The 72,089-nt window shown below is 31.9% G+C and overlaps 1 protein-coding gene, 1 long non-coding RNA gene and 2 pseudogenes across 2 annotated transcripts; 3 read left to right on the forward strand and 1 right to left on the reverse strand.

Annotated features, from left to right (window-relative positions):
* The first annotated feature begins 14,126 nt into the window (after positions 1–14,126).
* On the forward strand, positions 14,127–20,267 carry LOC129289802 (putative leucine-rich repeat receptor-like serine/threonine-protein kinase At2g19230). The gene is made up of 13 exons (XM_054926567.1): positions 14,127–14,818; positions 14,972–15,521; positions 16,253–16,725; positions 16,990–17,128; positions 17,301–17,372; positions 17,465–17,536; positions 17,618–17,695; positions 17,973–18,136; positions 18,408–18,619; positions 18,730–18,856; positions 19,034–19,096; positions 19,222–19,411; positions 19,673–20,267. The coding sequence occupies exons 1-13, from the start codon at positions 14,578–14,580 to the stop codon at positions 20,091–20,093; spliced, it is 2,802 nt and encodes a 933-aa protein (XP_054782542.1). The 5' UTR covers positions 14,127–14,577; the 3' UTR covers positions 20,094–20,267.
* A 2,190-nt stretch (positions 20,268–22,457) lies between these two features.
* On the forward strand, positions 22,458–24,686 carry LOC129289803 (uncharacterized). The gene is made up of 3 exons (XR_008588237.1): positions 22,458–22,832; positions 23,415–23,485; positions 24,454–24,686. It is a non-coding gene; the product is annotated as an uncharacterized LOC129289803 (long non-coding RNA).
* Positions 24,687–37,188: 12,502 nt separating this feature from the next.
* Positions 37,189–38,934, reverse strand: LOC129289828 (pentatricopeptide repeat-containing protein At2g01860-like; annotated as a pseudogene).
* A 29,123-nt stretch (positions 38,935–68,057) lies between these two features.
* Positions 68,058–72,089, forward strand: part of LOC129291627 (senescence-induced receptor-like serine/threonine-protein kinase) — a 5,925-nt pseudogene continuing 1,893 nt past the window's right edge.

A 72,089-nucleotide genomic window follows, 5' to 3' on the forward strand; every position in this document is an offset into this window, starting at 1 on the left:
TGTTTTTCTTTCTTTCTTTTTTAAGATCTTATGGCTTGTACGATTTTCATCAATCATATTAATCATGAAGCTTGCTTAATAGCTGTGAAGATTTGCTAAACTCTACACCTTATGCTGTATGTGTTAATGGTTTATTTGTGAAGAGAATTGGCAAAGTAGGCTGGTCATGGTTCATACTATGAGATATCCAACGTGTCTAACCTGAATACATTTAGTTTTACATGGTTGATTCTCAAGTCACCTTTTAATCCTTTTAATTACTACGTTTTAGAAAAATATAACATGTGGTGGCATGGTTTGATCTTTATATCAATCTTTGTTCATTCGTGGTAATTTATTTATGCGTATTGGTACTCATGGCTGAAAACATGTATATATCTCATGGTGCTTTCTATTTCCATATATTGTTATGATTTCCTTATAAGAGGTTAAAGCATAAAAAGGGAAAAAAAAGAGAGATATATTTATGGTTTATTTGTTGTGTGAAATTTCAAGAATTTACGCAAGCATTTAAATTTAAAATGATTCTATATCGTGAAAATTAATAAAATTTTACATGTATGAGAATCAATTTTGTATATGATAATAGGGTTCCAAAGGCCTATCATTAAAGTTAACTTTTTTATAATAAATTATAATTTATTTAAGTCTCATGTGAGATTTTAAAAATCTTCATAGAGACTTAAATTAATCACATCATTGTGTAGGACAATAAGACCTTGCAGATGTGCGATTCTCAATTTCTATAATGAATAAATGATTTTTGTAAATAAAATTATAAATATTTTTTAATAAAATTAATTAATCAAATTAAGGTATTCAATCTTTTGGTCATATAAGATTTTTAAATATCTGCAGACCTTTAGAATAATTATCTTACCGTGTAAGTCAATAACGCTTCGCAGGTATAGCGATTAAGATTTCTATGTTTAAAAATATAAGTTATATAATTACGCATTAAAATATACTTAAAATATACTATTTTACTCTTTTATCTTGAGAGATTGTGAAATCTTCACAAATATTTAGAATAAATGTATTATCATATGAGCTAATAAGGTTTTGTAGGTATAGCAATTAAATTTTTTATAAAAATAATAAAAATGAAAAATAATTTTAAAACTCTTTTTTTTATTTCAAAAAATTCAAAAATTGAGAAAATGATTGAAATTAAATCACTTTTTGCAATTTAAAACACACATATTAAAATTTCAAAAATTGTTTTATTTGTACAATGGTAAATTATTTCTAATTAATTTCTCTTCAAAAAATATTTTCACCAATAAATTTATAAGCCCAAACTACGTGGACTTTGATTCCCACCACAAGGTATGTAGGCCTTAGAATTGGATTCTAAGTCAAGTTCTCCCTTGTAAATAAATAAATCTTTATCTTGAGAGATTGTGAAATCTTCACAAATATTAGAATAAATGTATTATCATATGAGCTAATAAGGTTTTGTAGGTATAGCAATTAAATTTTTATAAAAAATAAAACATGAAAAATAATTTTAAAACTCTTTTTTTTTTCAAAAAATTCAAAAATTGAGAAAATGATTGAAATTAAATCACTTTTTGCAATTTAAAACACACATATTAAAATTTCAAAAATCGTTCCATTTGTACAATGGTAAATTATTTCTAATTAATTTCTCTTCAAAAAATATTTTCACCAATAAATTTATAAGCCCAAACTACGTGGACTTTGATTCCCACCACAAGGTATGTAGGCCTCAGAATCGGATTCTAAGTCAAGTTCTCTCTTGTAAATAAATAAATCTTTTATCTTGAGAGATTGTGAAATCTTCACAAATATTTAGAATAAATGTATTATCATATGAGCTAATAAGGTTTTGTAGGTATAGCAATTAAATTTTTTATAAAAATAATAAAACATGAAAAATAATTTTAAAACTCTTTTTTTTATTTCAAAAAATTCAAAAATTGAGAAAATGATTGAAATTAAATCACTTTTTGCAATTTAAAACACACATATTAAAATTTCAAAAATTGTTTTATTTGTACAATGGTAAATTATTTCTAATTAATTTCTCTTCAAAAAATATTTTCACCAATAAATTTATAAGCCCAAACTACGTGGACTTTGATTCCCACCACAAGGTATGTAGGCCTCAGAATCGGATTCTAAGTCAAGTTCTCCCTTGTAAATAAATAAATCTTTCTCACTTAATTCTTATCGTTTTTATATCAAACACATGAATATAAAAGGGATAATTAAAATAAATTTTAAAATTAATTTAATTCGGCACAACAAACTTTAGGTAACTGTTTTGACGAATGGATATTGTGGGGTACTTAACACTTTCTTCACACTCAATCGACTCCTAAACCTATTTTTCTAATTTCATAGACCATATTTCTCCTCCTTTAAACAATTTTCAAAATTTTCCTCAAATTTTGATGGCAACTCCCATTTCTTCAGTCTTCTTATGAGGGCTGGAACCTTCACTCGTGTGACGTCTGCGTCATAATTTTTAGGTGCGACACACACGTGCTACTACACAGAGGAATTTGAAATGTCGTATAAAGAGCAGCAAGAATTTAAGAAAGCATGTCCTTTGGAATGCATCCATGTCTTTTACCTTTGTTTACATTAATAATAACACAAGCAACTTGCAGGGAGCCATTTTCCCATTTCCTAAAAATACTAAGATGACTGAGTTTGTGTAATTAACTCTTAGATTAATAGTTGTTATTCATGAGTTGCACTCTATATCTTTAAGTTGACTTTGATTCTTTAGTGTAGGGTTTTCCTAATATTGCAGTTTTATGTTTTGTGATTTGCAGGTCCTTGTGACTACTTGCTTCTTTTATCTGATGTGCACGGGTGAGTGAATGTTGAGTGGAGACTGATAGCTTTTATAAAATTTTACTTTTATTACGAAAGAGTAAAATTTAGCTTTTAGATGTTGAGTTTAGAAGCAAAGCTTTCAATTCCTCCTAAGGCCAAAAGCTCAAAGCATCTCTATCAGCCTCTCTTATAGCTACCAAAGAATTTTTTACTGCACCTCTTGCCAATCCAATTTCGACCATGAGTATTTTAGTAGCCCTTTTAGTTCTTTTCTTCCTTCATTTTCACATATTTTGGCAATTATATTTCTTTAGGTTTCATTGTCAGGTGTAATTGATTTATGTTTTTTCATTGCAACTTAATATGAATTTCCACTTATCTTTTGTCTTCAGCTAGGATGGGGGTGAATGGGTTTTGGTGGTGGCAAGTGGTGTATTGTAGGAGATTTGGCAACAATGGTTCGTTGGTTCTTTAGGGGAATGTTAAGAATGTCCTCAAGGTTTGTCAAGCATGAAATTAGGAGGGCAGGGCAATAATATTTGCAAGATATTTTTTTATATGATGTATCTTAGCTTTGCAAGTTTTATAATATATTTGGAATGAAAATGATGCAGCAATGATGTTTTCTGGCTTTGCAAGCTCTGGAGTAAACAATTTAATACATGTAGATATAATTTCTATATATGTTGGCCATCATTTAAAAAATTTGAAATGATGAAAGCTCAATAATCTTTGAAACCATATTGTGGTGTGTCAAGTTAAGCTTCTGAATCTTTAAAAGTATTGTAAATAAGCAATTTAAGGTAAAATCAACAATAATAGATTTGATTGAAAATATACACATAGCATAATTATCTGTGTTAGTAAAATTCAAAGCCTTTTTCATTAAAAAAATGCTAGGTTTTGATAGTGATAGCACGGGACACAATTGTAAAGATTGCTTCATTCCCGTAATGACCTCCATCAAATGTTGGTAAGAGAATGGTGTCACTATCAACTCAGCCTTTTTCACCCATTAGCTAGGAAATTCCTTGATTCATATTTCATTTTTTTAACAGTATATCCCTCTTCATTGGACTTCTAGAACATATAAGGTTATGGCTTTGTGTATGATTAATGCTTATGTGATTATTTTCTATTTTTTCCATCTTATTTAACACTTTTCTAGATTCTGAATCTTACCTCTGTTGATTCCCTCTTCATTCTGGAAATTGATATGGATCATATTTTCCACAGATGTTCAGGTGCCATGTATTCCTTTTAAGGAAGAAAGTCACTTGAATATGTTGTTGTAGTATTAATACATATAATAAAGGATCAGGTAGCAATCCACCTTGGTACGCTTTAAGAAGTTGTGGTTTAAAGAGGATTTTTAACAAATGAATGTGGACTTTCTTGTGCTTCTCCAACTTGAGAACATTTTTTCTTGGTAAGGTTAATACACAAATGAGTACTTCACTGTGTTTAGGTGCGATATATTCATTCCCTTAAATAAGATTGTCACCTATTCATTCCTTTAAAAATAATAGTTATTTTTACAATATCCCAATACATTGGGAAAAGTCTCCTGGACTCTCATTTAATAGTGCTTCTGCTTTGTTTAGTATAGTTTATAACCAATATCAAGAAAATTGAAAGCAAAGCGAGAGTAAATATTTCACACTTGTTTATGATTATTAGATAACAAAGTGTTTTCATGCCTAAACTGTTGAGGGTCCTTAGATAGACATGGAGGCATCAATTTTCAATATAATATACTAATTTTTAACTATAAAAATAAACAAATGCAGCTTTTCTCTCATGTAGAAGAAGTAGTGTCAGCTTTTCTAAGACTCCAAGTCATTTTGATGATATATTGTAGATTTTTGTTATTGGAACTTTTATATCTTGTGTTGCTTGCCATTCTCTTCTCCCAAGCAATGCCATTTTGATGCTAAGTTATTTCACCCCTTAGGAAGTCAAAGTGCTATTGTATAAAGCATTTAGAGGTTTATTAACTTTTCTACATGTGCAGGTCATTCTTGTCTTATTTTTACTTATGTCACACCCTAAAATTTGAACATACTCGGCATAGAATATAGGGATGATACCCATATCCCAAAAGTTTTTACTCAAGAAAACTCTAATTTCTAAATCATGAAGACATTTTATAATAAATTAAACCATCTTCAATACAACTCATATGAACAAAAGGTTTAATATTTTTGTAAAAAATTTGATAGAATTTTCCCTTAAAATAAAATCTCCCAAAAACAAATCTACAAATATTTTACAAAATAATAGCAACAGAAAGGAACTCTCTTCCAATTAGCAAATAACAAAGTATAAATATTAAGGATAAGAACCCTAACTATAACTTATGTGGAGTACCTGATATAAGAAATTTACTTTAAGGAAGTTTAATTACAGCTTTTCATCTCAATTGAGTACTACAGCCCCTCAAGGATTAGCGGAAGGCATAACATCAGCTAATGTATCTGAGATCAAAATAATAATTTTCAGTGAATAATGTTCCAACAATAAATAATAGAACTTGAATAAAAAGAAAAAGTTTAAAATAATTGTGTGAGTCACAGAGACAATAGCTTTCATAAAAATGTAATAAATTTTAAAATAGAATAACTCTATAAAATTTTAAAATTAGGTCTTAAATCATTGAACTGTCATGGCAAATGTTAATAAGACTTGATTCCAAGAAAGCACATAAATGAAATAAATATTTATAAACAAATTACTGAATAACATCAATGGAATATAAAATCATCAAATAATTGGATTCATAATTATAGGGACTTATCAGAACAATTAACAAATGTGGACATACAGTCCACGAAAGTAAATAACCAAACACGACTTATTCCATGAAAACAAATATGGACACATAGTCCATGAGAGTAAGTAACCAAATGCAGCTGAAGCCACGAAACAAATGTGGACACACAATCCATGAGGGTATGTAACCAAATGCAGCCAAAGCCATGAAACAAATATGAGTATGATGCTCACAAGTAACCATCCCTCCATTCCACGTGCGTTGGCCATCGTACGGGGCTAGTACCTCCTATAAACACCTTGCTAGCTAGGTGTATCATGACGCGCCAAGGGCTAACAGAACTGTCGTTATCAACTAGTGTTCTGTATAAAGTCCTTTTTTTAAACCCAATTTCAAACATGCGAGAAAATATTCACCATTAGAATAAAATTTGTATTTCCAATATCAAACTCGCATGAATAGTTTTTTATAGCAATTCAATAATTTCCAGACTGAAATCTCATAATTAGAAACTAAACTTGTCTTTACTGATTAATTAAAATTATCAAATCTGATAAAATAATTCCACAAAATAAAGTAATTTAATTAACAAAATATATAATAATCACATTGTTGTTGTAAAAAGAATATGCATAAAAAATTAATATTTTAATAAAGGAATTTTATTGAAATATCAGTTGGGACGCTATCCACTTATCTTTAGTATGCCCAAGAACCAAAATTCATTTCTTTTAACTTCATCCATGTCTCTCTTCCTCGAAGCACCCTATTCAAGGTGATGAAAAATTTAATGGCCTTACTCTAGCCAAATAAATTATCTTCCAATATTGATAACACTATAACCAATCGAACTCTAAATTATTGTAATTTAATCAACCCAATCTTAGTTTCTTTAATCCTTTCAATACTTTACATATCTACCTTTCTATTTGACACTTTGATTAGATTTTAATTTGCCTTCCAATTCTTATACTAAATTTTAATCAAGTGTGTGTGTATAATTTTATTAATCATAGTACAACCATCACATATAATTTGTCACAGTAATCAAGATTTCTCCCTTACAGTAACATGTTGCTTAAAGCATGATTGTCATTCAAAATAAGCTTCCTAATCCTCAATTCAAACTTACTTTAACACTATTCTTATCTTTGCTCATACACAGCCACAGAGCAAATGAAAAAGAACAATTTTTTTATCTACCCTAATATCCATGTACAGATTGGTCGAGGGAAAGAAGACAGGTGGTATTCATCCATCTATAGAGCATATGAGAATTTAAAGGGCAGGCTCAAAATATTGTCTAGCCTCATGAGCACAGTAGTGACACTAAAATAGGGGAGAATGATTGACAATCAATAAAATTTAAGATTGAAGTTTGAATAGCCAACAACAATAAAGAATAAGAGAAGCTAAACTTACCACACGCACATACTCGAACCCCAAGCTAAGAAGAAAAAGGAAGTTGAAGGTTGAGAACACACGCACAACGCAAGCTCGCACGACTAGCAAATAGAAAAGTAGAGGAGAACAGAAATCATGCGACTTAGCACTTCAAGTCGATGGCGTAGACGGAGAATCTATGGTGAAGACCTAGGACGCACATCGACAGTAAGAATCAGAGAAGCAAATCATAAATGAAGAGGAAATGGTGAAGCAAAAACCAGACGCTCTCTCTCTCCTCGTGCTCTCACTCCTTCACCAAAACAGAGACAGCATGAACAGGGGAAGATGTGGAAGAATCTGGCAGCCTTCAGCAGTAAAAGATCTCCCACTTCACACAAACACTAGTAACGAATAGCTGAAAAAGGACGAAAAAGAGTCTAGCGGCACACAAATGTTCACAGCAAGATGCGAACAAGAATGGTGAAGACAGCAGCGACCGAGGAAGACAAAAACAAGGGGCACGACTGAAGACTTGGCATCTCATAGGAGTGACAAGCTCCCAGTTTGCCGGTGGTAAAGCTAGGATAATAAAGAGAGAGGCAAAGTCAAGAAGCACACTACGGACGAGTCCATATTAATCTCTAACTCTCTCTGTAACTCGAAACAGAATTGAAGAAAGAGGAGGAGAGATGGTGGCTCGAGGCTCATGCAACGATGACCGGAACTTGCTCTCTCACTCACACACCTCAAGCAGTTGAAGATAGCAGGGGAGAAGGAGAAGATGAAAGAAGTGGGGAGAGTTTTCTAGACTCCTTTAATCCTCGAACATTATTCGAAAAAGGAGAGGAAAATAGAAAAAAAATCACGAGCTCTCCCTCTCTCTTCTGCCTGCTGCACCGACTAAGAAGGGTTCAAAGAAAGTCAAATAATATCTTATAAAAAAATTTACAAAACAAGACTTAAAATTTAATAAAAATATTTTAAAAAAAGACCCTATCAATTTTTGTTATTAAAATATTTCTATAATAAAAAGTAAGGACTCTTTAGTACTTTTTTATAAAAATAAATTAATATTTGATTAAAATAAAATTTAAACTCTAGACCTCTATATAAATATTCAATATAAATTTTAATATATCATTGCTCTTTCTTTATCAAAAAATTAAAATTAATTAATTATTAATTGAAAAAGAATTTATTTAATTTAAAATTTAGAGTCATTACAACTTACCATGTTTTACTTCATATAAGAAAAAAGCTTTTTATTTATTTATTTTAGTGGTATATGTGATAACGTCAATTTAATAAAATACAGTTTCTAACACAAACCACTGCTCTTTTGGCTGTACCAATGTGGAGAATGAGTTACATTTTTTCAGTGACTGCATGAAGGCAAAGTATAGATGGCAAGATTATGCTTGAATGGCAAAAGAAAATGTTTGTATGGGAAGATTTAGATGCAATTTACACTTAAATATTTTGAGACCTGAGGCCTATATATAATGTGAAATTGATATCAAAGACTATCTTTGAACCTTTATTTTATAGGAGTTCACTATTTTTAATTAATAGTTATTTTTTTCATTTTGTTTGTACGTTTCCCTGAAAACCTCTAATCACTATTTTTGTATTCTTTGCTTTGCTGGGATATGACTTTTTTTTTTTGTCACATGAAATCAAGGATATGACTCAAATATATGACATGTCTCAGTCTTTTTAGATGAAATAGAAAACACTATTTTTGTATTCTTTGCTTTGCTGGGATATGACTTTTTTTTTTTGTCACATGGAATCAGGGATATGACTCAAATATATGACATGTCAGTCTTTTTAGGTAAAAAAAAAAAAAGAAAAATGGTAACCTTCCAGATATTTATTTTCTGCTGAAATTCTCAAAGTTTAGTAGATTATGTAGATATATATGCATTTTTTTTTGTTCACGATGCTAGCAAAAATGGAAAATTAATGTCTATATATACTAGTCGATCTAAATATTTGATTACAGGGGGTCATGATATGGAAGAAAAAGCTGCAAGAGCTTATGATCTGACCGCACTGAAGTATTGGGGACCCTCCAGTCATATCAATCCTCCTATAATAATTAACTACTTTTTTCTTGGGGATGAGCAAACATGAATTCAAAATTTAATTAGTGGTATATAAAGCTATCATATAAAGGGTCTCTTTTTTAAGTCTTATATGGATACATGTGCTAAATTAAGATTTTTTGAATTGACATGTTTTTACATTTTCACGTTAAATAGGGAGATGAAACTTTGGCAAAAAAATGAAAAATAAAAAAAGGGACAAGAAACCAGGTAGCACTAAAGTAACATTAGGTTCTGAATCTGTAGCCAAGAAATGGGGGGAGAGCTAATTGGAAAAGCCCCTTATATTCATGTTCCATCTCATACTTAGAAAAGGATGTCTGCACTTTGCACCTTAAAGTCTCGCCTGTGAAAAAGAAAATTGTTACAGGTTGCATCAGTAATAAGAAGGCTTCACTCTATGCTCACTCTTTGCATGTTGAATTTGTGAGTCGCTACTTCAATCTCCATGCAACCTGAGTTTTGGGTAAAGTAAGCAAGTTCTGAAGCTAATTGGGATCCCATGCGGTACCGTGTGAGAATCAAAAGGCCGCCGACTTAATTGAGTTGATAAAGATGACATTGGTAGCTCTATTTTAAGTGTCCTATTTTGAAAGGAAAAAGTAAAGAAAGTGATAGGTAATTAATTCATGTTACCGATATTAATGTATCATGATGAGGCGAAGAATAATTTCCTTAATAATTAATTTAATCATCATATATTGTTTTTATTATGGTCAAAACAAAAATAATACTGCTTAAAATTAAATAAATTATTCATTTCAATCTTGATAAAAAAAAAAGAAAGGTTTCATAATGTAACAAATGAAATATTGAAGTTCAAATAAAAATGGATTATAAATTATTTGAATTTTTTATTTTAGTAATGATCGGTAATAATTGTATACACTATGGCGCCAAAATAAAGAGGTAAGTTTATGATGAAGCAAATAAAAAAGATAAATTTCAAATTAAAAAATAGAAGAAATAAAGATAAAAGAGAAAAACTTTTGATGATTGTTGAGGTGAATAAGTGAAGGGATAAAATTCGATGGTGAAAATAAAAAGGATAAAATAATGAAGGGAAGAAAAAAAAGGGGACAGGAAAAAGTATGAAGCAAACGATTTTTTTTAAAATTACTTAAATGAGAAGGGATAATTAAAAGAAGAGAAAGGGGTAAACATTGAGGGGAAAAAACAAGAATAATGTGATTCTGGCAAGCCTTTGATCATTTCTTTCGATGATGGAATTCATCTAAAAGCTTTGTTGTTTGACTTGGCCATACTCAAGCCAGCATTTAGGATTATCGCTCATGGTAATAGATCATCAACAAAATATTATGGGGTTTATCTTTTTCATCATTTGATTGTTGTGGTTTAGGTAAATCTAACCAAGTGTTTGTGTTAGGGCTGTTTTGCTAATGCAAAGAAGTGTTACAATGCCTCAGTGTGTTGAAGAAATTTTGATTGAGATTGTGATCAACATTTTTGAGTATAATGTAAAAGATCTCTAAAATATTTAAATATTTTTTTAAATTAGACAATGCACTATATTTGACCATTATTTAAGTCCAACTTTTTCATGCATCGCGCGTGGAGTAAATACTTGAATAGTATTCCTGTTTTGGAATTTTAGAGTTTGATTTGAATTACAAAAAAATTTGAATAAGTATCATAGATTGAATTGAATTCAACATGTAGTTTTAGTTCTTAGAAGGTGAGAGGGTAATTTATTTAGGGCAGTTTTATTCTTATTGTATTACCAAAAATAAACCTTAATCGTTAACTTTTTAACATTGTTATTGTCTATACAAGTATTGTTCAGGATTTACTTTCCTACGAATTTAACCCTGACTATTACAGTACCCATGTGGAAAGTAATGGTGTTAAAAAAATTAATAGTTAGGGTTTATTTTGCCATGAATTTAAAATTTTATGATTTATTTTGCATATTTTAATAGTTTAGTATCCATGGCAATTTTTGAGCAAAAGTTTAGGATCCGATGTGCTCATTAATCCATTTACATATACTAAATAAGTAAATGGATGTTATGACGTATGAGATTTTTAACATATTTGAGCATTTAGACAGTTAGATCTTTTTGTCATGTGATATTTTTAAATCTTCATGGACATTTAGGATAATCATATTATTATATGAGTCAATAAGACTTTGTAGGTATAACGATTAATATTTCTATAAAAATTTAAATATGCATGATTAAAAAATTAATATTTTCTTCTTTTGTCATGTGAGATTTTTGAATTTCTGTAGATATTTAGGATAATTAAATTACTGTGTGGGTCAATAAGACATGATTAAGATTCTTTTAAACACAGACACACACGCCTAAAGAATTAATAAATAATTTAAGTTATTTGATTATTTTATTGTGAGATTTTAAAATTTTCACAGATAATAAGAATAATCATATTATTGTGTGAGTGAATAAGATTTTATAAATATAATGATTAATTTTACAAAAAAAATGTCTAGAAAAAAGAAATTTTTTTCTCAAAAACTCTTTTATAATATCTTTTTTCTTTTTCTTATTTCAAAAAATTGGGAAAACTAATTGAAGATAAAGCATACATATTAAAATTTTAAAAAATTATTTTATTTACAAAATAGTAAGTTATTTTTAATTAATTTTTTTTAAAAGATGTGTTCACTAACAAACTTATAATTCAAAACTAAATAAACTTTGATCCCTATTGTAGGATATGCAAGCTTCAAAATTTAATTATGGGTCAAATTTGCCCTTATAAATAAATAATTATTTCCTTTATTGTCATCGTTGTTGTTGATGTGAATGAAAAAGGATAATTAAAATTCTTTTAAAATTATATTAATTTAACATAACTAATTTAAGGTAACTATTTTTACAAGCGAATGTTGTGGGATGCTTATCACCTCTCTCACACACAATCAATCTTCGAAACTTATTTCTTTATTTTTTTTTAAAGATTTCTCAAATTTTTTTGAAAATTTTAATAGGGACTCTTACTCAATGCATTTCTCCTTCAAAGGTCAGAATCGTGCCATCCTTATCCCAATTTCGAGTGCGACAAAACTAATTTCATCTAGTACAGCAGTACTGTGAAGTCCCCATCTACAAGTTTGTTTTGTCCACGCATATTTATTTATTAAAAAAAAAACAAAGCAAATTACTTTTGAATTCAATACAACCCATTCATGCCTCCCACTATGAACGATTTTTTTTCCCCCCGCTTTAATTTGCTTTTATTGGACAACTGGCTCCCCCTTCCTTTTTCTTTCTTTCTTTTAGGCTTTGGCAACATATGGGTCACCACTCCTTCAAAGTACTAATTGCTTTCCCATTCCTCAAAGTGACGTTTCTTTCACAAATATCCCTCCTTCACGTACCTCAATTACATGAGTATTTTTTTTTTTTAAAATACAAGGCTACGGTAACATCGTGCGAATACCGGAATCAAGTAATATCTCAATTACATGAGTATTCACTTATAATAATCGTTTGTATAATAAAGCAAGTCGATTGTGATGGAAAAGAATTGACAGATGATTGCAGATTTAACAAGAGGTTATTATGTCACCTGCACCTGCAAATTTCTCTATTCTATCAAAAAGAAAAGGCAATGCCCAAAATTTAACAATTCTCGAGTTTGAGTATATCAATTAACTGAAACGTGTTTTAAAATAAGAAATCTAAAAAGCAAGAAATTACATTTAGTACTCACAACTTGAACACGCTGGCAAAGGAAAGCTGCCTAGAGCCATTATTAGAGATATGTTATGACTGCAATCGACTTGCTACCATTAACCTCCTAAAATTATGATAGTTAATTGACCAGTGGATGTTCATATGTGGCCATAGGCTAACAGGAATAAGCCACATAGATAAGCTTATATAAATAAAGATGCTTGTATAAATAAATGAAAATCTTTATATATGAACCTAGACTATAGGGACATGCCTCCCCGTTAATTGATGGTCTAAATGTAACCTTGCCATGATCAAAATATTAACAATAAGACACTTACACAAAGATACCTAGGATGAATTTGCAACCGATGCTAAAGCAGTCAAGGCACCCTCTTACACAATTTGCTTCCCATTCTGCCAAACACAGAAGGAGATTCAAATAAGAGGGGAATTCAAATCTTTTAGAACCCAATTTTGTACCTAAGAGAATTAAAAGAGGTGCATACAGCTGGAATAGAAAAGAGGAGAGATCTTTAGAACAAACCTCGAGACACAGAAGAATGGGGTTCTTGCAATCTGGCCACAAATGAAGATTACCTACAGAAAAATGAGCACAGCTGGAAGTTCATGAACATACAAACTATAGAAGGTGTTGATATCTAAACCATGTAGCTCGAAATGAAAAGAAGACAAAGAAGTAAGTGAAGAAATAGCAAAAATGCAGAACTGAAAATGTAAAGTAATCTCATAAAATCGAAGAACCTAAAAGCTGAAATCACCTTGGTAGATTTGGAGTCACCAGAAATTGGATGATAGACACGGAGAACAGAGGGCGCGACAACTTCTCCATCTGACTTGAACAGAGGAAGCAATGAATGATGAGGAAAGACACAAAGAACAACACGAAGCAAATCTGACGACACTCAAACCTTGAATCCGACAACCAGATCTGAGAGGGAGATGCTGTGGAAGGATTTGAGAACCATTGTTCTTAGCTCTGCTTTGAAGCTCGAGACACCGAAGGAGTTGCAAGAGAGAAAAAAGGGCCGAGTGAAAAAAAGGAGAAAGAGGAACAAAGGAGGAGAAAAGGGCAAAAAAAAAAAAAAAGCATGTAGTAGCAAAAACGATCAGCTTTTCATTAAAAAAAAATTATCAGCCTTTTTTTTAAAAAAAAAACAAATTTGAGAGAAGGGAGGAGTTTTGAAATTTAAAAAGTGAAAAAAAAAGAGGGAATTTTTTTTTTGGGACAGAAAGAAGCTTGCAGCCTTACTTTATGTCAGGATGAAGTGTTATTAGCCATTTGAAGTGAAAGACCGAAAATGCCCTGTAGCTCCATTGTAGCCGATGCGTGAATCTTTGTAGGAAATAAGAGTTTTGAATGCTTTAATGCCTTTGATCATGTTCTCCTTGTTTGCAATAGCATCCTGCATCTGATTGTTTTCAGTTTGTAAATTCATTTGCTGATCATGTTTAGATGCATTTTCCTTTCTTGTTGACTGATTGTTGCTGTGTTGACCTTCTGATAAAGTGGCCTTACCTTTATCCACCATTTCTTCATCTGGTTTCATGACATTTCTATTGAGTAAATCCACTTCTTCTTTGGACGCAGGAGGGTCCATGTTTTGATCTATCCTTTTTGAAGCAGAGAAGACGAAATTGGGATTTAGCACGTTTTGGGTGTTCATAGATCAGAGCTTTCAGAGTCCTTTGGCTCACGTCTTACAAATAAAAAGATCCGAGCTGCTTGTGTTTTGAGCCTTGGGTTTCCCGATCGTTGTGATGCCTTGGCGACAACATTTGGGTGTTCGGACTCTCTCGTTATTTTAATGGAATGTCAGTGATACTTCTTTATGAAATATTTATCCCAACTCATCATCATTCTCTACTTCTCGAAAGCAGAACCAATAATTTAAGCTACCCAGTTCATTTCTCTCGTTTTCGTCTTTCCTATAAACTTGAAAACATGAAGGGTACACTGCTCTCGATTCTTGCTTTGTATGTGTTCTTAGTTTCATTCATCAATATTATTAGTCACCCAGTACAAGTTGTTGCAGATGGCGCTAATTCATCAGGTAATTATAATGCTATGTGCTACATAACGACTTGAGTGAATTTGATGTTCATTATTTACTTTAGGATTATGAGGATGATATTGCTTACTAACTTCTGGTTTACTGCTAGTTTTAACATGAGATAACTAAATATTTTCATTTATACTGGATCAGGGGTGATACGCATAGATTGTGGGGTAACCAAAGAGTATTGGGACGACAATAATTTTTACTATGAGGCAGATGGAGCAAGGTTTGTGGAATTTGGGGAAATACATAACGTATCCTCAAAGTACATCTTGACAAGTAAAGACGACAACCGGTCTGCGCAGCAACTGAACACCTTGAGAAGCTTCCCAGAAGGAGAAAGGAACTGCTATAAGCTCAAACCCAAACAAGGCAAAAATAACACTTATCTCATAAGGGCTTTGCACTTTTACGGAAACTATGACAACAAATATTCAACTCCAGAGTTTGATTTGCATCTTGGCGTCGATTATTGGAGCCATATAGGTTTGGATGATTCCAGATATTCTTTCCAAGGGGAGATCATTCATGTTGCCCCAGCCGACACTGTTGACGTGTGCCTTGCAAACGCAGGGCGGGGCATCCCACTCATTTCCTTGTTAGAGCTTTATCCTTTGCCTTATTCTCTATATCAGCCCCCAACACCACTAGACCTCTACGATCGCATTAGCTGTGGTATGAAAGGAACTTTCTCCAGGTGAGTTCATTTAACCATAACCTATATTCATTCCGGATTTAAATTCAATGAGTGGTCTAAGTCCACTCGTGTCTCCATAGCACGATAACAACCGTTCCATTTAATCTAATGTTTATAAAAAAATGTCATATAGTAATAAAAAATACTAGATATCTCAAATTTTGGTTCTAATCTTGAAGATTATTTTGAATTTTTGAAGAGAAATGTACCTTGACAATTTTCAAATGCTAATAAAATCTAATAACTATAATTTAAATACTCATTGCGCAAATATATTTAGCCTGCTTATTGAATCCGGATTCAATTTTTTCTGCTTTTTTAAAAACTTGAATGTAGAAACTAATCAACTAATTCACTCAAATTAAAAAAAGCAGGTAAATTAAGCAAATTTATGCTAATTTTTCACATGCCCCTCCTTTTAAAAATTTATATTAGAATATTAACATAACTTATGAATCTAACCATAAGGATACTTTAGGAAAGATAAATATGGGAGGTTTGACAAAGGATATTTTGATTTTGATGTCTTACCGATCGGACGGAGTAAGTATTAATTGCTTTAATTTATTTACATATATCCATCCAGCATATATCAATCATATCATATGTAAATTTGTGGGACGACTTAACAGGCTATAAATGTACATGACGGAGAGGTTTGGTCATATTTTATGGAGATATAGACACAGCCAATTATCATTAATGCCTTTTTTGTTCAAATAACAATGCAGATACTCGAATGACCCCTACGGCAGATCTTGGTTCAGTGATACTGATAAAGCCATCGCCAACTCAAAGTCAATCAGCACATCAACAGCTATTAAGGATGATTCCAAAGACTACAAACCTCCAAAGCAAGTGTTGAGCACTGCAATCACATCACTGAATGCTTCCTTTCCCTTAGTGATTAACGTGTTTCCCCGTAATGACTATGAGTATCATGTTTATCTTCATTTTTTTGACTTTGAGAAGCATCCTCAAAATCAGCGAAGAAGCATGGAAATAAATTTGACCGATAGGATCCGAGAGTCCATAACTCTTAACTACAAGCAACTCCTTACCATAAACAAGACAATTCCGAAAGGGTCCTTCAAAGCAATTTCAATCATATCCTCCCCAGGTTCTGGTTTGCCCCCCATGATCAATGCTTATGAGATCTACAGAGTACTACCACAGCCAACGTCACCAACTCATGAACGAGATGGCAAGTGTGCTTATTGATTTATACTTTGCTATCTTATGGCTTTTCCTTTCACTTACTTATAAAGAATTAACGAAGGGTCATTTTAATCTATTTTCTTAAGTTGGTCCATCATCTGAGCGGTTTGTTTTATCTATTAGAGGCCAAATCAGTGTCTTTCTTCGACAATTTCCTACCACAATGTTTCATATTTTTCTTCCTATTGAATAAAAGAGCACTTCTTTTTAATGATGTTTGTGAACCCTGAAACTCTTTTTGGAAATATAGTTGATGCTATATGGAAGATCAAAGAGGCCTATAAAATCCTCAGAATCAGTTGGCAAGGAGATCCCTGCTTGCGAGTGCAATATAGATGGGAAGGTGTAACTTGCAATTACTCTGAAAGCATCCCTAGGATCATCTCATTGTGAGTATAATAGGTGATCTTTGTACAATGGTATTAATTTAATAATGTATATGTTTATATTATTGAGCCGGCAGAAAAAGAGCTGTGACTCACAATCTCTCTGTTCTTCTTTGCTTGTATTATTTATAACTGCCGGAAAAAAAAAAAATCATCCTTGGCAATTTATGAATAGGGACTTGAGCTCAAGCAAATTAGAAGGAGACATAGTTACTTATTTCTCCAATCTCATGATGCTGGCTTCCTTGTAAGTATCATCTATGTAAAGTCAGCTGACATTTTTCTATAGCTATGCTAAATGGAAACTTGACGTAGTAATGAGTTTTTTAAGTTATGCAGAGATTTGTCAAACAACCAATTGACAGGAGAAATACCACAACTTTTGGCAAAACTTCCCAAATTGAAAGTACTGTAAGTTGCAAATGCTTTGGCATAGCAGTAAAACTTCCTCGTTCAGAGTCTTGCAACTTATCTCACGTGATATATTTGAAGTAATTTGACAGGGAATAATCTCAAAGGTTCAATTCCAAAGGCTCTGATGGAGAAGTCGAGTACCGGTTTGACGTTGAGGTACTTTCTTATTCTATTTACACAAATCTCTTGAAAATTCATTCCTAATATCAAGCAGTTTCTCGACATTGAATGGCCAGTATTTTTAGTTATATTAAGAATATTCAATAGAACTGTTCTATTGATTCATCTTTCATTTGCCTTCACATTTGCTGTATAGCTTAAAATAGTTGTATTCATTTCAGACGTTTTCTAATATCAATAACTGTACCCATCATCAATTATTTACTCCTATACGTTAAACTGACACTTTCATATTAATGCTATAATTTCCAAGTTTGGATGGAAACCCAGGCCTATGCCAAACAGGTTCCTGCAAAACCACAACAAAGAAGTTCATTGTACCACTTGTTGCCTCAGTTGCAGCTTCTATGGCAACTCTTGTAATAATAATCTACATTTCGACGGTACTGTACAAACGTAAAAGAAAAAAGCAAAAAGGTACAGAATGTCACCAAAGCACGACCCTACGTTTATAAGGGTTTATTTGCAATCTCCTACTTTGATTAATTAAATCTTCTCATTCTTCCATGATTCATTTAAAGCGGTCCCTGCTGAACATTCTTATATGTGGGTCCGTGTCATAGGGGGTGGAAAGTTTATTGTGAAAGTTGCTAAATATTTTATTTTAAATATTAGTCTTTTTTATGCTTGTTAAATTCAATTACACAAATATAATGCTGTTGTAAATTTGAAATATGAATTGCTCCAGTGTTGTTGTTCAAGAAAGCTGGCGATCTTAAATCAAAAAATCAAGCATTTTGTGAGGATGAAATTCTTAGGATTACCAATAACTTCGAATCAGTAATTGGAGAAGGGGGATTTGGAAAAGTGTACCTTGGAAAGCTACAAGATGGTACACAAGTTGCAGTCAAATTGCTTTCAAAGTCATCACAACAAGGATTTAAAGAGTTTGAATCAGAGGTTAGCTAGTAGTGAAATCATTTATTGATGATATGGGTACTGAAGCATTTCTATTACATTATTGATATATTGTTCTATTTATTCCTGATAAGATAAGGTTCAAATTGCAGGCAAAACTATTGTCCATAGTTTTTCATAGGAACCTGGTTTCTCTTGTTGGTTACTGTGACGATGGTGACATGAGAGCATTGATTTATGAATATATGGCAAAGGGAAATCTTCGACACCAATTGTCAGGTTTGTTAAATCTTATTTTTCCAATATCTTTGCAATTACACAAAGGAATACAATTTTGGCGGCCAATTTTTTTTTTTTGGGTAGATTTTCCTGATAATGTTGAAGGTTTTGAGAGTGTTTCAAAGAATGCATGCAAAGATTCATGACAATTTTCTTGAACAACATGATGTTTTGCAGATAAAAATCCATGCATTTTAAAGTGGAATGAGAGACTTCAAATCGCATTAGATACAGCATATGGTGTGTAGACTATTAGCTTCTTCCCCATGATTGCATTAGCAATCCATTTTTTTGTTTCAATTTCTATTCTAGCTTTATCCTTTATTTTATCTCAAGTATTTATTATTTGCTTGCTGAAAATGCAGGACTGGACTATTTGCATAATGGCTGCAAACCACCGATAATTCATAGAGATCTAAAATCATCTAACATCTTAATAAGTGAAAACATGCAAGCCAAAATAGCTGATTTTGGATTATCCAAAGCTTTTGCTAATGACACTGACACTCACATTTCAACTCGTCCAGCAGGCACATTTGGTTACCTTGACCCCGAGTATGTCATAAATAATATATTCTTGGCATTTCTTTTTCAATATTCTTGATTGATGCTTAAACCATAAGTTTCTTCTATTTTCTGTGTTCCTCTACTTGAAGCAAAATTTAGTGGAATAGCTAGCATATTTTCTTATCTTACAATGCATACAAATTCAAATTAAAGGAATCCACAACTTTGAAATGTAGCTATGAGTAATAAATTATTTGTTGAGCTTAATTAATTTTTCTCAATAACTAAATTATCTTTTAAAATTTACAGATTCTATAGGTTTGGGAACTTGAACAAGAAAAGTGATGTTTATAGTTTTGGGATAATTCTACTTGAGCTAATGACCGGTCGATCAGCAATTAACAAAACACCTGAAGGCACAAGTCACATAGTTGATTGGGTAACTCCAAAGTTTGAGATCGAGGATATCCAATCTGTTATGGATCCAAAGTTAGAGGGAAATTTCAATACTGCTTCAGCTCAGAAGCTTTTAGAGATAGCCTTGTCCTGTGTTCAATCAACTGCAATCAAAAGACCTGATATAAGTAATGTGGTGAATGATCTGAAGCAATGCTTGGCCTTGGAAACATCCCTTGAAAGTGCAGAAAGCAGCACAATATTATCAGGCACTACATTGTTTGATACAAGTTTTTATCAGTGTGGATCAGACTCACCTAGCTCCATCTGTTAGATAGGACTATTTCTTGAGCCATCCAATTGTTTGTCTTAAATCAAATTCTTTGTAAGTTTGTATGCTTGCTTTTCTCTAGTAGACTCACTTATAACTACACGGTTAATTAAGTGTAATTTGGCCCGATATAGAAATTTGCAAATGACCAGAACTAAATTAGATTATGAATTCAAACTCAAAGGATTTCAGCTATTTGTGATCCATAGCTCAAATGGTTATACTTTGCACGGCAACCAAATTGGTAAATTAAATACATACCAATTCAAAAGACGTTGGAAAAAAAACAAATAAAAATCAGTTTGAAATGCAATTTACCGACTGAAAAAACAATTATAATGAAAAATAATGTACCATAAAAAAAGTCCAATATATAGTTCATTCCTTCTATGTGGTTGCTCGCTTGTCTTATTGTATATAGTGATGGAGAATATATTACATATGGTAGGGAATTAATTAGAGGTGTGTTTGTTTTTGTCCCAAGAGTTTCTTCTTTTACTTGAAATTACAAAGGAATTAAGAAAGATTCTGTTCATTGCTTTCATATTCTTTTGACAAAGAATATGTTCATCTATTATCAAGAAACCTTACAACTCATCATGGATGTGGAAGGGAATATGCTCCTCTTTTAATCTCATTTTACCCAAACTATCTTGGCAAGTGGGTTCGGGTCATAAGGTTCCTCTTCATCATCCATTATGGTACATACTGAATTCTCCTTCTCTCATAGCTAATCGGAACATCGTTGATACTTCGAACCTCGCAGTCAAGGATCTTGTTTTGCAACATGTTTGGGGATGGTCTGGAAAAGAATGGAACAAGCAGTTTATTATATCCTCCCTATATGACCATCGTGTTTCTGAATTAATTTTGAAAATTCCATTGTTTTTTGCTCAATCTCATGACAAATAGTTTGGTCATGTTCTGGCACAGATACAGTTGAAATACTCGGTGAAAAAAGGCTATGAACTTCTTACATCCAGTAACAGGAATGTATCTTCTTTGTCTACATTCTCCTTCTGGAAACAATTTTCGAAGCTGCATTTACCTTCCTTTCAAACACACATTACTTATGTGGAAAATTCTTAACAAAGCTCTCCCAACAGCTAATATCTCGAGAGACCATCGTCTTGATAATAACAATCCGTGTCCTTTTGGCTGTAACAGTGATGAAACACTTGATCATATCTTTGTAAGTGTGTGTTGGCGAGATCTTTTATGGTTTGGTGGTTTATCTGTTTGATCTATCTTTTTACGTGAATCTAGCATTGAAAGATGATTGTTTTATATTTTTTTGTCTTCTGTGCGGAGACAAGACAGTCAAATTGAGGACTTGAAACATATCTTCACTCTCCTCAACCAGATTTGGCTTCATCGGAACAATGTTATTTTTCATGGTCTAAAGCCAGATGCAGCTAAGATGATATTGAGAGAATTTCAAAGTTAATGCCAAATCCTTGCAAAATATTTGTGACTGGTCAATGGATTCAAATTTGAAGTTTAATTCTAGGACCCCTCACTCATCTCAACTGCAATCTACTGATGTCTGGGCTTGCTGGATGCATAAATATAAAAAAGGAAACAACTATTCTCTCATGTGGTTAACTGTCATAATTCACAACTCATGAATGGCTTGGTAATTCAAAAGATCTCTCAAGATACTTATGTTTTCTCCCTTTTATGTCAGAGATCTGCTCTCTGGTGGATCACTTCTCATTGTCATGATTATAGTGAACAAATCAAATGCGCTTGCAAGGATTTCTTATCACTTCTCATTGTCATGATTTTAGTGTACAAATCAAATGCTCTTGCAAGGATTTCTTATCCTCTCTGGATCCAGATCATCATGGAAACCAACATCCAATGCTGTCATTTTAGATATCCAAGCTTTACTCCACAAATTTCGACGACGACTTTTTAATGTGGTTCAAGAAGTATGTTCTTTCATGTCTTTCTTTACCTTTTTCCCTTGGCCTTTCTGTAATTGCTTGTACGTACGTATGTATGTATGTATATTTAACATAAAAAAGTTATTCAATTGAAGGGCAGGTATAAACTGGCTTTATTTTATGCCTGTAATAACCCCAACAAAATTTAAACTGAATAAATAAATAAATATATATAGTAACTTACTTAAACTGTGTTTATATTAGTTTTTGGGATAATATAGCAAGTTAGAGACTTGGTTAAGTGGCAGCTGAGGAAGGTTTCATATAACAGGTCCCCAGTTCGAATTCGGATGTGTACAAAAGAAAGGGTGATTTTTTTATTTTTCTGATCATGTGAAATTATCATATTGCCATTGGTTTCATCAGATTTTTTTTTAAAACTTTTTCTTTCTTCTTTCTCGATGGATCTGGACCAGAGAAAGAGCTTTGAGAGCACTGACGTTTTGCTCTGCCTCTCAACTGAAGCTACCTTCTTCCTCCTCCACCGAAGCCAGCAACGTCGTTCGTGTAGCCGCTGTTGAAGCTCTGCTTATTCGCTCACCTCAGCTGTGATTTTTTTTAGTTCTTACTGTTCGTCCGTCCGCCTCTGCTGCTGATTCAAGAATGAAAAGTTTGTCTTTCTCTTAGCTTCTGGTTCGCATGGATATAAAAGATTTGGGTGAGCAAAGATCTCTTCCTTTGGGTTCATTTTCTGTGTATTGCTAAGCTTATTCTTCTTCATTCATGGTGGCCGTTTTCTTCACTGTTCATCATCGTCCTCCTTCCTCTGTCCGTGCGTGTTGATTCATTGGAGGTTAGAAGCTTCAATCTCTTCCTTTTTCCTCATAATATGGGCGTGTGAGTAGCTGGGGGTATTACAGAAACTAGGAATCTGTGTGTGCTCTACTGCTGCCATGACCCAAAAAAAAATCTGGACTGAAATCGAAAGAGACAAGCTTGGATATATTGTTGGTACTTATGAGATGTCATTGAAGGGCTTGTATGAGGAAAAAAAAATTTGACTTCTAATTATTGATGGGAATTATTGGTTTAGAAATTCTCTTATAGCTTTGTAAAGGAATTTAATTATGGGCTTGCACACAATCATGTGTATATTTAGAGTTTGTTTGATTTTTGGTGAATGGTTAAAGGTTTAAAATTAAAAAGGTAGAAGTAATGCATCTAAGGTAAATGATGCAAAGATTGGGAGAAAACTCCTATTTCAAAGAAATAATATGGCATGGTTAAAGTTTTATGAAGAAAGTAAGAAATTAATGATAATGCTTGAATTAACTTTAAATTATAAATTTGGGTTTTGAGATTTTAATGGTGGCTAGTAAAGGCTGTGTTATAAATTAAAAAGTTATTAAAGATTGTATATATTTATATTTTATAGGGTGTGTGGAAGAACAAGACCCTAAAAAGACTTAAAAGAAGAATACTTTTGAGAGTTTAGAACTTCAACAGGTAAGTGAATAGCATTCCTTATAAGCATTCATTGAAAATCTTTTATTAAAATATTTCATTTTTATGAATTATGTTAGTTTTAGAAATTTTGAAATAATGATGAAGAATAGTCATATTATGATTTGTGCAATTTTTCAAGAAATATATTTTTTTATATTGATGAAGGCACCTTTGCCTATTGAATTTTCAAAATTTCTTGATTTCATGATTAGCGCAAATTTGTACATTCGTTATGGTGTATTGGTTTGACAAGTTTCATATATTTAAAGCAATTCATGCGAGTTTGACCTTGAGAATGAAAATTTGACTTCACAAATAATTATTTCTCTCGCATGTTTGAAACGGGATTTCTAAGAGAACTCTATACAGGACACTACTACTAACGGCAGTTTCGTTAGTCCGTAGCACTGTGGTTAAACACTAGCTAGTTTGTTTCGTGAGTTTAATCTCACGTTTGGTATTCGTGGGCTTCGTACCCGCATTTGATTTCGTGGCATAAGCCGCGTTTGGTTATTTACCCTCGTGGGCTGTGTGTCCACGTTTGTTCCGTAGCTATGGCTACGTTTGGGTACTTACCCTCGTGGACTGGTGTGTCCACGTTTGTTTTCGTGGCATAAGCCGCGTTTGGTTATTTACCCTCGTGGACTGAGTGTCCACGTTTGTAATCTGTTCTGTTGAGTTCTCAAAATTTTAAATGTTGAGTATTATGTGTTTTCAAAATTTACTTGATTTTAACTAGTAATTTGTATCACTTGAGTTATATGAGAGCAGATCGTTTTCTTTAAGCATGATAACATAAATTATTTTCAATTTACTCTTATTTTATACATATGGTTATGACTTACATGTTTATAAATTTTGATAGAATTGCTTTTAACTAGCTGGCACTATTATTAGAAATTATTGATTAAAATTTTAAGAAATTTTTTTTGGAATGCTATTCACTAGAAAAATTATTTTGGCCTCAGATTTGTTAGCTGACGCTGATCCCACCAACGACCTCAAAAAGGGCAACTAGCTACATTGGGTGGACTTTTTGATTGGTATTGCTTTAATATAAATATATAATCTGTATGTCTTTTTGATTTGAAAGTAGTAGCGGATGCTCCACATAGGTTGTTGATGAATTTTATTTTTGGTTTGTATATTGATAGCTGGCTGGAAGGAGCTATGCTCTTGAATTGTATTGTTATTGTAAAAATTTTTGTTGTAGAATTTTTAGGAGATCCTAATTACAGGGGAGGTTCTGCCGAAATTTCTACAAAAACGTTGACACTTTCTTATGATAATAAATTTAAAGAAGTTATTTAAATTCTCATATGATTTGATTAAATTTTGCATTTCTTAAAAAAATGAAATAAATATTCATTTAAAGGCTTACGGGAATGTGAAAGTGATTCACACCCGTGCCGGTCACCCTCTATTTGGGGCGTGACAATGCCAATGGCATTAATCTTTAATTAAAAACAATCTAATTTAACTATAACCATATCAACATTAACAAAGCGTATTATTCATATGTTATGACTAGTTTGGTTTATTTTTGAGAAAATGACAATTAAGGACTCCCTAAGGATATTAATCCCAATTAAATATCATAAAATATTGAAATCTTAATTAAAGGCTGTGGGATTTTAAAAAAATGTAGATTATCTTAAATACCCCTAAAAAAAATCAAAAAACCCGCATGTACAGCCCTAACCTTTCTTGCTTTGTTTCATAATGCCTCGTTCTTTCACATTCCTCAGCGTTTCCGTGTTTGCTCCAATGTTGCGTCAATCGCCAGTGACAATGATGACTTGCAATATTTTATTGAATTTATTGGTGTTTTTAATATAATTAGAAGTCATTTTTTTAATTTTTTAGCAAAAATATAATTAAGTGGATGATTGTGTATGAAAATGGGCATGTAAATGTGATTGAAAGTTAGTGAACCAATTCTATTTTTAATTTTAGGTTTTATGCATGTAGGAAGGCCCAATTTATGGGCCTAAAGATAAAAATTTTGATGCCCAAGTCAAAGGAATGAAGTCAAAAAAGAAAATCTAAACAAGTCATATTCACTGCAGCAAAACCGTACTTCGCTATAGCAAAGTATGATTTTAGTAAAATGCACATTTTTGATCTTCAGCGAACTTTGAGGATTTGGGCACCTCATTTTCGACCATTCTTCACCTCTAGCAGCTGCAGAACATCTAGGGAGAGCAAAAGAAACCAAAGGAGGGTTGAAAAAGCTTGGATTTGGTGGAAAATAAAGGGTTTCGCTCAAGATTGCTCCGGTTAAGCTTTTCTTCTCTTTCTTCTCTTTACTTTGCTATATATATTACTGATTTTGCTGTCATGAGAGCCATGCGTGGCTAATTTTCTTTTAATCTAGGATAGCTATGAATTGATTCTTGAATTAAAGTATGTTTAACCATTTATTTAAGCTTAATATTAGTTTTGCTTATTTAATCTTATGCTTATTTGTCTACTTAATGCTTGGCCACCATTGAGTGTGAATTTAGGGGTTTAGGTTTTGCCTTGGAAGAAAAAAATCTGAATTACACCATTAGATTAAGTAATGTGAGATTAAAATTATTTCTAATTTGCCAATAGGATAGGAATATACCTATTGGATTCATATAATCACATTAGAGTGAGTTTGTGCTTTTTTGCATCTTGGGTAATTATGTTAGGAATAGCATATTAATTCAAGAGAAGGGTGTAATTAATCGAAAGATAATTATTTCTATTAATACTCTAAATTAGCAAAAGTAATATTAAGTGAATTTATTTGGGTAATTACATGCTTTATTAATTAAAAATGGATTAGCCATCCTAGGTTTTCTTGATTGTTTGTGGTTGTTAGAACTTTTATTTTAGTGTATTCATATAATTTTAATTTCTTAATTTGTGAAATCAAATCCAAATTTTGTTTTGATTGACTTGAATGAAAATGGGGAAAGTGAGAAATTTATTGCCTAATTACCAATTAACTTGATTTTTTGTGAGAATGACCTTGGTTTATCACATACCATCTTTACGACCTGTATACTTATGGAATCCATTACATATTTGTGAGCATCACATTTGTTCCAGTTGATCTCAGCTCCTCCTTTCTGGCCTTCATCATTCTTTATGTCATTAAAGTCACTAGCAACAAGACATGGCAAAGAGATATTGTGTAGCTCATCCCAAAGGTCACACCTCTCCATTTCTTTTATGCTAGCATAAATCACAGTAAACAGCCATTTAGGATCTGTTTTCCCCTTTACCTCACAATGGATAAATTGTTTGCTGTCTTGTGAGGTTGAGATTTGAATAATCTCCTCATTCCAAAGTAACCAAATGCCTCTTGACATACCTCTTGCTTTAACAATTCTTTGGTGTTTAAAGCTGAGATGCTTGATGACTTTTTGAGCTTTTTCACCACTACATCAAGTTTCAACCAACATAACAATTTTTGTATTGTTTTTTTTACTATTTCTTTAAAGGCATAGCTAAATGCCTTTCCAGTTGCTCCTCTTGCATTCCAAACTAAAATCATAAAGACAAAGAAAAATTAAACTTAACCTTATAAGGCCAAATCAGTCTCCATAAGAGTCTCTTGGTCCTCTTGCTGGTTGGTTTTTTCACCTAGGATCTCTTGCACGCCATGCTGTTGGTGAATTTAGGCCTTAACCATTTCTTCCACATTCAAAAGACTTATAGCCTGACTTGGCTCTAGTGGTTTGCTCTCATCCATATCGCACAATTTCATGTCTTTGTCTGGTAAAGTCTCTAAAAATTGGTCTACTATAAAGCCTTCAAAGTCTATGCTTTCTGCCTCACATAACTCCTCTACTCTCTGTAGACCTTAGCCCAACTCTTGTGTCTCTAGTATAATCTCATTATCTCCACCCTTTTGACTCCTATGAAAATGCTCCTTCTGACCCCTAGTAAATGCCTCCATTTGACTCCTTTCTCCCCTATTCCTTTTATCTCGCTCTATCACCATCCTAGTCGCCACCCTATACTCTTTCTTTTTCTCTCTTAAATGCCTTCCCGATCCCTTACTTCCCTCTTTTTGACTATTTATTTTGTTCTCCGAAGTCTTGATTTTTTACAATTCTATTTTATTGCCTTTTATGCCTACTTGTCCCTTTTAATCTACCTTTGGGCCCCCTATATACACTTGCATATTAGTGATCTCCTGGAGTACTCCACCTAGGCTTTCCTTCTTCCTATCCTCCCTCTTATCATGTTCTTCTCTCTCCTCCCTCTCCGCAAGTACAATAAATCTCAACCTATTCTTAGCTTTCTTATCTTGGTTCACTGGCTTTTTGCTAATATCTCCTAGATTTCCTCCTCAAGCATTAGGCTTTCTCCATCTAGGTGGACTAGGCTTGCACCTCCATCCCCTTATACGTCGACTCTGCAATCTTTACCAGATAATTAGTTGGAGCAACTAGATCATTCTCCTTCGATTTGACTAGGTAGAATTTACATGGTTTTCCTTCATTGAATTCTCACTCAGTCGGCAATGTTAACATCTCTAATTTTTCCACACCTAAAATAAATTAAATGTATCCCTTCGTATTCAATCTTTAACAATAGGCTCGTCCATATGGTAAGACTACCCTAGTTTTTCACATGTAAGAAGCTACCTGACTAAGGTTACTTAACTTACTTGATTTATAGTTTTTTTCTAAAACTCACACACTGAGGTGTTATTCTCTCTAAACTAGCCTCTTCATCAAACAAGTGAAAATTAGATTAGGTTTTAAGACTATTGATAAACTATAGGACAACCCCTCGTCGAATAAATGAGTCAAATAACATAAATATATCAAGGCAAGCCATCGAGCTCCAAATGGCGGCCATACCACTTGGATCTTAACTCCCCACTCTTCTTTCTAGGCAAACCCTCAGCTTCACATAATCATGTAATACACAAATGCACAAATCATAACATACGTATTAATCATCATAATTAAAATGCAATTCTTACATCATTGTCATGTACTCTTATCATCATTTTTATCTTGTCACAATTTTCTCCATATAACTAACAATTTACATTTGTTTCACATTATTCTTTATTGATGTGAGGTTAAGCACAAGATTTGCTATATCACATAATACCACCTCAAACACTCGATTGCATATGTTCACACACCTTTATAGCTTTTCAACATACCATAAATCTTGCTCAACTTATAAATTTTTAAATAGGTCATGTCATACTTGCAAAACCAATATCACATAACTTAAAAGTAGTTTAAAAAATAACATAACTAGTTAAACACATAAAATTACAAGTAAGTTTCTCTCGATTATCTCAAATCTTTGAGAATTCAAAGGTTACCCTTAATTAACTGCTTCCAAGATAAACTCAAGCCCTCTGGTGCTTCATGAGGTTAGTTTATGATTAATATTAACATCCATTACTAATAATCATTAAAATCACCACTTTCAAAATCTAATTTCATACTTTAATAACCAAATTTCTCAACTACAAGATCAGCCTCACATTCAATGAGTTTATTAACTCCCATTAATTTCGTTTAGCTTTCAACAACTTAAATAATCACTGATATATCATCTAACAATCCAAAATCATCATCATTATCACAAATTACTCACTTCCAACTCTCAAATTTTAATACTTTAATCACTCATAACTCTCAACTCTTAATTTTAATCATAATATTAAGTTTATTAACTCTCATTAGCTCTAACTAATTTCATTAAGCCCATCTACAACCATTAGTGGCTTCCAATAATGCCAAACTTCATTACTAATGACACTTTATTGCACAAATTCATCCATAATTGAGAGCCCATTCTTATAGATGTAAGGTCTCCCTTATTTAATCACGTTTAACTCCAAAATCAAGGTAATCAAGGGATTAACTTTCAAAGAAAAATTTTTAAAAGTGTATACAAATGGGATCCCCAAAGTTCAATTTTAAATCTCAAACAACACTTATTATACTCAAATCAGAGTTTGAAAGCAGTGCGAAACTTGGGAGTCAAATAGGACCCAAAACAATGAGTTTTAATACTCAAAAATGGATTTTATGTAGAAAACGACACATATGTCATGACCTGTGATATGTACACTGCGGCTTATCTTCTATGTGCCATACACCATGGTGTATTGCACGAATTTAACAGCATCAATGCTGTTATTTGATAGAATAGGGAGTAAACTTTCGACGCGTCTCAAATCTCCGTCTGATGTCCAATTAAGGTAGTTTTGGTGTCTACACAAGCTTTTTCCTAACTCTAGTTAATGGCACTAGTTTCACTCTTAAATTCATTTTTTATAAAAAGTTGAATACCAAAACCCATGGTTATCATTTTTTTACAAAATTTCATAAGTAGGGTGTCCCAACTCAACCTCACGTGCCAATAGCCTACACTGACCATCTGACTACACTCAATAAACTCTAATGGACCCGTGCAATGCACCACACACAATCAAAAACACATATATCATAACATCACCACTCAACCTTAATTTTCACAAAACACAAGAGGAAGGAAATTATTGCACAAAATCATCATTTTCATTCCAATCTTTCAAAATATTCATGTTTCTACTTGCACAAATATTTTGGCCCTATCTAATGTTTTACAACCAAAACTTATTTACTAGGGACACAAAATACACAAGTTGTACACAAACTAATACAAGTAGTATAAAACAATGTCAAGTAATCCTGGTTGGTAATTGCATTAACATATACACATGAAAACAATAAAAAAAGGCATACGAAGGATTACTCCACAATCCGAGGCCTCTGTGTGCTTTCCTCGGCTCAGATTCGATGAGCTAGGTTCTCAAATATTAAGAATTGAGGGCTAAGTACAATTATTCAATAATCAAGTTTCACTTAACCTATACAGTTGCATATCAATTGTAAACAGAAAGATGCAAATAGGAAAATGCACTAAATAACATATATAAGATATTTGGCCACGGATCACAAAATTAACAACCATATAACCCGAGCCCAAAACATACAATATCATGTTATTTACAAAACACAATATGGGGTTGCAATAATAACAACCATGCACCCCAAACATATACTGGACTATAATACTAACAACCATATGGTCGGACTTATATGTATGATCATATGCCAACCTTATACTCTCCTGTTACCTTTGACATGAAACCGGTGGCTATTACATGGATACGTCCTTCAGACTAACCCAGCCTTTCTACTTATGAGGAGTTACCAAGCCAGGGTTAACTATTCATTTATGTAATCTGGTTCTCTCAATACTAATAATCATGAGGTGTCGTACCCTTAATCTAGCCTCCTCATGAATCGGTGGAGACTAGTTTAGTTCAAGTCCCTTGTAGAACAAGTAGGATAGTCTCAAATCAACCATAGAACAAAGGCTACCTCTCAATTCCAACATTCAATGCCAGGACAAGTTCTCGATTCCAATGATTATTGCCAATACCACATGAATTTAAACCAATCTACTCCTCTCCCTAGGCGAACACCCACCAATGATCATGCTATGTACATTTCTCACATAATATGCATTTTAAAGAATTAATTCATGGCACATAAACTCACATATACTCAATTACTTCACAAACTCAACACATTTCACATCATGATTCTTTACCCACAGTAATAAACCATAATTAAGTTTACAAACACAAAGGGTGACAAAATCAAGGTTTTCCTTTTCAAAAACATTTCACAAGTCAAACACATTGCCAATATACATTAGTAGTTTAAATCATTAACCACATTTTACAAACACAATTAACATTCAACTATAAAAAATTAAGTTTTCCCCATTTACCTTAAACCTTTAAGAGGTCAAAAGTTTACCCTTTACATAAACACTTTCAAAGATTCAAGCAAGCTTGAATGGTGCCAATTTAACTCACACTACAATCAAAATCAAGAATATCATCATTATCCTAATTTTGAAGATTTACCAATACCACACTCCACATATCCATTCTACCAATCCATAAATTACTACCCATTCATACTCAATGGACTCTTTAAGTTTCATTAATATACATTATCATTGATAACACTTCACACCACCATTAAGGGACATAAACTACTCCCAACAACCACATTTATGTCAATTTTTAGGTATTTATTACTCCCATGGACCAACCACTTCAATACTCATCAATGTGGTGTTCTAATACCTTAAATAACTCTTATTATACTCATTTTAATCAATAGAAATGGACCCATAATCCTATGGATCAAAAATCAATCTTCCAACTTAAACCCTATCATAAATCTTCATGAATGAGGGAGAGACAATAAGAAGAAGGCTTAGATTACTTACTTGTAGACTTACCAAAGTTGCATTCGGATCCACAAAAGTCCAAATGCAATTGCCCTAACAGAGCTTCAACATTCTTTTTATGTTTCTCTCTTCCTCTCTTCTGTTTTCTCGCACAAAATATGAACTAATTTATCAAAAATTTTAGCCATGCACCACGGCCCACGATGCCCTCCGCCGTGGTGCATGGCACAAAGAGTCTTGCCACATTCAAAATTGCCCCTATGTGCCACGGCGGATTGACCACACGCCGTGGCATATGGCATAGAGGGCAAATTTTCATTTTTTCTTCCTCTTTCCTTGTTTGGGTAACCCGCTATCAATTGGGACCCACTTTTAAGGCTAAAATCATAATAATTACATCAAAGTTACTGGCCATACACCTCATTCACTTAGTTATCAAAGTCATTGGGTTAACAAATCATGATTAATTTTTGAAATGTTATAATAGACACATAAAATTACTATCTATAGCTTTAGATAACTCAAAAAACTTCCTTAACTCCATTTAAATCAATAAGTTTAGACCCAAAACTCTTAAGGTTTAAAATCATTCTTTAACTACATACCCTAACTTAAAAATGGCATAAGGAAGAAGAGAAATGATAAGGGAGGCTTACCTTTATGATTGAAGGTCTAAATTTTCTCAAAACACCAGCAAAATTGTGCCCTAGTTGAGAAAATCACGAGCCCCATTATTCTCCTCCTTTTCCTCTTTGTTTTTTATGTACACAGATGCCTTCTTAAGTTTGATTTTTGATATTACGTTGCAGCGTAATGCACAGTGGGTCAAATTATGATTTTCTTTCTTCAATTTGAGCTCAAGTGGTCCAATTTACTTCCAACCCCAATTCAATGGCTAAATTTAAACCCAATAAGCCTATTCGTTGTTTCAAACCATCCTCAAACTCAATTATACTTAAATTTTTATAATTACCTCTCATTAGCTTAATTAACCAAAGAGATCATTTTTGAGATGTTACAAAGAGAGGGGGAGAAAAGGAGATGAGGAAGTTCCATTGGTGGAGAGATGAAAGGTGGAATATGGGCCCTAACTTTAAAAATAAATAGATATTACTTACATAGATAAAAAGTCACTGGGTGCTTCATTTTTTTATAGTTTATGATTTATTTTGTACAACCCCATATTATACACTACCTGTAATGACCTAAAAAAATTCTCTTAATTTATATTTTATTTAAATTAATTTTATGGCAAATGGGGAGGGGTAAGTTAGTGAAACTTATGCTAATAGCTTACATGAAGGCCTAACATTTAAAATTTTTTTTGAAATAGATTAATTTCATTTAGTTTAAGATTGTGGAAAAATTACTAAAGTGCATATATCTTTTATGTTATTAGAAGAAATATTGGGCCCTCTCTTGTAATTTTTGTCATTTCCTAAAGTTCTTATATATATTTTCCTCACCCAATCAGATGCACACAAAAAATGCATCATTTTGAAAAATCTAGAACCACCACCTCTGCTCTTCTTTGATTCTGACATGTCCACAACATTCTCCATCCTTCCTCTTCAGTCTTCAACGTCGTCGGCGTGAGAATGTTAGAGTGTGTCGCCCTTTGCTGCTGCTGTTAGTTTCCCTTTTCCTCTGTATTACACCAATTTCCCTTCCCTTTTCCTCTGCAGCATTACCCTTCTTGCTTCACTCAGCTGACAGCCATTGGTGATTATGTCAAAGTTATACTCACGCAACCTTCTCCTTCCTCCTCTGTTCGAGCAACAGCGTGGATGCTTCATAATTCTTCGTCCCCTGTTCTGTCTATTACTGAAGCATCCTTCGGAAATCTCTCCCTCGGCTACTCCTTCCTCTTTGATCCTTGCTTCTTTGTGGGTGTGTGATAAACCATCTTTTTTCCCGAATGGTTATGCAACTAGTTTCCTCTTTTTACTTCTGCCACTGCTAATCAAAGGTAAGGAGCTTTAAACTCCCTTTTTGTTGCTAGTCTATTAGGGTGTGTGTTCTTAAATTTCAGAAATTGTGATTTTTCCTCTTGCTTTACTACTGTGCATGTCGAATAGAAGAGAAGGGGTTTAGGCAAATTGGAATTTTTCAGATTTTGAGAGCTAGGTGTATTGTGAATTTGAATTCTAATTGAGCTTATTACTTTTATTTTCTTGAAAGAATGAACTGTAGGAAGATTGGTTAACTTAAATATTGATAGTGAGAAAGTTTGGAAAGGATATTAATGAAAAGAGGCTTGGTATTTTTTTGAATTTGGACGCACATGAGATGTTTGACAAAATGCTTGAAAGGAATTTGATTATGGACTTATATGTAACTAGTTAAATTCCTGGGGATAGTATGGCTATTGATAAATTATTGGATAAAGGTTTGGAAGATTAAAAAATTTTAATTGCATGGTTGGAATAATGCACCTAAAGTGTTTGATGCAAAGACTTAGAGAAAATTTTATCTCAAGTAAATAGGCTGGTATGGTTAAAGTATTATGGAGAAAATTAGTGACATGAATGATAATGCTTTGTCATTGTTAATTGTAAATTTAATTGGGTTTTTATCATAAGAGTTTATGTAAGAAGTTATTGACATCTTATCTAAGCTTTAGATTATTAAGAGTAATAAAGTTAGAATTTTATAAAGTATATTATTGCTTTTAAAAAGGCATACTTAAATGCTTGAAAATGGTTGGGACAAGAGAATTACAAGTTACATGTTTTACCAAATGGGTTAGAATGTTGCATATTAGATGTTTGGTAAAAAGCCTAAGAAGAAACCTTTATGTGTAATTTTGTTACTAAAACTTAAAGTTTTATTATTAATTCTGCTTGAGTGAATTCTCCTAAAGAAAGACTTGTTAGTTTAAACGTAAAGTTCAATAAAATCTTATTATATATTATAGGGTGATTGTGTGAAGGGTAGCTCGATTAGAGTTGTAAGAAGTGAGTTGAGCTTTGAAAGCACTACATGTAAGTGGATAACGTCCCAATCAATTTATATATTTATAAATTTTCTTTTATCAAATATTATTTTTAGCAAATTTACATTTATTAATATATGTTTCTCTAGCACAGATTATTGCTGTTAATTAAATTTTTTTTAGCTCTTGAAATTATCATGATATATACTTACAAGATTGATGAAAAATGCTTTTATGAATTTTAGTACTCTTTTATTCAATAAAGACAATCCTGAAAATTGGTGAAGAAGTTTATGAAATATTAATTGTAAATTTTTATATTTAAAAGGATTGATGTTTTAAACAGTCTATGCGAGTTTGATATTGAGAAGAGAAAATTTTATTTTAAAATTGATGATTTCCTCACATGTTTGAAAATGAATTTCAAGAGGACTTTATACAGAACACTAGTTGCTAATGGCAGTTCCGTTAGCCCTTTGCACGCCACGGTATACCTAACTAGCAGGGTATTTATAAAATATGCTAGCCCGTGCGATGGCCAACACACGTGGAATGGAAGGATGGTTATTCGTGAGCATTGTACTCACGTTTGTTTTGTGGCTTTGGCTACGTTTGGTTACTTACTCTCGTGGATTGTGTGTCCACATTTGTTTCGTGGCTTCGGCTATGTTTGATTACTTACCCTCGTGGGCTATGTGTTTACGTTTGTCTTTATGGCATAAGCCGCGTTTGGTTATTTATCCTTTTAGACTCTGTGTCCACATTTGTTAATTGTTCTGATAAGTCCCCATTATTATGAATCTGATTATTTAGTGATTTTGTATCCCATTGATTTTTATTTAGTAATTTATTTACAAGTATTTATTTCATTTATGTGACTTCTTAAAATCAAGTGATATTAACATTTGCTATGATAGTTCAATGGTTTAAAATTTTATTCAAAATTTTATAGAGCCATGTTATTCTAAAGTTTATACATTTTTTATGAAAATTATTATCTCTTTAACTTACATGATTATTTCAAAATTTTCTATTTATTCATGTTAAATTATTTATTGTTAGGATGTTATTCACTAAAAAATTATTTTGGCCTCAGATAGCATAATTGACGCTGTACGTCTTGCTTACTAATGATGGATGTTTGCATAACAGAATAGAGGCTTGTTCTGTAATGTCTTATTGATGTAAATATGAAATTTATTTATTTTGTCATGATATATATGATTAGGTGCTTCACATAACTTATAATTAGAGTCCTTAGTTTATTATACATTTTGTCTGCTGGCTGGAAGAAGCCGAGCTCCTGATTGACATAATGTTTAAGGAAACTTTTTGTGATATAGAATTTTTAGGAGATCCTATTTACAAAGGAGGTTGTGTCAAGATTTTTACAAAATATTAAAATAATTATTATAATGATTGGTATCAATAGTGTTAAAATGTCAATGTAAAATTGATTACATTTTAATTAAATGAAATAAATCTTGAATTTGTGGCTTATGGGATGTGTGATGTGATTCACATCCTGTGTCGGTCACTCCTATTGTTGGGGCGTGACATTACCAAACGCTCTTCGAAAAATAGTTCAGGGCTGCATTTGCACCTTTACTCATTTCAGAAAGGTACCCAAGGATTTGAAAGGAATTGTAATATTTCAAGAGACTTGATTGTCATTTACGGTGAGATTTTATTATCATTTTTTTAATTATTTTGAATTTTGGAGCATTATAACTTGTGTTTTAGATGATGAATATGTAATATTATAATGTGAAACTTAAATTAAAAAAATTAAGATTATAAAAAAATAAAGGACGAGCTTGTAGACCTAACTTTGAGCTCATAAACATGGAGACATACCCAGACCCTAGTAAACATTTAGGATCCAACTCACCTAAACTTTCTCTTTATCAATAAAAAACTATTTAACTAAATATTGTTACTTAATAATTATTTAGAAGGTAAAATGTTATTTAGTGAAAATAATTTTTAAAATAAACTTTGTAGTACCGTTGATATATACAAACCACACCTCAAACTAAGGGTATTCAAAGTCGATTCAAACCAATGACACTAAACCAAACTGACATAAATCAATCAAACCTGATTATAAATAAAATTTTGTTTGTTTTTTCTTTTGACAAAATTGATTAGTCTGGTTTGATTCAAGTTTTTATTTTTAAAACTTAAACCAAACCAAACCAAGTCTTTTTATATTTATTTTATATAATTTTATAAATTTGTCTAAATTTTTTTCTATTTCCTAAATTTAATTATTTATAAATTGATAATTAACAATATGTTACAATTAGTTAAATATTATCTATAAGTTTTTTGATATATTTTTGAAGACACTTGTTTATAATTAGTTAAATATTGTTTACAATTTAAAAAAAAATGCTATTATATATATTTGACAATAAAAGATTATTGTTATTAGTATTTTTTTACAAATTAAAGACAATATCTGTTTGTATAGGAGAGATTCAGAATTGAATGCTTATGAGATTCGTAAAGTTTCCAGTTTGTTTGCGCTATCAAATTGCAAATTCTGAGGGAGTAAATGCTCATCCAACTTGAATCCCGCAATATCGGCATCCGTGCAAATATCTCTGCACTTTGCTTTCCAGATCCGGTCACCAAGCAAATTTGAAGCAAGTCCTTGTATATGTCCCAAGTAGGAGAAATTCCCGCTTCTTTAGGTTTAGAAAAATATCTCACAGCTCTGGATAGGTCATTCAAAGCAATAAACAGCCTCATTGCCACACGATATGCTGGAAGGTCCGAGAGACAATTTGAAGCCTCCATCTTCCAAACCAATGCCAATGCCTCCCTGTATTTTCTCTCTTTGTAACGGCTGTGAATCACAGTAGTAAACATCACAATGCTCGAATCACAGCCTGACTGTCTGAACCAACCGAACAGATTCTCCACTACATCAAATTTCCCTATCTTGGTGCACACTTTCACGATAGCTGTACAGTCTTACTGGCTCAAATTCAGCTCTTCTCGTTCACCTAGTTCATCTAATAAGGGCATTACTTGCACGTGTTTATCGGGGTTCTCTCCGAGTTCTAGTACTAGTTTTGCTTAAATGCTCATCCAACATTCTTTTACTTTTTCTGGCAACAACTAGAAGCTTCCAGGCGAGCTTAAGGCTTCCTCCTTTAATAAAACCCCTAACCATCGCCTCCAGTACAGCACGGCTCGTCACCTGGGTAAATTTTTCAAGGTTGAAAGGAACTTTAAGTTCATGCTTCCTAGCCAGGACCTCGATCGTTGAAGCTAGAATTCGATCATCTGGGAAGAGTTCAGGTTGTTTTTGAGCCCAGCAAAATGTTTGCAAGGCTCTCCCAGGACATAAGGCTTGTTGTTGTTGTTGTTGTTGTTTGCTCTCCCAGGACATCCCATATGACCTAACTCCCTTGTTGTCAAGGACAGGGAACCCTTAAACAGGAGCTGCGCTCTCTTGCAAACAACTACGGATACATCTTTCTCTGGATCAAGTTCGCTGATATCTCGAGCTAGCTGAACTAAGAAACCAGGGTCTTTGAACAACTTCTTGGATATGGATGCACGATGAGAAACTACGGCTGGATCTGTCAATCTGACCCGTGTTTTAGGTGTAGGCAGTCCTAAAGGACGAACAATGTGCGCAAGTGGGAGAGGAAGAGGCCTTTCTTTATTTAGCTTTCCAGGTTTTTGAGGAAATCTACCCTCAAAAAGCGATGAAATGGCTTCAATCTAATCTGCTTCCCAATCAACGCGAGTATCTTCTTCCTCTTCGTTAGCCAGATTGCATCCTTTATTGAAGCTCAAATCCTCCTGAACAGGTTCTGAGATGGTGCTACTCTTCTTCAGGAACAAGTTAACACCAAATTCTGGTGGTTGCTTGGGCCGTCGGGGACAAGGAATGTTCTCAGGAAGTCTTCTCTTGCCATTCGGATGGGCCATTGAAATAAATGCATGATATCTGCGCAAAGTTCTATTCTTCGGAGAAATAAGCCCAGAATGCTACGGCACTATGCAATCCATTACCCAAAACTGAAGAATTTGGTGGTGTGAGGTGCAATGCGGTTGAGGATCAGTGGAGAAAGTGGACAGGCCTACCAAAACCGTGTAACTAAAAAACAAAAAAATAGGCTGTTCCTAAAACTTACACGGGGAGTGTTATTTCAGTGATGGGCGCAAGGACAGCAAGGTGGGTTTGGGTCTTCTAAGCAAGGCGTTCACGTTCAGAAAAATCTCCTCCAACCATGATAGGCCGCCACAAGCGGAGTCGGCGGCGGAGAATAATCAGATTTGACGCAGAAGAGAGAAGGATCAGAGGAGTTGACGTGTCTGGTTCAGAAGAGGCAGATGAACGAGGAGGTGGGTTCTGAGTCGGGTTAGGAACGGGTAGGATATGTGAAGTGGGTTGGGAGTCACTTAATGAACTGGACCTTGGGTAAAAAATAGGTGAAGGTATTGGGCTCAAGAATAGTGGGCTGATAAGAACTATTAAATAAGTGGACCGTTGGAAACTCATTTTCAGAGAAAACAACACGATTCATGCTGTATTGGGGACATCACGATTAATGAAGATTTTACCACAGCATGGATATCCATGATGGCCAGTAGCATACCCAAAACCCCAAAAAATACACAACGTAGATCTGGGTTCAAGCTTATTTGGCGTATAAAATCTAAAATGAGGCCAGCAAGCACATCCAAACACTTTGACTGATTATGAAGAGAAGGGAAAGGAAGTCTATTAATGAGATATACAGCCGCCGGTAGAAGAACTTATTTCGTGTGAAGATCCTTCATGAAAATATGAGAAGAGTAAAATTTAAAATAGACAAAATTGTCATAACAAAATCTACCAAAAAAATGAAAAAATTACATACAAGTTTCATGGAAGCAACTCATCTAAGAATAAGTCCCACAAAATTCAAAAACTATAACCAAATTTTTTGAGACTAAAGTGTAATTTGAAATTGGTTTGAATAGATGCTACTACCCCTTAATTATAAATTGTAGATCGAAACTGTATTTACTATTCACTTACTACTGTAGCTTCACGATTCACGAATAAAACTTCTCAATTCACAAGTTTTGTTTTGTGTTTCATGAACAGTAAATGAAATTGAATTTATCATTCATGTACAACTATAACTTCAGAATTTATAAGTAAAACTTTTTTATTCACAAGTCCTATTTCATATTTTATAAACAGTAGGTTGAAATTGTATTCACCATTCATTTACAATTGTAATTTCAAAATTTACAAGTAAAACTTTTTGATTTACAAGTCTTATTTCGTGTTTTATAAACAATAGACTGAAAATATATTTACTATTTATTTACAACTATAACTTTAACAATTTATGAGTAGAACTTTTTAATTCACAAGTCTTATTTCGTGCTTTATAATCAGTAGACTAAAATTTTATTTATCATCCATTTACAACTGTAATTTCATAACTTATGTGTAGAACTTCTTAATTGACAAGTCATATTTCATGTTTTATAATAAGTAAAACTTCTTAATTCACTTACAAATATTCAAACTTTTTTGCAAACTATCATGTCCCTTTTACACTATCCTGTACCTTATGACTTTTACAAGAACTTTGAATATTAGACAATGAAAACTAAAACTTAAGGTAATGAAAACTTAAATTGAATAATGAAATCTTATTGCCAACTGATTTAGATAAAGCTTTTAGCATGTAAAGCAAGTATAAGAACAAAGAGAAGCAACATCAATCACAATTGATTGTGATGATGATGATGAAGGATCATGGATTTTGCCTTATCATACAATTCCAGGAAGAGAGCAAGCAATATGCAGATTGACAAAGGAGAAGAATGAACGCAGCAAAGTGATACAGAGCGAGCGATCATATGGTTGATTGATGAAGAGAATGAGATTACTATTTAATTGAGGTAGAGGGACATCTTTGTCATTGTAACCTAATAAGTAAGGGTAGTAGTATCTTATCACTCCAACTTTAAATTACACTCAACTTCTAAAGAGCCTATCAGTAATTTTCCCATAAATTTTAAGAAAGGTGATGGCTTCCAATATTTTACTAAATTTATCGATATTTTTAATGCAATTAAAAGTCATTTCTTTGAAGTTATTAACAAAAATATGATTAAGTGGATAATTATGCGTGAGAATGGATATGAAAATGTGATTAGAAGTTAGCAAACTAATTCTATCATTAATTTTGGGTTTTATATAAGTAGGGAGGCCTAATTTATAGGCCAAAAGGCAAAAATTTTGAAGCCTAAATCCAAGAAAATAAATCTTAAAAAAAATCTACACATGTCATGTTCATTGCAGTGAAACGTGATTTTAATAAAATACACAGTTTTAATCTGCAGCAAATTTTTAGGATTTAGAGACCTCATTTTCTACCATTCTTCACTTCCAGCAATTGCAAAACATTCAAGAAAGGAAAAGAGTCAAAGAAGAGTTGGAGAAGTTTGAGTTTAGTAGAAGATCAAGGGTTTAGCTCAAGATTACTCTGATTAAATATTTCTTCTCCTTATTCTTTTTACTTTATGTATTTTTTGCTGAGATATATTTGTTATCATTAGAGTCATGTGTGATTGATTTTCTTTTAATATAAGGTAGCTAAGAATTGATTCTTGAATTAAAGCATGTTTGAACTATTTATTTAAACTTAATATTAGTTTTGTTTACTCAATATTGTGCTTATTTATTTACATAATACTTGGCCATCATTGAGTGTGAATTTGGGGGTTTAGGTTTTGCCTTGGAGGATAAAAATCTATATTAGACTATTAAATTAAGTAATATAGGATTAGAATTTATTCTAATTTTTCCATAGGATAGAAATATACATAAGCACATTAAAGTGAGTTTGTGCCTTTTTGTGTAATGAAAAAAAAAATAATAATAATAATAATCTCCTGATTTATATTTTCTTTAAATTAGTTTTATGGAAAATGGAAGGGTGAGTTACTGAAACTTATGCTAATAGCTTACTTGAAGGTCAAAAGTTTTAATTTTTGTTAGTAATAAATTAATTTTATTTAGTTTAAAATTATAGGAAAATTACCAAAGCACTTGTTTCTTTTATGTTATTAGAAGAAATTTTAGGCCTTCTTTTGTAATTTTTGCAATTTCATAAAGATCAGATTTATATTCTCTCTTTTGGTCAATATGCATGCAATGCCTCATTTTTCCCTTTTCCTTCAGCATTTTCAACAAATCCAGAACCACTAAGAGTCAGAGAAATCTTTCATTCATTCTTTGCTCATCTCCTCCTTGCCGTTGTTCTTCATTTCTTCCCTCACCGCCGCTGAGCTTGCTTGTTTCTTCTCCGTTGAGGATCTGTTGTGAAATGGCACTGCTTCTCATTTCCCCTGTCTCTAGTTACTATCGATTTCTGCTCACCGTTGATGAAGTGTGCTTGGTCTTTGCCTCTTCTTCCTCCTTAGCTGCTGTGTTCAGATCACTGGAGTTTGCTGCTGCAAGAAGGTTGTTCAAGTTGACCTACTCACTCCTTGCTCAGGCTTCATTATTGATTCCTTCTTCTCCCTCCTTCGGCGTCGTCTAGGTGATAGTGGGTGGAGCTCATCCTTCTTTCCCTCCATTGGTCCGCCACTGTTACGGTACTGTTGTGGGTTTGAGATCTTCTTGCTCCTCTGCTCTTCCTTGACCATGCGATGGCTTCCCCTGTTTCTTCTTGGTTCATGCCGTCACTGTGTTCAACGGTGGGTAGCCATGGGTATGTCAGTTTCATCCTCTATTTTGCTTAGTTAATGTAACACTTGCCTCGAGTGTTATCCAAAAATCACACAATTCAAATAAACTAAGTGTGGTTAAGGAATTAATCCTAAAACCAACTTAGGAAACAAACCATTTAAATCACTAAGCAAATACACAATTGCAAATTAAACATTTAAAGCCTTTAAAAAATTTTATAGGTTCTACGTATAGCACGCGAAAGCAAGCTAGACAAAAGTGAAATAAAAAGATGCTGTCATGACAGCCCTCCCGGGTCAACTTCTGAGAGACGCCGTTCTGCCATCCGACCTCCGATCGAAGTGATTTTAAAGCTCACACATCAAATTCAAAGGGTACTATAAGTATACCAAATTTCAAAAAGATCCAACGGTCGGATTAAAAATTGGACATGTTATAAATTTGGTTACTTTTGCTGTCATGACAGCACCTCCAAACCAAATTCCGGAGTGCGTCGTTTCTCTGTCCGATATCCGATCGATGTGATTCCAAAGCTCACAAGAAGCTTATAAAAGGTTTTACTTGTGACCCAAATTTTAGAGAAATCCAACGGTCGGATTAAGATTTGGACACCCGGATGCAAAAGTGCAGCTTTTTGGTAAAAACCATTTTCAAAATTGTCCAAATCTCATCCTAATGGTCACAAACCTGTGGGAACACTTTGGACACGTCAAATAAGACTAAAAACACCTGAAAGAACATTTAAATGATGGAAAACCCCCATACATCAAAATTTAACCACCCGGGTGCCATTTCCCAAAATGGACCCTAAACCCCCAAAATGCACAAATCATACAAGAATGGTCACAAATCAATCTAAATACCATGTATTTATATAAATACATATGCTAAATATTTTCACTTGGCTCAGAGCTCCTTGTGGGGCCCACACACCCACTCTCTCTATCCAAGCTGTGTGTTTGCCCATAGCACACCATTTGCAATGCAACCACTTTGCATTTGCTTATAAAATCACATATATATCAAAATAAAGATTTGCTTGTAATAGAAACTTGGTCTACTAAGTAAATCCATCAAAACCACACACCATAACCAAGTTTCCTAGCCACAAGTCTGCAAACAGACAAAAATTCATACACAAGCACACAATCCACACATATTCACACACACACACACATAATCATATCCTACTGGCACCCTAATCTTAAATACATTACAATATATTTGCTCAAAAGAAAGGGGTTGCAGTTCTTTACAAATCACAAGCAAACCCCTAGCTTTGCTCCTTTCCCCGTCCACCACTGGATCCTTTGCCTGGACCTAGAATATTGAAAAGAAAGGGGTGAGACAACCACAGTCTCAGTAACAGTGAAATCTACATTGATTATTACAAAGTAAGCCATAATCAAATAAACGAATAATAAATTCAACATAGTATATAATTTAGCCATTTAAAATGCATGAATGCATGACCTAGGTCGGTATGGCCTTTCATGACCAACAGAATGCCCCTTGGCACTCTTTAACTCGCAGGTAAACCTTATACCTACTTGTACCTCCACAGGCACAAAACATAATCTTAGGCATGATCTAATCTACCGAACCGCCTATACCCCATCGACGTAAATCCTAAGCAGTTGAAGCTAACTCCCTCCCAGAGCCAGCCCAACTTACTTTCCATGTGAGGGCTACCTTGGCTTAGGCACTCAACCTCACACTTCATATGTTGGATTCTCTCCCCCACTGAGAGGTGTCGAACACTCAATACACTAACCACTTTAGTGCACTGAGCCCACAATACGTAAGACAACACTGAGTACTGACAGTGTGCCATAGAATATCAAAAATCCACACCTTCTCATTAGTGAACTCCCACCGAGATCATGCCTTTTACTCTTGTCTACCTTTCCTGAGTATTGACCATTCAACACTCTACAGTAGTATAATATTTATAAATCTCATTTTCATAAAAACATTGTTATTAAACAATTAGAAAATATATTTGCACTATAATCAAAGTAGTACCCCATAACCCCTTATAAAGCACATTTAATCTTTTAAAACATGTAATGCATGATAACTAGTAATATTTATTCAAAAATAGCTAAAACAAAGTAATAAAAAATATAAATTTCCCTGTTACCTCAACCCTTTGGTACCAAAAGGATTCCCCTTGTATAAAATAGGGCTCGGCTTGTTCCTTACTTCTCAATAAGTTCCACCAACAATTTTCTACAACATATAAGTGATCCACATCACTTATCATGACAAATAGCATTAATGAAGACTATAACTCATACCACACAACTTGGGTCTATGAGCCATAATTCATCTCAATAGTCTATATATTAAACCAACCATTCACATAGTATCACTTAACCACTAAAACCATTTATTAGCCATCACTAGGCTAAATTTCTAATTTATATAATTTTTTATCAATTAAAAACTTTTACTTAGTGCCACCAACTTTCACCATTAGCCCTTATAATGAAAACGAAACCTTAATTTAAATCTTATTGGGCTCAAATAGCAAAATTATAACTAAATTAATAAGCTTAAACCATTGAAGAGCAAAAACCCAATTTCTTAGGATTTATTTTGTGCCTAAAACACCTCTTTTCATCCAATTATCCACTCAAAACATTAGATCACTATATAGAAACTCAAAACATGCTCCCTAAGATCCAAAGAAACAAAAGCTTATAAGAATAAAGCCTTTGGGATCAAAATCTAAAAATCTCCTCTTCCAAAAATTGAAGAAAATCAAGAGAAAGAGAAGAGGATTGAAGTAAGGAGTTTACCTATTGTGTAGCCGAGCTCGCAACGGTCGCAAAGACTCCTAAATCCGAGCCTAACTCCCTCCCTTTCTCTTCTCTTCTTCCTCTCTCTCTCTCTCTCTCTGCGCTTTGTTCTTCTTTCCTTTATCTGCGTTTCTGCGTCTCTTTTCCCTTATAAAAGCTGATCTAAAAGTTTGGAAAAAATTATAAGAAATGGCCTAACATTTTTTATTATTGCACAAAAGCCCGGGTCAACTTTGGTAATTTTTCCCATAGTTAAAAATCAAATAAAACTAAACTTTTGCTTAGAAAAATTCAAACTCTGGACCTCTATCAAATTATTCTAAATTTTAATTTAATTATAGATATTTTATTTTATTTTATTTTTATAAATCTGAGTCTTAAAATTTCGAGATGTTACAGTTAACTTCCTCATCTTGCTGCCAATTTCACTGATTGAGATAGGTGTTTGGGTCTTATTTTTCTCACTGAATATGTGAGTGTGTTATGTGGTTGAGTTGTGACTTATTTTTTTTGTTATTGCTATCCGTAAATAGGAGGAGTAATGAGATTTAAACAAGCTGAAAATTTAGTTCTAGGAGCAAGATTTTTGGTAGATAAATGCACTTGTGTTTATGTTGAAGAAGAGGAATTAGATTTAATTTTCTTTAAGGTCCAATTGAATTTTTTTTCTGTTAAAAAATCAAAATTGGGTTGGCTGATTGAGTTCAATATCAATTTTGAGATTTGTAGGAGATGCGATTTAAGGGGAAGAGGTTTGGTGTTAATATGAGAAATAATGGATGATAAGTGTTCGATAAAATGCCTCTAGAAGAGTTTTGCTTGAATATCTTAGATTTATGAAATTTGATTGGTTATTGTGATAGATACATTTAGTATGAGTGTTATTGATCTATGAATTTAGCTTGTAGGTTGCAAATTAAAAGAATTTAATTATTATGAATTTGTATGTGACTTTAAATTCTTGGGGATAAAATGGTTATTAATAAAGTGTTGGATAAAATATGATAGGTTAGAAAATTCTAATTGTATGGTTGGAAACAATGTACCGAAGAGAAAATGTTACTTCAAGTAAATAGGTTGATATGGCTAAAGCATTATGGAGGAAATTAGTGACATAACTGATAGTGCTTAAACATTATTTCCTATAAATCTAAATTGGACTTTTGCAAAGGAGTTCATTAAAGGGATTATTGAGATCTTATCTAAGGCCCTAGAATTATTGAGAATTATAAGGTTGAAGAGTGTACAAGGTATATTATCAATTTAGAAGTCATATTTGGATGTTTGGAAATGGTTAGTCAAGAGAATTAAAAGTTATATGTTTATTCAATAGTTTGGAATGTTGTACATTAGATGCTTGGTAAAAAGCCTAAGGAAAAACTTTTATGTATAAATTTTGTTGTTAAAATTTCAAAGTTTTTTTTTATTTTGTTGAATGGATTCCCTTTAAAGAGATCTGTTGATTCAAAAGTAAAGTTCATTAAAATCTTATTATACTTCATAGAGTAATTGTAAGGAAGGTAGCTTGATTGGAGTTGTAAGAAATGAATTTTGAGTTTTGAAGATTCTACAGGTAAGTGGATAGCGTCCCAACTAATATTTCATTAAAATCTCTTTTATTCAAATATTACATTTTTATGTAAATTCTTTTTACGATAACAATGTGATTATGAGATATTTTGTTGATTAAATTACTTTATTTCATGAAATTATTTTACTAGAATTGATTATTTTAGTTAATCAGTAAATACAAGTTTGAATTCTAATTGTGGGATTTCATTTTGAAAATTATTGAATTGCTATGAAAAAATGATTTATGCGAGTTCGACATTGAAAAGGAAAATTTGATTGAATAGAGATCAATTTCTCACATGTTTGAAATTGAATTTGAAAGAGATTTTATATAAAACACTAGTTGCTAACAGCAGTTCCGTTAACCCTTGACGCACGCCATAGTACACCTAGCTAGCAGGGTGTTTATAGGAGGTGCTAGTCCTGTGCGATGGCCAACACACGTGGAACGGAGGGATGATTATTCGTGAGTATCGTATTCACATTTGTTTCGTAGCTTCAACTACATTTAGTTACTCACCTTCGTGGATTGTGTGTCCACATTTGTCTTCGTGGCAAAAGTCGCGTTTGGTTATTTACCCTCGTAGACTTTGTGTCCATGTTTGTTAATTGTTTTATAAGTCCCTATAATATGAATTTGATTATTGGATAATTTTACATTCCATTGGTTTTTAATTAGTGAATTATTTATAATTATTTATTTTACTTATTTACTTTCTCGCAATCAAGTGATAATAATACTTGATATGATATTTTAATAGTTCAAGATTTTATTTAAACTTTATAAAAATTCTTTTATTTTTAAAGTTTATTAAATTTTTATGAAAATCGTTGCCTCTTTGATTTGCATAATTGTTTCAAACTTTCTTTCATTCATGTTCAATTATTTATTGTTTGAACATTATCTACTGAAAAAGATATTTTGTTCTCAGATGATATAGTTGAACCCGTGACTCTAGATATCCACTGTGGAGTTTTATTGTTGAATTGAAGCAGAAGAATTATTTTTGTCAAATCCTAAATTGATGAAAAATTTGAACTTTATACCTACATTGGCGTCTGGCCTTAGGTGCTCCATATAGACTAGAGGTAGGATTCTTACATTTCTTTTAAAATTAAATATCTAATTTAATATTATAATAATTTCTAATTACTCTATTAGTGTGTTTAACGTATTAATTTCAGAGTTTCTCTAATCACAATTTAAGGGATATGAGTTTTGTGCCCATATTCTGTGCCGGTCACACCTGATTTTTGGGGTGTGACATTTTGCCTCTCTAGTATTTGTGTTAAAAATAATATGTTAATTTAAGAGAGGGGTGCAATTAATCAGATGACAATTATTCCTATTAATACTTTTGATTAACAAATTAATATTAAGTAAATTTATTTAAGTAATTACATGCTTTATGAATTAAAGAATGGATTAGCTACCCTAAATTGCCTTAATTATTTATGGTTATTGAAACTTTAATTTTAGTGTATTTATATAACTTTAATTTTTATTTTGCATTATCAAATCTTAAGTTTGTTTTGCTCAACTAAAATGAAAATGAGGAATTTATTGCCTAGTCACTATTTTACTTAATTCCTCATGGGATTGACTTTGACACATCAACATATTGCATGTTGACCTGTACATTTGTGGGAAAATGTTTTATGTGCATCAAAAGGGCAGGAATGCATGCAAGAGGTTAGAGAGATAGAAATTTCTAGAAGAGAGAGGACAGTTGCCTGAACCATGGATTGTGATGATGATGAAGGATCATCGATTTTGCCTTAACATATAATTCCTAGCTAGAAGAGACCGAGCAATATGCAGATTGACAAAGGAGAAGAATGTACGTAGTAAAATGATACAGAGAAAGCGATCAGGTGGTGGACTGATGAAAAAGCAAGGTTACTATTTAATTTAGGCAGAGGGACATCTTTAAATTACACTTAAGTCCTTTTAGGATCTATGTATAGTTTTTAAATTTTGTACAACTTATTTTTAAATAAATTGTTTCACAATACTTATACATATTTTTTTCATAAATTTTTAGAGAGGGCAGGAACACGCAAAAGGTTAGAGAGATAGAAATTTCTGGAAGAGAGATGATAGTGGCTTGAACCATGATTAGCAATGGGTATATTCTCTGACATTTATTTTCCAATATTCCTGATTGATGCTTAAAATAAACGTTTGTTATCCAGCAATGCATATAAATGCAACTTAAAGTTACAGCTTTGAAATGTAGAATGAGTGAGATGAAAATAAATGATTTGTTGAGGTTAATTAATTTTTCTCTGTGACTAAATTATCTTTTATAATTTAAAGATTCTATAGATTTGGGAACTTGAACAAGAAAAGTGATGCTTATGGTTTTGGGATAATTCTACTTGAGCCAATAGGCACAAGTCACATAGTAGATTGGGTCATTCCAAAAGTTGAGATCGATGATATCCAATCAATTATGGATCCGAAGTTAGAGGGAAATTTCAATATTGCTTCAGCTTGGAAGCTTTTAGAGATAGCCATGTCTTGTGTTCAATCAACTGCAATCAAAGGACATGATATATAAGTAATGTGTTGAATGATCTAAAGCAATGCTTGGCCTTGGCAACATCCCTTGAAAGTGCAGAAAGCAGCATAATATTATCAAGCACTACGTTATTTGAGACAGTTTTTATCAGTCAAATGAGACTGGCCTAGCTAGCTCCATCTGTTAGGTAGGACTATTTCTAGAGCCATCCAGTTGTTTGTCTTGATCAAATTCGTCGTATGTTTGCTTTGCTCTAGTAGACTCACTTATAGCCACACGGTTAATTAAGTTTGGCCTATAAGACATAGAAAATTGCAAACGACCAGAACTAAATTAGATTATGAATTCAGATCAAAAAGGATTTTTTTATTACCAACCTTAGGGGGTATCTTAGGAATGTCCCTGTCATTTTTATTTAATGTAATTGTATATCCCAAGATCTCATCATAAGCTTATTCAATTATTTAGACTAGTTGAACCAATTTTTTTTAGCTTCATTGATGATATTATGATGTATTAAGAAAAACAAAGCGCCTAAAGAGAACAGAACTACAAAAGCTTAGGGGAATAAACGTAACATGAGAGACGGAGAAAAAGTAAAAACAACTAGATTCTGCTATGCACGGGACATTTAAAACTAAAATTCTTATTTAAATTTTTAAATGTTAGCTACTCCATTCTAATATTATTAGTTATTTGATTTAAAAAGATAAATATGATATATATTATCAAGCCGCATTAATGATGATAAAAACTAACTAAAAATATATTCATTTAAGGTGACATTAGATTGTTGAGAATTTAAATTTAGATTTAAATCAAATCTTTCAATTTAGATATATAAAATTATAATAATAACTCTTTTATAATTTCAAATTCTCTCTATACTCTAGTTATTTCAATCTTCTCATTTTCTTTATAGTTTTACTATCATAACCTTTCTAACTCTTGTTTCTTCTTGCTGGTCCAAAAAACTCTTATTTTGTAATAACCTAAGAATTATATATATATATATATATATATATTTAAAATACATCATGATGTGATTTAATTATATTTGTATTAATTTTAAAAATATTTTACTATGAAGGATTATTTGTCTTGTGGGAGTTGTGTTGATAATTTATTTTTATCAAGTCTTGAGTTTTATTATTGCTGATGCAAAAAAAAAAAACATTTTTTTGGTTTCAACCTTAGAAAATTACCATAATGCCCCTCCTTTTAAAATAAAAATCAAACCCATTAGAACTTTTTTTGATTCTCCTTCATTTCTATTTACTGCAACGAGCGAGCGAGCGAGCTTCATCTTCCTCCACGCTGATCGTTTGTTGCTAGCAATTATGGGGGCATCATCCACCGCCGTTGTGGGTGTTAGGAAGCTCACAAGTCCTCCGTTCTTCCTTCTCTGTTAGAGGTGCAGCTGTGAGTGTGCTGTCGTTCTTCTTCTTTCTCTTCTCTGTGCTGTAATTTTTTTTCTCCTTCCCTCTTTGGTTCTAGCAGCAACGTGAAGGCTCGTCCCTCCTCCTTCATCCTTATCCGTCCGCCGCTGCAAGGTGTTCTGGTGCGGTCACAATCGACCTTCTCCCCTGTTCCGTGTTTGTGGAGAACATCACCGATGTAGAGGTGCTGGTGTGCAAGCCAGCCTTCTTTCCTCTCCCCTGTTCAGTGTGAGTTTTGATCTCTCCTTCCCTTCTCTATTGCTGGTTGGTGATTTGAGATATAGAAGTTTCAAGCTCTCTTCCCACTCGTTCTGTATGCACGTGCGATGTCTTGTGATTTAGGTGGTGATTTTTTTTCCTGCTGCTGTGAGTATTGGATAGGGATGAGAAATTGATTCAAGCTAAAATCTTTGGTGCTAAGAGCTAGATGATAATTGATAGAGTTGATTTTCTGTGGATTAAGGCTGATTTTTGTTGTTGGAGGAATGGAATTTGGTCAGCTAGATTTGTTTAAATATTGATATTAGAGTTAAAATTGATCTGCCTATTGAACGAATGGAACTTGGGAAGCTGATTAAATTAAATAATTATGGTAGAGGATCTTTGGAAAATGAAAATTGGATAGGAAGAAGCTTAGTATAGGTTTGAATTTCGATGCATATGAAATGTTCGATAAAATACTTAAAAGGAAGTTGAAATTAGAAATAGATATGTTTGAGAAAAGTAAAAAATAAGGTTTGCGTGCTATTTCTTTAAAATTTTTGAATTGAAGTTGTAGGAAATTCAATAAAATCTTGTTATATTTTTAAGGAGATTGGAAGAGAAGAGAACTTGATATCATGGGATATCATGGCTTGAACAATTGTGCTTACGAGGTGTTTGGAATAATGCTTGTGAGAAGAATTTGACATACTATGACAGGATTCTTGTGATGCTTGTATTATTGTGAGTCAAAATACCACAGAAGACACTTCATAATGAAAATTGAGGCAGGAATTAGAGATTTGTAGGATAGTTAATTTGATTAGTAATTCAAAAGCTAAAATTGATATGTTAATGTTATGTTAGTCTTTGGAATTTTCAAGGAATAATTGATGCAATGTTTGCAGAGAAAAAAATATCTATTTTTATCTTTGAATAAATTTGGGTTGTAAATTTCAGATTGTTCAATGTATATAGAAATAACTATAGTATTATTTGAATAATAGGAAATTAAGGACTTCAAGTTGTTGCAAGAAGGTCTACTTTGGAAGTAAGTTATATATTTGAGAATCTATCAGATAAGTGGACAGCATTTCAATTAATTTATCAATAATTTTTTTCAAATTTTTTTACATAAATCATTCAATAACAATTATATTACATATGTAATAATTTAATTAAATTATTTTTATTTTTATCTTGAAAAATTATAAAAAGATGTTGAAAGATATTTGAATTATGACGTGTGTATGTTCTTTCAAATAAAGGATACTTTCAAAATTGATGAGATTATTTTTATCAACTCTGGTTATTTTTGGGTTACTTAATACATGCCCAACATGTCCATTAGTTATGAAATTTTATTTTGGCATATTTTTAACGCTCAAAGCTATTTCTGTAAGTTTGACTTTGAAGATGAAAACTGTATTTTTATAGTGATAATTTTCTCGCATGTTTGAAAATGAATTTGAAAAAAATTTTATACAGAACATTAGTTACTAATAACAGTTTCATTAGCCCTTGGCACGCCATGGTCAATGACTAGCTAATTAGATTTTTGTGAGCTTTGTTCTCACGTTTGTTATTCATGGGTTTAGCACCTGCATTTGTTTTCGTGACATAAGTCGCGTTTGGTTATTTACTCTTATAACACATTTGTTTCATAGCTCAGGCTATGTTTGGTTATTTACTCTCGTGAATTATGTGTCCACGTTTATCTTCGTGGCATATGCCACGTTTGGTTATTTGCCTTTAGGGACTGTGTGTTCATGTTTGTGAATTGTTCTAATAAATCTCCTAAAAATATATAAAATTTTTAATTAATTGGTAACTTCATACATAATGGTTTTAAATTTAGTGAGCACTATTATTTTATTATTTATTTAATCATTTTAACTTATCAAAATCAAATGTTACAGCTGCTTTGTTATTATAAATTTAAATGTTTTTATTATTGAAGTTATATAAAACTTTTATTCCAAGTTTATAAATTTATTTACATTGAATTACTTCCTCTTTAATTTATGTAATTATTGTATTTTATTCATTTTGATTTTACAAAATATCATAGTTGGGACGTTATTCACTGAAAATTATTTTTGATCTTAGATGACATAATTGACCTTGTACCTCTGTCAAATCAGTGAAGAGATTTTGATTTTAGATTAAAGTTGAGACGCCATTTTGGTTAACCTTTATTTTGATTTAAAATCATAATTTATATATTGTATCTCTATAAATAATGTTTTAGGTACTCTACATAGACTATGGTTAGGATCCTTATTCGGTTGCTTATATTGTTAGTCTGTAGATAGGAGTTGAGCTTCCTATTACTATATTGTGTGAAAATGTTCTTATAATATTTTTGAAAAGTTCTATTCTCAAGGAAGGAATTGTCGGGTTTCTACGAAAATTTATGAGTTTGGTTATCCTAAAAGAAATTTTATTAAATAACTTCGCTCTGTATGATATATTTATGATTGCAGTAGGCATTTCTCGAGCTAAGATTTAAGAGATGTAGTTTATGCGGGTGTTCTTTGTTGGTCATTCCTTCAAAATCTTGGGGGCGTGACATGTTTCTTCTTTTATTTTTTGTTCTCGTCCTTCAGTGATTGAAAAGTAGAGGTTGGTTCGTTATTCTCAATCTTCCTCTCTTCTTTGAAACACAGCCCATCTCTCTTCTTCCTTTAAATTTTTTTTTACACTATCTAAATGAAAAATTTTAAATATATGAATTTTAAATGTGAAATTTTAAATTCTAAATTTAAATTCAAATTCATCAATTCAAACATTATATTAAAACTTTAAAATATTATATAACTAATTTTAATCCGTATAAAAGATTTTCGACGCATGCAATGGCTTAAGTTATTTTGTATCCTCTTGGTGTAGACCAATAATCTGTTTGTAGACCAATAATCACTTTTTTGCTATCATTGATATCTTTTGTTCAAACTTTTTTTTTTTAAAAAAAATAATCACTTACAGCAAACTTTTTGGTGTTTGTTTAAAATTGTAAAAATAATCAGATATCTGCTTATCTGAAGAAGCTAATAAGAGTAGCTTTTTCAAAAAAGTAATGAGCTAGAAGAGAGAGAAAACTGCGAAGGATGCGGCATGCATGGGATAAAGATCTCCGATGCCTCAAGCTATTTTGTGATTACATGGAAGCTGTTGAGCTGATATACTTTGAGGTTTCTGACATGCATGAGGATTGGATTATTCTCCATGAGATTCAGAGTTTGTTGTGGAGAGATTGGCAAGTGGAGGTGCTGAAAATTGATTGAGATGGTAATAGAGTAGCATATTTTCTGATTAAGAAAGCTCTAGGATAGGCGACTCATTTGATGCTGTTTTCGAGCGACAAGACAAACATTATTCGTTTATTATATGCTGCGTTAGTTTTCCGTTTATTATCAACAAATATAATTTGAATTAGTTGCACAAAGATTAGATTGACAATAAACGATTTGCAATAAATTATAAGATTGACAAAAATCCTATTGATTTAAAAATTAGATTAGAAGAACGATATCAATTTGCAATAGTTTCATAGTTGATATATTTAAGTAAAATAACTTTTCTTTATATAAAATTTATGTATATATAATTTGAATTACTTGTGCAAAGATTAAATTTTAAATTGATTTTTCCATCATTATGGGTTGACCACTCAATAATCTTGAAAATTTCAAACCATAAAAAATAGTTTGACTTTAAATCATTTCAATTTAATTACAAATCAAAATTAAGATATAGAACAAAATAGAATCACAATTCAAAAATATGCAGACATTAACTACTTCAGGTTTTGCTGCTAAATATGCATAAAATGGCCATAGTCAGCAAATTAAAGAGAAATTGAGGAAAAATAATAATTCAAAGTTGAATATTATACAAAGTAATTTATACCCAAAATTAAATTATGATTCTTTTATCTGATATTAAATCATTAAATTAATACTCAAAATAAAATGGATTCACGCATTTAATTTCCCCACAAATTTATTCCATAATTATAATTTCGATAAATTAAGGAAAGAAATTCATTGAATCCACATACGTTAAATGCATGCACTTTATTTCCAAATGATGAATAATAATTGCAATTATACCTGATTTTTTGCCAGCTTAAAATTAGTCCTGATTAATTGGTTGACGTCGACACTAATTTTAAATTTTGAATAACGGAAACCGAATAGGATGGCTAGTTTCCAAAAAAAAAAAAAAAGGATTTGTAATCTTATAATTATAGCCCACAAATGTGCATTGAAAGCGGAACTGGTCTCCCTCGTCTCCCCATCTATAAAACCAGCTCCTTTTCTCGCCTCGTTTTTCTGTTCATCCACCACACCATGGAGGCATGGGGGCAGACCATGTCATGGTGAAGTATAGTGTTTTTTTTTCTTTTTCCCTTCCTTAGTTTGTAAAACCATGATCCAACACTGTTGTTTTTGCTAGTTTGAGCCTGTTTCCTTCTGTCGAGTGTGCGGGAAAAGGGTTTGTCCCTAGCCAGGTCCTAAATTCTAACCCTACCCTTAAAGAATTTATGTAATTACAATGTACTCGACACTGACACAAGGAAAAATAAAAATAAGAAACGCTCTTTTATGTCCACCAGGCCAACAATGCTTAACATCTTTCCTAGATTTGGTCTTGGCTTGATTATGTCCGAGACAATCCGAGCACACGAAGACCGAGATTGATGTTGGTGTTCATCGCATGATCAGCAATAGGGACCATTTAGAGTTTTAATTTAAACAGTCTAAATTTTTATAGTTTATTTTGTATTTAATAAATTATAAATTATATATTTTAATAAATTTAATATATCACCTGGACAATACATATTTAATCTGAATAATAAATTTAATATTAAATATTTTTATAATTTTTATAAATTGATTATGCAGATATATTCTGCATAATCTAGATTTAAAATTAAATTATTTTTAAAAATTTTAATTTTTTTTATTTTAGTAAATATAATATTAAAAATAAAGATAAAGATAATCTTCAAATTGGAGTTTTAAAAAAATTATAATTTAAAAATTTTAAATTTAAATTGTTCAAAGTATATATGGATAGTCAATTTATAAAAATTATAAAAATATTTAATATTAAATTTTTCATTCAAATTAAATTTGTATTGTTCAGATTGATGATAAAATAGATTTATTAAAATTTATAATTTTTTATTAAATATAAAATAAAATATATGAATAAAATATAAAAATATGGACCCTTCAGATTAGTCCAAATTACTCATTATGTGATGTGGACCATTCAGATTGGTTCATATTACTCATCATGTGATGAGCATTGAAATTGGTCTTCATGAAGTGGCCGGTGCTCATCACATGATGAGTATCGAAACCAGTCCCCATAAAAACTTGCTCTTGACAGCCTGTTTAAGTGTCCAAGAAACTCGAACAACAACAAATGATCCATTGCATTAAGCATTGTTATTAATTTTCAGGATCACAAAAATTCTTCCTCTATCTTATAATCCTCTCCCATTCCTTGTCATGACTTTTGATTGTTTTCCGAAATGTAATATAATATAAAATAATGCACACACTTTTCCTTTTAAGGAATTCCATGAAATTCCAAGTCAAAAATATAATCCAAAGCTGATGTTGATCCTTTAGAACTCTCTTGAATTTTGTTTTGTTTGATATGCATTTGTTTCAACAGCGGAAGCTTTGCTGCACAAATGAGCCAAGAGAACTTTGAGAATGGGGCTCGTATTCCCATGCACCCTTCGCCAACTTCAGAGAGAGATTTCAGCAAACATAGCTGCTGATGATCGATGCTGCCAAGGCTTATGAGCCCATGCACCTGGGTTTGATTTCTCAGTAAAAATGTACCATTTTATTCTGACAGATTTATACGCTTGGTTAATTTTTAGAATATGATAACAATTTTTTCATGAACACGCAATTAACTCGAAAGCTTGATGCATTTGACTTTGGTTTTTCAAGAAAAATGTACCATTTTATTCCTAAAAGTTTGCATGATTGGTTAATTTTAGTAATAGGATGACAAGTTTTCAGGAAAATTTTCCAGAAGAGTGTTGAAAACAATTGAAGACTAGAGTTGAAGAGTCTCAAAGAAGATCAAAGATGGAAGACTTTGCAGAGACTTAATGCAAACTCATGAAAGAAAGTTGCAGACACGTGCAGACTGTGGAAGATTTTTGAAGACAACGAAAGATTATTTCAGACTATTGAAAAGTGTTGAAAACTCTCAAAGAGGACTAGGGATGGAAGAATTTTGCAGATAAAAGCAAACTTGTGGAAGAATTTTGTAGATACGTGCAGATCGTAAAAACCAATTCAGGAAAAATATACAATTTTATTCGGACAAATAAACATGCTTGGTTAAATTTTATGTTGAAAAAGTCTTGGTGAATTTTCTTTTTGACAGAAAAGTCTTGGTGACTAAGACAAGTATGAGGAAAGAGAAATAAATAATAATTTCTGTCATAATAAATTCATAACTGCCTGGAGATGTGGTCGGAAGATTTCATTATTTCTTCCTTAAATTTGGGATTTTATTCTCCAGAAATCTTTTTTGCGTTTATGGTCTTGCAACCGAATAAAGAATTTCAGAGCTATGACATTAAATAGTAGATTTGGTCTTGATCTTGAAAGTTAAAAAGACTCTTCTACATAAAGAGAAGAGGGGAGGCAAGGCAGACGAAACCTTTTCCTTCGTTCCAAGATAGAGTCAATAAAATATTTCCAAGGGAGAAAATTATGAATGCGTCTGTCCATTTTCTGGATACCGAACATGCACTAGGACTTTCTTCCAAACAATACATTTCTTATCTTTTCAATTTGAAGTGTCCCGCTCTTTTATGCTCATCCCACATAGTTCAGCTCAATTATATCAGTCTGGCGAAAAAGTAACTCAAATATTCCGCGCATTAAATAATTTAAACAAATAATAAATTGAAGAATTTCTGATCTGAAATGTGACATGTTTGTGACTTACAGCTTATAATTATCCGGTAATTCAGATTTTCTTTTTCACTTCTTTGCCGGCCGAAAATATATATCATTCAGACAAACAACTAACAAGCTATACAAAATGACTAATAAGGCCTGATTAATAAAAGTTGATCCAGTTAATATGAATTTAACTCATAATATATATAAAAGGTCATGACTTTATTAGCGGCGGGAAATTTATAAGTGGTTTTTAAATTGAGAGACATGTCGGTGTTCTAATAATAAGCTATCGAGTTAGGACTCATTTAATTTTTTTGCTATAAAAAAACAATTCAGTCTGAATAAGCATAAGCACAACAAAAATGCGCAAGATCTCCAAAACCCACCATACCACCCAGAGACTTTAACATGTGAGCCTGAATCTGAGTGATGTTGATGATTAATTAATAGGGAAAATTATTCATTCAATCCCTATAATTTTAACTTACTTATAATTTAATCCTTAAAGTTTTGACTCATTTCAACTCATTCTTTAAAATTTGACTCCTTATGATTCAATTGCTGGTTACCTTGTAATTAAGAAAATCTAGTCAGTCCCCGGAAACTCTTATCAGGTGGCCAAAAAATGGTACTCACGCTGCTAGAAGAAGCTTACATGGGATCCAATTAAGCCACGACTCAAATTTATAAAGGGCAACACTTAAGTATATAGTCTTTTATATTTAGTATACTTTTAGTTTTATCCAATTAAATCAAGACAACTGAATTTCAAAGTGTTAATGGAATAAATAATGTATAAAAGATTTACATATCTTGATTTAATTGAAAATAATTATTTTAAATATATAAGGCAAAATATATAACTCTTCTCCATTTATAAAAGTGGCAACAAAACACATAACTTTAATTTACTTGAAGGACGTTAGTCGTTTTTTCCAAATATATTCTTGTCATGATCTTTCCTACCAAATTTCCCCAACACTTACCAAGTAATTTGGAAATCTTCAGGAGGCGTAACCATTTGGCATCCATCTGTTTCCTCACTTCAAGTAAAGCCACTTTAGTATCCAAATTCGTTGAATTGTTTCTTTTAATCAAGTCCAATCTTCTTTGTTTGGCCCAAAAACAAAAAAAACCAAGCCCAATCATAAATAGGTTGTCTTTTTTTTTTTTTGGTTACAAAATAGGTTGTCATTTTGTGATATATAGGTTGGAGGAAGAATTCCTTGAAAAATTAGTCTCATAATTACCGGACGTGGGGATAACTTGAATAACCCAAAAAAAAGAAAGCCACCATTTGGCATCCATGATCTCTTTCCTCTCTTCACGTAACGTACCAAAAACAAAAAAAAAAAAGACATACACACTTACATCTTAACTGATGATGGATTTAGGATTATTTTCTGAGGGCCCAATTTTCTTCTTCTTCTTAATAGGGGGCAAGATTTAGCTACAATTTTTTTTTAACCAATTCATAAAGCATGACTGTAAATTTTTACAAAGAGATTAATATTTGCGGGGAGCCTTAGGCTTTGTTTGGTTCGAGAAGAGAAAATTATTATATATTACTCCCTTGGGTCTCTATCTCACTAAGACTAACAAGAGTGGTAATTAAATTATCAACATTGATTGAAAATAGAATAAACTTTTAATTTTATCTCTGTTTAAATGAAAAAAATTTAATTTAATAAGTTATTAAGTTTAAGCAAGGGTAATATTAAAAAGGTGTAAATAATATACCATAATGTGCCTTACATATATTAAGGAAAAAAAAAATATTTCTAAAAGATGCCATGTGATAGGCAGAGGTGGGAGTACTTGTTCACAATAGCTCAAGTCCACTAGCTCATACCCTCATACCCTCATACCCTTCATTAAAAGTAAATTAGGTAAAAGTTCAAAATTAATTGAGATATTTAAAAAAAAAAAATACTCTCTGCATCCCAAATTATGAAATAATTTGAGACAATATCACGCATACCAATAAAAGATAATAATGACACTTTGCCAACTTATTTTTTAAAACAAAATTTTAAATTTTAAGAAATGACCATACATAATTAATCATTACACTGCAATATCATTTCAATTCTCTATCTACTTGAAAGGTAATATTAAAAAAATATCATCAATGAAACTTTAATTTTTTTAAATTGTCTCATATTTTGGGACATCAAATTCTTATACCATTATTTTATAATTTGGGGTAGAGGGAGTGTGTGACATAGGTGGGAGTATTTATTATGAAAAGTACTAATTGCTTTCAAATAATTTCTTTAATGCTCTTAAGCAAAGTAGATAAAGTATTGGCCTTTGAATAATTGAGCGACCGTCTTCATCATGATTCATGAAGCATGCAAACAAAAACGGTTCCTACAATATGAGCTCTGTAAAAAGGAGCCCGGTCCTACTACATGACCAGTCCACTAATGATTCGAAACATATGATCTTATCCATGATGAGAACTATTATCATTTTCTCAACAGCAACATTAATCAGTCAGTCATTTAACATTAATATTATTTAACATTCATGCCTCTCATCTCACAACCATCTTTTTCTTTTCTTCTGCTTTATTTCATTTTACCTACCCATACCGCTAGATTCCTTTATCCTTTCTTCTTTTGGCAGCCTGCGTGAAACTTATTCCAGCAGCAAATTTATTTTCTTTTCCTTAAAGTTTATTTCCTTTAAAAGTATTCCACATTAGCTCAATTATATCACTCTGCCAAAAAAAACTCCACTGCAAATGACAAACAAAATGGAGAAACAAAAGCTCCAAAACCCCACCAACCACCAGCGAACTTTAACTTTGTCTTTTATAAGAAAAACTCTACCCTCAGTGAGTGTGTTCAGGAAAATTTAGAAGCGACGCAACGGGAACTTCATCATTTATAATTATTAACTATGTGTTACATGAATTATTTGAGAAGCTAAGAAAATGTTTTATATTTTAAAATGGTTTAGATTCTTTATTAAAAATAACAAATAGAGTCTCCAAGTGGTATCAAAGCCATTCCTCTTTATTAACAGATGCTAGATACTATTGATAAAAGTGAGTAAGGAGAATTTTAGAAAATACGAGTGAATTCCTAAAAAGCTCTTCTTCAGAAACCCTTGCCACAGTTCTTGACACTATTCGTCTCTCTTTAACCTTTTCTTTTGAATGCCTTCCTTTTATTATAAAAAAGAACCCTTTCCTAGAAAATAGAAAACCTTACAGAATATGCTGTTGTTCCTAAAGATGCTTATATTCTAGCTACCCAACTTCCCTTTCTTAACCCTTATAAACTTTATCATCGAAGAAAATCTTTCATTTGAGGTATCAATACTTTGATTCACTTGAATCAACCTCAATCTAAAGAGATAATTCAAACCTTAGCATAGATTAGTGTGGTATTCCTACTATCACAGCTGAACAATATATCACCCTTGAGATTACTTAACCCCCGATTGATAGCTACACCAATCAGGGTTATGTAATAACCAAATAATAATAATAATAATAATAATAATAATAATAATAATAAATTTATGTGTAGGTAAGTTAATCATATTTATATATATTTTGGAGGTAACTTGCCAAAGTAAACTGATGGCTCAAGTAATGAGCATCATTGATTTTAAATCCAAGGTCTTAGGTTTGATTCTTTACATACAAGAGTGATTTTTTTCCTTTTTCTTTACATTTCAGTCTTTATAAAATTACCATTTTGTCCCTGGCACAGTTGGAATTTTTTTTCTCTCCTCCCAGACCAAATATTACGATCTACTCCAAGCAAGAGAATAGAGAGAGAGAGAATTCTAAAAACTTTCATCTCTATCCTTCTCCGTTCCAGTGTGTCCACCGACATAGGTATGCGATCGCTATGATCGACTGATGCTAAGGGTCAATGCGTTGTCTTCTCCGTCTTGTTTCACAATGTTCACTATTGGTAATCTTTGCCCAACTCATTCGTCCGTTCTTCATCCGCATCGTCGACTGTTCTTTTTCTTCCTTGCTCTTCTCTGTTTATGTGACAGCTTCCCTTCTTCTTGCTTCAAGTTGCTGCTGCATTCGTGGGTGTGGCTATGGCTGTGGGGGCATCGAAATTCTTCTTTCCATGCTTCACGTCACCACTGTCACCTTCCCCTGTTCGGCCATCAAGTTCCATTCTTTCTTTACTGAGTTAGAGCAGCACGCAAGTGGGTTGCTGTTCTGGTGTGACTGAGTGTGTGCCAGACTCCTTTCTCCCTTAGTGTACCGTCGACCTTCTCCCTCCTTCTTCTCTAACATTACATGATAGCATCTCCATCTCTACCCTGTTTTTTGAAATCATGGATCTGGTGTGCTGGACTTTAAGCTCTTCTCTTCATTTCTTTGATTGATTTGGTGAGTTGAATCCACCTTTTCTCCCTCTATTTCTCGACCGTGTATGTGTGCTGTTCTGTGTTGTCTAAAGTGACTTTGATTTCTTCCCTTGTTGAAGTCCTAATCAAGTTTTGAGTATTTGTTTAAGCACTTAGTTAATGTAAGAAGATAGGAGTTCAGCTGATATTTTCAATTTAAAATTTTGTTGGACACAACTGAAATGAATTTGAGGAGAAACTGGATTGGAATTATAGATTAAGGATTAATGTTTAGGAGGTGTTTGATGAAATGCCTATAAAAAAAGTTGGCATATGATGACAATATATATGCGATGATTATATTGTTGGTTAAGCAAACTGTCTTTAGAAGATCATTCTTTCTTTTTATAGAAGTTGTAAGTTTGATTAGTTCAAATATGGATATATGACAACTTTTTGAAAGAGAATTGCAAAGAAAAAGAACTTGGTCATATGGTATAAACATTGTGCAAAATAAATGGTGTTTGACAAAATATTTTGTAATTGTTATGTTATTATTGACTAAATAATTATGGAAGACATTTGTTCTTTGCAGTGACAATTAAAGTAGAATTTAGAGCTTTTTAGAAGATAGATTTGAGTTAGTAATTTAAGAATTAAATTGTTATTTATGAATTTATTCATTCTTAGGATGTACCTAAGGCATTCATAAAGTGAATAATTGAAGAATTGTGGACTAATAGAGTATTTGCTAGTAAAGTAACACATACTCTTGATTAGTAATTAATCATGGGGAAACTTTGAGAAATAAATGATGATGTTGGCAACTCTAAATTTCTTGGATTAAATATTGGTTGTGTTAGTGTTGGAAAATGATTTATTGAACTTATTAAAAGGTTATTTAGACTCTATTATTTCCATAGGTGTTTGAAACAAGAAAAAAAATTCGATTGAAGTTGTAAGCAGTGAATTTTGGATATTGGGAGCGCTATATATAAATGAATAGCATCCCAACTATTGCATTATCGTGCTCTTCTCTTCTGGCATCGTGCGTTTCCCCATTTTCTATTATATAATTTGGAAAAATACAAAAAGAAAACATGATGGATATTAATTATTTATTTAACAAGAATTTTTTTATTTTAAAATAGTTTATGTTAATTGTTAAAAAGAAAAAAATATTATAAATAAGATAAAGGGTTCAGTTTAATTAAATAACTAAAATTCATTCACAATAATCATAATTTTTATTATCATCTAAAATTAAGAGATTGATATTATATATATATAACCATTTAATTAATGAAAAATTTATTTGCTAAACTAAATAAAACTAAAAAAAGTTAAAAATGTGAATGGCCAAAAGAAAAAAGGTTTGTTAGGAAAAAAAAAAAAAAAGGCTGTTAGGAGTATTGTCTTAAAAAGGAAATTTGGTTGAGTCAACATTTAAAGAAAACTGGTAGGAAGGACCATGAGCTAATTATATTCAGGAAAAAGGACTAATTCATTCAAGTGGATAAAGCTTATGATATTTATTCAATAACAACTTTAATTTACTTGAAGGATGTTAGTCGTTTTTGGGAAATATATTCTTGTCATGATCTTTCCTACCAAATTTCCCCAACATTTATCAAGTTTGGAAATCTTGAGGAGTCGTAACCATTTGGTATCCATCTGTTTCCTCACTTCAAGTAAAGCCACTTTTGTATCCAAATTCGTTGAATTGTTTCTTTTAATCAAGTCCAATCTTCTTTGTTTGGCCCAAAAAAAAAAAAAAACCAAGTCCACCAAAATAGGTTGTCATTTTGTGATATATAGGTTGGAATACGAACCCTTTGAAGAAATAGGTTGTCGTTTGATTTTTGGCTGTGGGGATACCATGAGTAAAATTTTTTTTTTTAAAAAAACCATCATTAAGCATCCATGATCTCTTTCCTCCTTCCCTCATGTGAAGTTTGCTTAAAAAAAAAAAATTAATCAATTTATAAAGTATGATTGTAACTTTTTACAAAGAGATAAATATTTGTTGGTGCCGAACAATGAGAAAACATTAATGTCTCCTTTGATATTATGAAAATGTTTTTGATGAAAATAAAAATGAAAATAGAAATAGATATAAAAATGAAATGAAGGTGGAAGTGAGTTTAAAAGTATGTTTGGTATGTACATGGAATTATAATATACTTTTTATTTAATATATGCATTTATATAATCAATATACTAAAATACCCCTGTCAATTTTTTTAATTATAATATATTTTTTATTTAATATATACATTTATATAATCAATTTACTAAAATACCCTTATCTATTTTTAAATTGTGATATACTTTTTTATTTAATATGTGCATCTATATAATCAATTTACTAAAATATCTCTATCAATTTTTTTAATTATGATATATTTTTATTTAATATATGTACTTATATAATCAATTTACTAAAATACCCCTATCTATTTTTTAAATTATGATATATTTTTTTAATTAATATATGCATTTATATAATCAATTTACTAAAATACCCCTATCTAATTTTTTTAATTATGATATACTTTTTTATTTAATATGTGAATTTGTATAATTAATTTACTAAAATACCCCTATCAATTTTTTTAATTATGATATATTTTTATTTAATATATGCACTTATATAATCAATTTACTAAAATACCCCTATCTATTTTTTTAAATTAAGATATAATTTTTTATTTAATATATGCATCTATATAATTAATTTACTAAAATACTCCTGCCAATTTTTTTAATTATGATATATTTTTTATTTAATATATGCATATTTACTAAAAAAAACTTTTGATTTACTTCAATGATTGATGAATGGGTAAATCTGTCAAATAATTTCATAACTGAGGTTATTTTTGTCCAAAAAAATTCATTTCCATGGGTCTTATCATGGAATTCAATTCAACCTATTTTGATGGATTTCATTTTCACATGAAAATTCATTTCATGCATACCAAACAAAAAAAAAAAGTGAATTGCAATTTCATTTTCATTTCCATGCCTCCATTTCCAGCGTACCAAACGGGGCATAAGATATGAGTTTGTGATTATTATATATCACTCCCTTTGGTCTCCACAAAGTACCTTCAGCTATCTCACTAAAACTAATAAAAGAAGTAGTTAAATTATTTTATTGATTAAAAATAGAATAAACTTCTAATTTTATTTATGTTTTAATGAAATTTTTTTATTTACATTACATTATCTTTCATAGTTTATGATTTTAAATATGAGTAACATTGAAAATGCGTAATAAGTATCCAATGTGGCTTATATTAATAATAAAAAAAAAGCTTCTAAAAGGAGCCATGTGATAAGGACAAGAGAGAGTACTTATTAAATTCAATTCTATTTAACATGAGACTTCACACAATAGCACGAGTCGGCTTACGCTTATACATTCTAATAATCTCTCTAATTACCTATGTCTACCTCATTTATTAAGATCCCTCATACCCTTCATTAAAAGTAAACCAGGTAAAAGTTCAAAATTAATTGAGATATTTTTGAAAAAAAATACTTCTTCTGTCCTAAATATATGACAATTTAAAATAAAATTATGCATACTAATAATATATAATAATGATATTTTATCAATTTATTTTTTCAAAACAAACTACAGACTTTAAAAATGCACTTATACAATTAATTATTATATTATAATATTATTTTAATTTTCTTTTCACTTAAAAGGAGTGCATGTGACATAGGTAGGATTATTAATTATGAAGAGTACTAATTGCTTTCAACTAATTTCTTTAATACTCGTGAGTAAAGTAGATAAAGCATTGGCCTTTGAATAATCCAGCGATCGTCTTCGTCATGATTCATGAAGCATGCAAACAAAAAAGGAGCCCGGTCCTACTACTACTACATATGATCAGTCCAAATACTACAAAAAAAATAATAATACCTTTTGGTATGTTCTGTCAAAAGTTCAAAAATCATCACTAAAAATTTTTTAGTGATAATTTTTCATTGTCAAAGGATCATCACAAAAAGCCTTGTCGCTAATAATTTTGGACAATGATAAATATAGTCGACGACTTAGCTTGCTACCAACGACTTAGCTTGCTACCAACGACTTAGCTTGCTACCAAAAATCATTAGCAACTAGATTTTTTATGGCGATCCTTTGGCGGTGAAAAAATCACTGCTAAAAACTTTTAGCAGCAACAAAAAGTCACCGTCAAAAGTAATTTTTTTAAAAAAATAAAAGAGCCATCCTATGCCACATAATATATTTATTGTGAAATATATTTAAGTCAGGATTTGAGCCTGTGACCTTCATCTCCCAACCTTCAAGGCTTACTTTTTTGCCAATTGAACTGAAATTCACCTACAATTACTATATGCGAAATTAATATATATTATTTAATCACATACACATATATCAAAGAATATATTATTAAAAATGTATACATATATATATATATATATTATATTATATTTTCATTTATTAATATAATAAAATAATTTATATGAGTGTGTGTATTATATTTTTAATAAAATATTATTTGTGTGATAGCAAATATTATTTTGTTAAAAAAATAAACTTAAAATGAAATAATTTTTAAATATTAAATAATTTTTTTATAAATAATGCCATCATTAAAGGTCAACTTTTAGCGGTGATTTTTAATTATTGTTATTAAAAGTAGACATTTAATGATATTTTTTTTATTACTGCTAAAAGTTATCATTAAAAGTCTTTTAATTTTTTTTATAGTAATTACGATTCAAAACATATGATCTTATTCATGAAGAGTACTATTAGCATGTTCTCGACAACAACATTGATCAGTCAGTCATTTAATATTAATATTATTTAACATTTCATGCCTCTCATCATCTCACAACCATCCTTTTTTTTTCTTCTGCTTTATTTCATTTCACCTACTCACACCGCTAGATTCCTTTCCTTTCTTCTTTTGGCAGCCTACGGGAAACTCACTCCGGCAGCAAATTTATTTTCTTTTCCCTAAAGTATTATTTCTTTTAAAAATATTCCACATTAGCTCAATTATATCACTCTGCCCAAAAAAAAAAAAACTTCATTACAAATGACAAACAAAATAGAGAAACAAAAGCTCCAAAGTCCCATCAACCACCAGCGAACTTAACTTTGTTGTCTTTTATAACGAAAGTCTACCCTCAGTGACTGTGCTCAGGAAATTAAATTAGAAGCGAAGCAATGGGAACTTAATCATTTATAATGATTAACTATGTTTATTATGTGTTATTTAAGAGAAAATGTTTTATATTTTAAAATGGTTTTGATTCTTTATTAAAAATAACAAGTAGAGTATTCTTAATAAAATCAATCGGTTTTCAATTTGACTAGATAAAGATAATTAAAACTCATTCAAAATAATAACCATTTTATCGTTGAAATAAGAGATTAGTATTTAAATACAAGTGAATTTCGTATTTATTTTTTATAGATAACCATATAATTAATAAAAAATTATTTGATAAACTGCATTAAAGTAACGAAAAAAAATTTGAAAACAACGAATGGTCCCCACCCCCCCCACCAACAAAAAAGGTTGTTTGGAATGGTCCCAAAAAAAAAAAAGGTTGTTAGGAGCATTGTGTCAAAAGGGAAAACTGGTTAAGTCAACATTTTTATCTTCTTTGGATTTTGTCATCCACTTTTTGCTGAACCTCTATTTCTTCCTGATCGACACACACTTTCGCAAAATATTTTATTAATTACACATTATTAATGGTCAATAATTGCATGCTTTGTCATGCATAATTTTTCCTAACGGATGAACAGATAATGGTCTCAATCTCATGCTCCTCAGTTCATTCTGTGTTCCGCTTTCCTAAAAACTTTGAGCAACCATGAAGATCAGACCACTCTGGATTCTGGCTTTGGTGGTGTCTGCTTCATTGATCATCCATCTTCAAAAGTCAGCACAAGTTTTTGCCTCTGATGCTGATCATACTGATACAGGCCGTAAGCTCTTCAATTTATTCATCACACAATCACACACTCAAAGGAATTTGAATTGGAATTTAGACTCTTTTAGTCTCATGGTTTGTTTGATTATTATGTTTTCCTTTTTTTTGTTCGTGATTTTTAGCACTTGTTGGAAATTTATGATTGGTTTTTATGGTTTGTTTTCATTTCAAAAAGCTCATGAGGGTTACCATAGACTATGATTTTTTTTTTTGGAACAAAGACCACGATTTTAAAACTAACCTTTGGTGTAGTTCAATATATGAAAAAATTATTTATATTTTGACGAAGTTCTAAGTGCGTCTTCACAAATGTTGATATTACTACGCATAAGTTTATCTCGCTACATATGTTTTTTATGCATTGAATGAGTTGTAAGATGAATTATACTATTCATCACTTATTATAAGTAGTAAGTGCAGGAGTAATTGTTTTGTGTTTTTGAATGATTCTCTAAAGTTGAAAAAGTAAATTTCACGAAGTTTACATTTTTAAAAAGATAGAAGATTTTATGTTTTATAAAAAAATAAAATGAAAAAATACCAAAAAAAGTTCACATAAATTAAATGTTTTCAACTTTAGAGAATTTGCTTCCATGTGTTTTATATTTTATGTTGATTTTTCACTAAAGTAGGATTTGGCTAATGATTGATAATTAGTACGGTGAGGAAGAAAATTTTGAAAATTTTTAATATTTCCATCACTAAATTGTATTCTGACAATAAAATTTAAACTTCAATTTTTTAATGTATATTTAACTTTATCATCAAACATTTTAGGAGTAGTGCATCAAATATGTTACTTATATATATATATATATATATAATTTACTTTTATATCATTTTTTTTTCTTTTCTTCAATCATCGATCTCAAAACTTTTAATTAACTCTACCTATTGCTTATTATTTTTTCTCTTACTACCCTTATTTCATATTTCTTTTGATTTTCAGTTTATATTAAATATAACCATACTGCTCATAACAAGTTTTCAATATATTTTAATTTTAATATTGATTATTCATATGCATTTGTCTTGGCACTTCCTAAATTTGCTTCCCAATTTAATTAGGGGAGATAAGCATTGATTGTGGGGTAACAGAAGAAAGTCAGGATTCAAATGGATTTCATCACGAGGCAGATGATGCAGAGTTTGTAGAATCTGGCAAAATATACAACGTGTCCTCTGATGACATCTATGCTAATAGCCAAGAACAGGTTTGGGAGCAAATGAAAACACTGAGAAGTTTCCCTGAAGGGATGAGAAACTGCTACACACTCAAACCCAAGAATGGCAAACGCAACAACTATCTCATTAGGGTTTACATGTCATATGGAAACTACGACCACAAAAACTCCATTCCGTACTTTCATTTACATCTTGGCGTCAATTTTTGGGAAGAAATTAAGTTCCAGAATGTCACTGATATTCGACGAAAAACAGTCGTTCAACTCTCCCCAACAAACTACATCGATGTCTGTCTTATCAACGTTGGTAAAGGGACACCTTTTATATCGTTGTTGGAACTTTGGCCTTTGTCAAACTCTATATATCGAGCCTCCTCTAGTTTGCTCCCATTAGGCCTCATGACATGTGTTAACCTGGGCATGTCCGAAAACCTTAAATTTATCAGGTACGTGTCTCATTACATGCACGTGTTCATTTATATAATTGCTCTTGATGAATTAGTAGAGTTCATTAATTAATGTCCTCACGCAATATCTATGCAGATATGCAGCTGATATCTATGGTAGGTCCTGGTTAAATGGAAAGATCGACAACTCAAAGCCAATCTACACATCTGAAGGAATTAACATTGACGTGAAAGAGTACAGGCTACCAAGTGATGTGTTAAAAACTGCAGTCCGAGCACAGAATGTTTCGTCTTCCTTATATATCAACTTGACCTCCATTAATTTTACAGCAGATAGCGAGCATTATGTTTACCTTCATTTTTTTGATTTCGAGGAGCATTCTAATGGTGAGGTAAGAAGCATGGAAATCACTTTCACTGATACCATCCGAGAGCCTGTAACTCTTAAACACGAAGATGTCCGTACCTTGGTTAAGAAAATTCCAAAAGGGGTTATTCTTAATGGTATTTCAATCACATCGACCCCAGGCTCTAGTTTACCCCCCATGATCAATGCCTATGAGATTTACAGAGCACTGCCCCAACGAAATACCCCAACCCTTGAAGAAGATGGCAAGTATATCTTATCTTCTCTGTTTGCTTTATCGTATCTAAGTTGCTTTTCTATCAATTAAAGCCAAAATATGTTGTTCTTCAACAATTTTCTACCATATTTCATATTTTCTTCCATTCAAATGATCACAAGGTTACTTCCATTTGACAGTTGATGCTATGCGGGATATCAAACATGCTTATAACATCATGAGAATCAGCTGGCAAGGTGATCCCTGCATGCCGATAGATTATAGATGGGAAGGTGTGACTTGCAATTACTCTCAGAGAATTCCGAGGGTCACTTCTTTGTGAGTAATGGTCTTTTGATCTTTTATAATTTTCAGAGTTGTAATGCATGATAGTTTTCATGGAAAATGAACTTCACCAAATAGCTAAACGAACATTCTCATTCAAGAGTATCACCTGTCGTGTTTGTCTTTGCTTTGACTTCAATCTCTCTTATTCTTTGCTTATGTTTTTCTTGGCAACATTTTCATTGTCAACAATCTGTAAAAGGAACATGAGCTCAAGCAAATTGGCAGGACAGATTGTTACTTCATTCTCTAATCTCATGACATTGGAGGCCTTGTAAGTATCCACTATGCAAGGTCAACTTCCTATTCTCCAACTATAAAGTTGCAATGACTATATGTGATGGTAATAACGAGTCTCACATTGAAGGGATTTGTCGAACAACCAATTAACAGGGGAAATACCGGAATCTTTAGCAGAACTACCCAATTTGAAACTACTGTGAGTTGCAACACTTGAGCATAGCAATACTCTCTTCTTGTTTGGAAAGTCCTGCAATTTATCTCACGTGATGCATTTTTCAGCAATTTGACAGGGAATAATCTCACAGGCTCGATTCCCAAGGCTCTGAGGGACAAGTCAACTACTGGTTTAACTTTAATGTATGTTCCTATTCAATACAAACTCTTAAAACTCATTTACCACAATGGCACCTCTGCACCTTATGATAGGGGAAAATTGTGGATTTGAACCACAGAGTAGGTGTGGAAGGGGTGTGTGTGTTTCCTCATGTAAATATGGATGGACGTGTGTAATTATTACTCAGCAGTTGCATTCTCTATACGGATTGTTTTTCCTTCTTTGTTAGAATTAGACTGTTCAAAAGAATTGAAAACTGTGATCAGTTCAGTTTTCTTTCATTTTTCATGCTTTATGTGATGATTATAGCGTAAATGTAGTCTTCATTTTCTTATATTACTAATATTGATGAATATACAAATCATCAATTTACTACTCATACGTTAAAACTGACAATTGTATATTAATGTTATTTTTTCCTAGTTTGGATGGAAATCCTGGTCTCTGTCAGACAAGTTCTTGCAAAGCCATTACAAAGAAGTTCATAAAACCACTTGTTGCATCCGTAACTTCTGTGGCAGTTCTTACAATAATAGTCTACATTTCTTTGATGCTCTGCAGACATAGAAGAAAACATCATAGTGATTCCAAAGGTGATCAAGTGCCCCACTTTCCTTCAATTCTTTGTATTATTTTTTCTTGCATGAGTCTTTGAAAAGTTTTGTAAATTCGTCCTTTAATCAGTATATTTTGTATAGATGGTCCCTTTTTCTTGTATATGTAAGTATGTATGTATTCATGGTCGACCTTGCTTAGTATTCTTTCGTATATAATGC

Source organism: Prosopis cineraria, unplaced genomic scaffold (assembly GCF_029017545.1).
Source record: "Prosopis cineraria cultivar Desert tree isolate PC_DT_omini unplaced genomic scaffold, ASM2901754v1 PC13, whole genome shotgun sequence".
NCBI lineage: Eukaryota > Viridiplantae > Streptophyta > Magnoliopsida > Fabales > Fabaceae > Prosopis > Prosopis cineraria.

What these genes read in the sequence shown, in the direction of transcription:
- LOC129289802 (XM_054926567.1), top strand. Translation starts at nt 14,578, where the DNA reads ATGTCAGTGATACTTCTTTATGAAATATTTATCCCAACTCATCATCAT. An exon ending in ACCAACTCATGAACGAGATG is followed by an intron (nt 16,726 to 16,989) that starts GCAAGTGTGCTT and finishes TTGGAAATATAG; the next exon opens with TTGATGCTATATGGAAGATC. An exon ending in AGTACCGGTTTGACGTTGAG is followed by an intron (nt 17,696 to 17,972) that starts GTACTTTCTTAT and finishes ATAATTTCCAAG; the next exon opens with TTTGGATGGAAACCCAGGCC.